This window comes from Hordeum vulgare, chromosome 7H (assembly GCF_904849725.1).
Source record: "Hordeum vulgare subsp. vulgare chromosome 7H, MorexV3_pseudomolecules_assembly, whole genome shotgun sequence".
In the NCBI taxonomy this organism is placed as follows: Eukaryota; Viridiplantae; Streptophyta; class Magnoliopsida; order Poales; family Poaceae; genus Hordeum; species Hordeum vulgare.
In genome coordinates, this window is record NC_058524.1 from 125,830,006 (window position 1) to 125,902,094 (window position 72,089).

The window sequence follows — 72,089 nt, forward strand, 5'->3', positions numbered from 1 at the left end:
TCACATACCTCTTTGTTTTTGGAGTCTGAAACAGGCTAATAAATATCCATTATGTACTCGTCCGGAGTTATGGTATTAATAATATTGCTTTCAACATTTATGGGAGTACCTGAGATGTAATGCTTGATTCTTTGCCCATTTACCACTCTCGGAAAATTACCTTCCGTGTTGTTGATCTTGATGGCACCGGAACGATATACTTCCTCAACAATGTAAGGACCTTCCCATTTAGAGAGAAGCTTGCCTGCAAAAAATCTTAAACGAGAATTGTATAGCAAGACATAATCACCTACATTGAACTCACGTTTTTGTATCCTTTTATCATGCCACCTCTTAACTTTTTCTTTGAACAACTTGGCATTTTCATATGCCTGAGTTCTCCATTCATCAAGTCAGCTAATATCAAATAACCTCTTCTCACCAGCAAGTTTGAAATCAAAGTTGAGCTCTTTGATTTCCCAATAAGCCTTATGCTCTAGGTCAAGAGGTAAATGACATGCTTTACCGTAAACCATTTTGTGCGGAGACATGCCCATGGGATTCTTATAAGCAGTTCTATAAGCCCATAGTGCATCATCAAGCTTCTTAGACCAATTCTTTATAGACCTATTAACAGCCTTTTGTAGAATTAGTTTAATCTCTCTATTACTTAACTCTACTTGACCACTGGACTGAGGATGATAGGGAGATGCAATTATATGGTTGACATCATACTTAGCAAGCGTTTTACGGAAAGCACCATGAATAAAATGTGAACCACCATCAGTCATTAAATATCTAGGGACTCCAAATCTAGGAAAATAACTTCTTTAAGCATCCTAATAGAGGTGTTATGATCAGCACTACTAGTTGGGATAGCTTCTACCCACTTAGTAACATAATCAACAACAACTAGGATATGAGTATACCCGTTGGACTTTGGAAAAGGTCCCATATAATCAAAACCCCAAACATCAAATGGTTCAATGACAAGTGAATAATTCATAGGCATTTCCTGACGTTTACTGATATTACCTATTCTTTGACATTCATCACAAGACAAGACAAACTTACGGGCATCCTTGAAGAGAGTAGGCCAATAGAAACCGGATTGCAATACCTTGTGTGCAGTTCTATCTCCCGCATGGTGTCCTCCTTAAATCTCGGAGTGACACTTCTGTAGGATATGTCCCTGTTCATGCTCAGGTACACAACGTCTAATAACACCATCTACTCCTTCCTTATAAAGGTGAGGATCATCCCAGAAGTAATGTCTCAAATCAAAGAAGAATTTCTTCTTTTGCTGGTATGTGAAACTAGGTGGTATATATTTGGCAACAATATAATTTGCATAATCAGCATACCAAGGTGTACTACGTGAAGCCTTGATGATATTCAATTGTTCATCAGGAAAGCTATCATCAATAGGTTGTGGGTCATCAAGAACATTCTCCAACCTAGACAAGTTATCTGCTACGGGGTTCTAAGCACACTTCCTATCAACAACATGCAAATCAAATTCTTGTAGCAAGAGAACCCATCTGATAAGTCTAGGTTTAGCATCTTTCTTTTCCATGAGATACTTAATAGCAGCATGATCGGTGTGAATAGTAACTTTGGAATCAACAATGTAAGATCTAAACTTTTCACATGCAAACACGGCTGCTAAAAATTCCTTTTCAGTGGTAGCATAGTTTCTTTGGGCAGTGTCTAGAGTTTTACTAACATAGTGAATAACATTCAACTTCTTATCAACTCTTTGTCCTAGAACAGCACCAACAGCATAATCACTAGCATCACACATAATTTCAAAAGGTAGATTCCAATCAGGTGGTTGAACAATAGGTGCAGTTAGCAAGGCCTTCTTAAGTATTTCGAATGCTTCCTCACAATCATCATCAAAAACAAAAGGAATATCCTTTTGCAAGAGATTGGTAAGAGGCCTAGAAATCTTATAGAAGTCTTTAATGAACCTTCTATAGAAACCAGCATGACCAAGGAAACTTATTATACCTTTGATATCTGTAGGGCATGGCATTTTCTCGATCGCATCAACTTTAGCCTTATCGACTTCAATACCTTTTTCAGAAATTTTATGTCCTAAGACGATGCCTTCATTAACCATAAAGTGGCACTTCTCCAAATTCAAGACAAGATTGGTATCATTACATCTGTGCAAAACTCGATCAAGGTTGCTGAGGCAATCATCAAAAGAAGACCCATAAACGGAGAAATCATCCATGAAAACCTCAACAATCTTTTCACAAAAGTCAGAGAATATAGCCATCATACATCTTTGAAAGGTAGCAGGTGCATTACATAAGCCAAAAGGCATACGTCTTTAAGCAAAGGTACTGAAAGGGCAGGTAAAGGTGGTTTTCTCCTGATCAAATTGCGCAACAGGTATTTCGGAGAAACCTGAATAACCATCTAGAAAGCAGAAGTGTGTGTGTTTAGACAATCTTTCTAGCATTTGGTCGATAAAAGGCAAAGGGTAATGACCTTTCCTAGTGGCTTTATTCAATTTCCTAAAATCAATCACCATCCTATAGCCAGTAATAATCCTCTATGGGGTCAATTCATCTTTATCATTAGGGACAACGGTAATACCTCCCTTCTTAGGGACGCAATGCACCGGACTTACCCAATCACTATGAGCAACAGGATAGATAATACCTGCTTCCAGGAGCTTTAGTATTTCTTTTCTTACTACCTCTTTCATCTTAGGATTTAATCTCCGTTGATGATCGGCAATTGGTTTGGAATCATGATCGGTTTTAATTTTATGCTGGCATAGAGTGGGACTAATGCCCTTAAGATCGTCAAGAGTATATCCAATAGCAGCACGGTGCTTCCTCAGAGTTTTTAATAACTTATTTTCTTCATTCTCTGAAAGGCTAGCACTAATTATAACAGGATATATCTCCTTTTCATCGAGATAAGTATACTTAAGAGTATCAGGTAACTGCTTAAGCTCAAACACAGGATCACCCTTTGGTGGAGGTGGATCTCCAAGTGATTCAACAGGCAAATTATTCTTAAGTATAGGACGTTGTTCAAAGATAACTCTATCTATCTCATTCCTTTCATCCATATGCATATCATTTTCATGCTCAAGCAAGTATTGCTCTAAAGGATCAGTAGGAGGCACAGCAATAGAAGCTAGGGAAATAATTTCATCCTTACTAGATAATTCTTTTTCATGAGGTTGTCTACCAAACTAGGAGAAATTGAACTCATGTGACACTCCTTCAAAGCCAACGGTGACAGTTTGCTTCTCACAGTCAATATGAGCATTGACAGTATTGAGGAAAGGTCTGCCAAATATGATGGAACAAAAGCTATCTTGTGTGGTAGAAAGAACAAGAAAATCAACAGGATACTTAGTTTTACCACACAAGACTTCAACATCTCTAACAATTCCCAAAGGGCAGATAGTATCTCTATTGGCAAGCTGAATAGTGACATCAATAGGTTCCATCTCGACAGGTGCAATCTCGTCTTTAATTTCATCATATAAGGATTGAGGTATTGCACTAACACTAGCACCGACATCACATAAACCATGATAACAATGATCTCCTATCTTAACAGAAACAACAGGCCTATGTTTGTCTCTAGCATGAGGTTTAGCAATTCTAGCAGCATCTTCACAGAAGTGAATATCATGGCCATCAACATTGTTGGAAAGGAGATCTTTGATAATAGCAATGCTAGGTTCAACTCTAATTTTCTCAAGGGGTGTAGGTGTTCTAATGTAGCCCCTACGTATCATAGTTGAAGCTTTAGAATGATCCTTTATTCTAACAGGGAAAGGTGGTTTCTCAATGTAAGCACTAGGAACAATAGGATCATTATAAGCAATGGCTTTCTCTTCAACTGGGTTGGGTTTAACTACATTGACTTCTAAGGGAGGATAATATTTAAACCACTTCTATTTAGGGAGATTAATATGGGAAGCAAATGATTCACATAATGAAGCTACTATCTCAGAGTCAAGTCCATGTTTAGCGCTAAAATCACGAAAAGTATTTGTTTCAGCGAAGAATTTAATGCAATCAAACTTGAGATTCATACCTGACTCCTTACCTTCATCAAACTCCCAATCTTCAGAGTTGCGTTTAATTCTTTCGAATAAATTCCATTTGAAGTCAATATCTCTCTTCACAAAAGAACCGGTACAAGAAGTGTCAAGCATGGTGCGATTATCATGAGAAAGCCAAGCATAAAAGTTTTGAATGATAATTTCTCTTGAGAACTCATGGTTGGGGCATGAATATAACATTTACTTAAGCCTACCCCAAGCTTGAGTGATACTTTCTCTATCACGAGGCCAAAAATTATAGATATAATTCCGATCACGATGAACCAAATGCATAGGATAAAACTTTTGATGAAATTCCAATTTCAATCGGTTGTAGTTCGATGATCCAGTATCATCACATAGCCTATACCATGTTAGTGCTTTATCCCTCAAATATAAGGGAAAGACCTTCTTCTTGACCTCATCCTCGGGCAAACCTGCAAGCTTAAATAAACCACAAACTTCGTCTACCTAGATTAGATGCAAGTCGGGATGTGATGTTCCATCTCCTATAAAAGGATTAGCCAACAGTTTCTCTAGCATACTCGAAGGAATTTCATAACAAACATTTTCAGTAGGTGCAGCAGGTTGAGGAGCAACTCCTTGTGCTTCTGTTCGAGGTGAAGATACCCCTAACAAACTCCTCAAAGTATTAGTTTCCATAGTGACAAGTGACAATAAATTTCAGCACACTATATAAATGTTTCCTTACCAAATTCCACTTACCAAAGGCACTTCACTCCCCAGCAATGGCGCCAGAAAAGATTCTTGATGACCCACAAGTGTAGGGGATCTATCTTAGTCCTTTCGATAAGTAAGAGTGTCGAACCCAACGAGGAGCAGAAGGATCTGACAAGTGGTTTTTAGCAAGGTATTCTCTGCAAGCACTGAAATTATTGGTAACAGATAGTTGTGTGATAAGATGATTCGTGGCAAGTAGCAAGTAACAATAGTAACAAAGGTGCAGCAAGATGGCCCAATCCCTTTTGTAGCAAGGTACAAGCCTGGACAAACTCTTATAGGAGGTGAAGCGCTCCCGAGGACACATGGGAATTTCTGTCAAGCTAGTTTTCATCATGTTCATATGATTCGCGTTCGCTACTTTGATATTTTGGTATGTGGGTGGACCGGTGCTTGGGTGCTGCCCTTACTTCGACAAACATCCCACTTATGATTAACCCCTCTCACAAGCATCCGCAACTACGAAAGAAGAATTAAGACAAAGTCTAACTATAGCATTAAACTAGTGGATCCAAATCAGCCCCTTACGAAGCAACGCATAAACTAGGGTTTAAGCTTCTATCACTCTAGCAACCTATCATCTACTTATTACTTCCCAATGTCTTCCTCTAGGCCCAAATAATGGTGAAGTGTCATTAGTCGACGTTCACATAACACCACTAGAGGTAAGACAACATACATTGCATCAAAATATCGAACGAATACCAAATTCACATGACTACTTATAGCAAGACTTATCCCATGTCCTCAGGAACAAAAGTGACTACTCACAAAGCATAATTATGTTCATGACCAGAGAGGTATTGAAAAGCATCAAGGATCTGAACATATAATCTTCCACCGAGTAATCCAACTAGCATCAACTACAAAGAGTAATTAACACTACTAGCAACCTTACAAGTGCCAATCGGAGTCGCGAGACGGAGATTGGTTACAGGAGATGAACTAGGGTTTGGAGATGAGATGGTGCTGATGAAGATGTTGATGGTGCTGAGTCCCCTCCGATGAGAGGAGTGTTGGTGATGACGATGGCAACGATTTCCCCCTCCGGGAGGAAAGTTTCCCCGGCAGGACAGCCCTGCCGGAGCTCTTGATTGGTTCTGCTCAAGTTCTGCCTCGTGGCGGCAACGATTCCTCCCGAAAGCCTCCTCCTGATTTTTTCTGGAATGAAACCCTCCTTATAGAAAAAGATGGGAGTCGGAGGGGCAACAGGGGGCCCACAAGCCTCCTAGGCGCGGTCAGGGGGTAGGCCGCGCCTGGCAGGCTTGTGGCCTCCTCGTGGCTCCCCTCTGGTACTCCTTCCGCACAGTATTTTTTATAAAATCCAAAATAATTCCTCGTTGATTTTCACGGCTTTTGGAGTTGCGCACAATAGGTATCTCAAACTTGCTCCTTTTTCAGACCAGAATTCCAGCTGCCAGCATTCACCCTCTTCATGTAAACCTTATAAAATAAGAGAGAAAAGGCATAAGTATTGTACCGTGAAGTGTAATAACAGCCCATAAAGCGATAAATATCAACATAAAAGCATGATGCAAAATGGACGTATCAGGGCCCACTCGGTAATACAACATCACAATAAGCCTTGCAAGCAATGTGACTAAGGAGTTATCCACGCGATCTTGTATTACGAAATGAGTAAAGAGACTTGACGGTAACGATATTGAACTAGGTATGGAGGTACCGACGATTGAATCTCGGGCAAGTAACATACCGAAGGACAAAGGGAACAGCATACGAGATTAACTGAATCCTTGACATAGAGGTTCAACCGATAGAGATCTTCGTAGAATATCTGGGAGCCAATATGGACATCGACGTCCCGCTATTGGTTATTGACTAGAGAGTGTCTCAGGTCATGTCTGCATAGTTCTCGAACCCGCGGGGTGTGCACACTGAAGGTTCGTGACGTTTTGGTATAGTTGAGTTATATGTGTTGGTGACCGAAGTTTTGTTCGGAGTCCCGGGTGAGATCCCGAACGTCACGAGGAGTTCCGAAATGGTTTCGGTGTATGGGGTATTTCCTCACTGATGAATTACTCTCGAAGACTCTAAGGAATTGGGTTGCTCTTATGACAAGTGTCAATTTCTAACGGAGCAGCCAACCAGCTAATGGTTGTGGGGTGGCTATTTATAGCCTGGGAGCATCCCGACATGATTTGACACTAATGCCCTTAAATAATATGACCGTTGGAGTGGATAAGACCAATGACTTGGTGTGGCTATCGAAACGGTCGGAACCCTTAACTGTGAGAGTCCTCATGTCACTCATATTCCTCACTTGAGGCTTTTGATAGGATTAGGCTTGGGTTGAGCATCATGAGGAAATTCATTCCAAAGTGTAACTTCGACCCCCTTTAACAGTACAGTGTTCCTATTACTCAAATGCGAAGAAAATAAAACAGAAAGAGTAAATCTTCATGCTTCAAATTCTTCAAAGTGATTTTCTTCAGGACACACCGAATTCCTCAATTTCAGTATCTTCATGAGGAATATCAATTTCACCGCAGATTCCTCGCGATTCATTTCTTCAGCTTCAGACCAATTTCTTCAACCGAAGATATATATTTTTAGGGGTCGATATTCTTCAAATATCTCGAACTCCTCAATGAGTTATAGATCCTGTGTACACTCATAAACACATTAGATACTTAACCTATAAGTCTTCAAATCACCAAAATCACTAAGGGGCACTAGATGCACTTACAATCTCCCCCTTTTTGGTGGTTGATGACAATTAAGTTAAGTCTTCAACAGGGATAAAAAAATATGAAGTGTAAATACTAATTTGAGGAATTTGAAATCAAGATTCAGAGAGACTCCCCCTGAAGATGTGCATATCGTGAGGATTTTGCTTTTCACAGCAAATGCACATTGATGATTTATATCATGGAGATCTCCCCCTGAGTCTTGTAAATCATGCATACATGGAACATATCATATGAACAAAATGAAAATGCATGATGACAAATGGTATCTGACAAATTCCAGCATGCGTGCATTAAAACTTGAGGAATAAGCATGCAAAGAAAAACGTTCAAAAGCGTCAGAGTACCATCGGGCTTAAGTTACAACTCATTAGATAAAAACTTCAGAAGAGCCAAGAGTTTGTAACTTAAATATAGTTCATAAGCCCCAAAATTATCTCGTTTGAAGACTAACTTTCAAGTTTCTCCCCCTTTGTCATCAAGTGACAAAAAGGGACAAACTGAGGACTAACGCCCGTGAAGACTTCACTTCTTGGCGGTTAAGGAAGAGCCGTGACGCTTCTTGGGAGTAGTCTTCTTCCTTGGACCGGTAGCAGTGTCGAGTTGTTCTTCATTAGTTTCAGCAGTGCGGAATGAAGAAAAGGAGTTGTCTTCAAGGTTTGGAACTGGAATGGGCCTGAACTTCTTGGGAGGCCACGACCAGTCAAAGTCTCGCTCAAAGTCCATTTGTTCAAGCTCAGTCTGAGTCTTCAGATGTGCAAGTGTAGCCCAGGTGCGATCAAAAACCTCATGCAGATAGTGATGGTTGAGCTTCACAGAGTTCTGTGTTTCAATGAGGGTTTTCACAATGGCGCCAAACTGGCGTTTGACCCACTTGTGATTGCGATCCACCTTCTGGTGAAGACTGAGGAGGAGCTCTCTTGTATTCATCACTCGAGGAGGAATGGGGCTTGCCGGACGAGTCTCAGTATCATCCCATGAAGAATAAGCTTCTGGCTCTCTGAACTGGCCATCAAGGGGCCTACTGCCTTCTTCAATCACTGATTTGCCTTTTCCTTCAATGGGCTCGAAAGTCTTCTTGTTGACCCGGATAGGAGGCATATAACCAACATGGTTTTGGCATTCAGCGAGAAAGTTGATGCCTGTCCTTGTCCTGATGAATCTCATTATCCATGGGGCATATATCTTGTGGTCAAAAGGACACATAGCATTGTCGGCCAAAGTCCTCAAGAAGAAATCATGGATGTTGATAGGAATACCATGAATGATGTTGAAGAGGATATTCTTCATGAGTCCTACGACATCTTCTTCATCATCATGGCCTTTGATCGACGCGAGCACACTGCAGAGGATTCTGTAGACAGACCTGGGTGTATACTTGAGCTCGTGGACGAGGAAGGTTTTTCTCGGGGGTTTTCCTTCAGCCAAAGGCTTCATGAGGACTTCCATCATCCCATTGGGCAGCTCACGCTCACCATAAAGCTTCACAACCTCCTCTGAGGGAATTGGTACAGGCGGTTCACGGAGGAGCTCAGTAGCAGGAGCCTTGTAGTGAGTGTTTTGTGTCATCCAGTCAAACACCCAAGTGTTAATGTCTTCAGGGTTGCCAGAGATGTGAAGAGTGGCATAGAACTGAAGAATTAGCTCATTGTTCTAGTCAGAGATGTCAGAGCACATTGGTAGTAAACCAGCATCCTGGAGTACATTGAGGACTGGCTCTAGGCACGGTATAGCTTCAAGTTCAACGTGAGGAATATGCCTGTGCTGGAATATCTTGTTTCGTCCACATAGCACAGAAGCATAGTAATTCATCTATGTCCTAGTCCAAAACTTCAGATGCCTCATTTGAGGCTTGTCATAGGGGTTCTCTCCAATGAAGTACATGCGTTCTTCAAAGAAATTCTCCTTTTGAAACTTTGGATGCTTGGAGAATGGCTGACACTGAACTGGCTGAAGATTTTGCTGAGGAACAGGAGGGGAGACAACAATTGCAGTCTCGGGGTTGAGCACGACGAATGCATTGTCTTGGTCAGGTGCATTTTCCTCAGCATTTTCCTCAGGGTGAGGAATTTCAGCAGCTGGTACTTCAGGCTGAGGAGATGGTTTTGGCTGGGCGTCAGGCTGAGGGGCTTGCTCTGGCTGTGCATCAGGCTGAGCTTGCTCTGGCTGTGCATCAGGCTGAGGAATAGTTTCATCTTGCTCAGTTGGAGGAGTTGGGTCAGCCTGTTCCTCATTGTGAAGATTTTGCTCAGAGCTTTGAATTTCATCAGCTTGAGGATTTTCATTTTGTTCTTCCTCAGCTGGCTTGGTGGTAGAGGTAGTTTATTCAGCTGGTGCAGCTGATCCTTGAGCAGTGTCTTTCTGAGGAATGAAGGGCTGAGGATTGTCGTCAATACGAATTTCTTCGTCGCTGTGTTCCTCAGCGACAGCATCCTTCATTTCCTCATCTGCCATTTTCGCTTGTTCATCAAGGATGAGCATTTCATAAGAAGGAGCGACATTTAGGGGCACAAGGTCTAGAGGGCAGTCTCTTCAAGTGTTTTGAGGCACTTGGCCTCTGTTTCTTCTTCTGCTGAGGAGGCCTTTCTCTTTTTGGCTTCCTTCTCAGCAGCCCTGGTTTTCTTCACGTCTGATGCAGACGGAGTCATCTTCTTCACCTTTGAAGCTTTTGGTGAAGGGGTTCTCTCGACAGATTCTTCAGCTGGTTTTGAGGAACCAGCTGGAACAGAGTCATTAGCTTGCTTTGATGAAGCAGCTGGGTCAGGGGCAGTCTCATCAGCTGCAGCAGATTCATCAGCTGGAGCTTCCATGATGATTTCTTCAATAGCCGGTACATCTGCACGGCTTTCTTGGTGGATTTCCTCAGCTTGAGGAGTTTCCTCATCATGAGGAGATTCGTCTGCTGGCTCCTTAATCAAGGGTTGAGAAGTTGGTGCTGGAGGTGCAGACTTCTTGTTGTAGTCATCAACAGCTTTAGTGACCAGCTTGATGAAATTGCTCTTGAGGCTCTTACGATCTGATAGCTTGGAGTACTTGTCAGTCAAATTCTTCAGTTGTGCCTGTGTTGATACCAGTGCATCAGGCGTCAAGCTGAGGAGATTCTGCTTGAGGAATTTCTCCTTTTTAAGCTTTGCTACCTTGGCCTGCTTGGCCTGCTATTCTTTCCACTTGGCTTCATTGATGAAAGTGGCCACCATGTGGCTAATGCCAGGGGGAAGTTTCAAATCATCAAGCGGAGTGTTTGGATCCTCATACCAGATGTTGATGTAGTCAAGGAGGACCTTGGGGTCCATGGCTAGAGGAATGGCACTGCCTGATGCTTGAGCTACTCTTTCCTGGTTGTTTCTGATGATGGCTTGCAGGGTTTGATCATCATATTCATCACTGCCCTCTGATGCAGACGGGACGGTGATGATTTTGCTCGGGCTCGGCAGAGTTGCTCGTTCAGCAGACACCTGAGTCTTCACAGGAGGTGGTGAAGACTTTGTCTCCGAGCTTGTTGCAGCTGGGAGTGAGGAGCTGGAGCTGGCGGTCATAGGCTTCATGACTTGCTCCTGTACTGGAGTCTCTTGAGGCTTTGGTGGTGGTGCTAAGGATTTTGGAGCTGAGGAGATTGGCGCTGAGGGTTTTGGCGTTGAGGGTTTTGGCGCTGAGGGTTTTGTAACTGATGCCTGAGCAGACTTCTCTTGAGGCTTTGACGGCACAGACTGCGGTTGAGGAATTGCTGAACCAGAGGTCTCAGCGACAGAGGAAGTAGCTGCAGCTGAGGCGGCAGCTGAGGATTCATTGAATTTCCTCACTGCATCTTCTGCCTGCTTCTTGAGCTTAGCCAGATGCTTTTCCTTCTCATCTGGATAGTCATCAATGGTCTTGAGGCTTGAGGGATGTGCTACTTGATGAGCCTCGAGTGGGGCCTGTTTGCCAGGGGGCTTCAGAGCGAATTTCTTCGCATACTTGGCACGCACAAACCTGTATTCTTTCCATTCCTTTGCCCATCGGCGTTCTATCTTCTGCAGCCGTATCTTTCTCTTGGCCATTGTCTCATTTTCATCAGGTGTGCAATAGTCCAAGTAAATATCCTCAGGAATATCCACAGTTGTGTTTTGCTCAAGTTTCTTTCCTCCCTTCTGTTTTCTGTCATCCTCCATTTTCTTCAGCTGAGGATTTTGCTGATGAGATTGAACTCTTGAGGATTCTAATGAGACTTGAAGATTTTCTTCAAGAAATGCTGCAAATGAGTTAATTTGATGAGAACCGAGAGATTCATCAGCTGACATGTGTGTACCTGTGAACAGAGTATAGTTGCGAGGAATTTGGAGAGGTCATATGCGTTCTCAGATTTGAAGAAAATGAAAAAGTTTGATAGTTGAGGATTTTAACCAGTGGTTGAGGAATTTGCCTAAGCACACTGTTCTTGGGTTCCATAGTTATACAGATCCGAAAATTCGCACAATTGAGGAATCTCGTGAAAACCTTAGATGCTTAGTATAGTTCATCAATGATGTGGTGATAGGCAGTGTTTGAGGAATCATGTGCTTATCGATTCTTGAGGAAAAACAGATTTCACATAGAAGATGTAAAATTGTAGATCTAACTTGCGGTAAAAATGGTATTTTATTTACCCTTGAAGGAGCACACGAAGAACACAGAGAAGTTGTGTAGAGAGGCTCTTCGGTCGCGTGTCCAATGCACCCTAACCCGGCGACAGAGGACGTCTACGACGGCGGCGGATGAAGATGGTCCGACTCCGGCGTGGTTCCGGCGACGGAGAAGTCGAGGCAGTGAAGCTCTTCCTCACCGGCGACGAGACTACCAGCGATGGCGCTAGGGTTCGGTGGTGTTTGCTGTAGCAGGAGAGCGATGGAGCGAAGAAGAGTTTGCCGAGGGGGATAGGGACATATTTATAGCCAGACAGTTACTGTTGGCGCGAAGATTTCGGACCAAACAGCTCCTGCCTCTACATCTCCGCACGACACGTGTAGTTCCCGAACAAGGCGGTGGAGATAGTGGAGATCGTGGTTATGCGATCGTGGGAAGTGGGGTTCAGTTAGTGTGCATTAAAGAAACAATTTTTGAAGATTTGAGGATTTTCGTTACAAAATCATCAGCTGACAAGGACGCAGTGAGGATTTTGAACAAAGTTTCAAGTAGAATGCATATGAAGAATTGAAAAGACTGGATGAGTATAGCATAGAGGGAAAGTAGGGTCCGGTCACATTCACTTAGCAGAAATATCAACTTGAAGAAATAGCTATAAGTGAATGTTGTTGAGGACTTGAAATCACAGTCTATCTAGTAAAATGAAAGTCATCAAGTGTTTTTGAAGATTTTGTGATAAATCGTCACAATGAAGAACAGCGGTTTTGAAGAAAAAACACATTTTGAGGAAATGGAACATTTGAAGAAAATCAACTTGAGGAATTTCACATTGGGCGGTGGCGTGACCCACCATATAAGAATGTTGATTACAGACGCCGCGTACAATTGTCGTAGGGCCCTAAGAATCAATTTCTTCGTTGATTTCTTCACATTCAGAGTGACATTCTTCATCAGTTGAAGAAAATCGATTCATCATGTGTTGCACATCTAAGTCATCAATTTTGCATAAGTGTTAGGATGTGTGCATGTTTTTACAAAACATTTGAAGATTCTAAGATATTTAGCTCACACTGCAACTTGCAAAATGTTTTCTCATCCAAGGGCTTAGTGAATATATCTGCCAGTTGATCATCAGTCTTCACATGGTCGATGAGGATATTGCCCTTGAGGACATGGTCCCGAAGAAAATGATGACGAATCTGGATGTGCTTGGTCTTCGAGTGATGTACTGGGTTGTATGCAATCTTGATTGCACTCTCATTGTCGCAGTAGAGAGGCGCATTCTTCATGTTGATGCCGTAGTCCTTGAGGGTTTGCTTCATCCATAGTAATTGAGCACAAATGAACCAGCAGCAATGTACTCAGCTTCGGCAGTGGAGAGTGATACGCAGTTCTGCTTCTTTGAGGACCAGCAAACTAGTGATCTTCAGAGGAAATGGCATGTGCCAGAGGTTGACTTGCGATCCACACGGTCACCAGCATAGTCAGAATCAGAATACCCTACCAGATGAAGATTTGAGCCCTTGGGATACCATAATCCTAGTGTTGGTGTGTGAGCTAAGTATCGAAGAATATGCTTCACAGCCTTATGGTGTGATTCCTTCGGTTTTGCTTGAAAACGCGCACACATGCAAACACTAAGCATTATATCTGGCCTAGATGCACATAGATACAATAAAGAACCAATCATAGAACGATATACCTGCTGATCGAAATCTTTACCATTTTCATCAGTGCGGAGGTGGCCGTTGGTAGGCATTGGAGTCTTGGCACCTTTGCATTCATGCATCTCGAATTTCCTCAGAACATCCTTGAGGTATTTCTCCTGTGATATGAAGATTCCATTGCTTTGTTGACGAATTTGAAGACCTAAGAAGAATTTCAGCTCCCCCATCATGGACATCTGATATTCTTCACTCATCATGTAAGCAAATTCATCACTGTATCGTTTGTCAGTACAGCCAAATATGATATCATCGACATATATTTGACACACGAATAGCTCATTATCATAGGATTTAGTAAAAAGAGTTGGATCGAGTGAACCAGGTTTGAAGCCTTTCTTCATGAGGAATTCCTTCAAGGTATCATACCATGCCTGAGGGGCTTGCTTGAGACCATAAAGAGCCTTTTTAAGTCTGAAGACTTTGTCTGGATTCTTTGGATCCTCAAAACCTGGGGGCTGAGCAACATATACTTCTTCCTCAAGCTTACCATTGAGGAATGCACTTTTCACATCCATTTGATATAAGATGATGTTATGATGATTAGAATAAGCAAGTAGTATTCGAATAGCTTCAAGTCTAGCAACAGGTGCAAAAGTTTCATCGAAATCTATTCCTTCAACCTGGGTGTAGCCTTGGGCTACAAGTCGTGCCTTGTTCCTCACCACTTGACCGTCCTCATCTTGCTTGTTTCGGAAAATCCACTTGGTGTCGATGATGTTGTGCTTGCGAGGATCTGGTCGTTTGACGAGCTCCCATACGTCATTCAGCTTGAATTGAAGAAGTTCGTCTTGCATAGCTTGGATCCACTCCGGTTCCAGAAAAGCCTCAACAACTTTTGAGGGTTATGTGATGGATACAAAGGAAAAATGCCCACAAAAGTTAACTAAGTGTGAAGCTTTTGAGCGAGTGAGAGGACCTGGCGCGTTGATGTCGTTGAGGATTTTGTCAAGTTCTACTTCATTTGCAATCTTCGGATGAACTGGTTGAGGAATTCGTATGGGCTGAGGAAGTGGTTCAGGTGCAATTTCCTCAGGAGCATCTTCTTGATTTTCATCAGTGATGGGGATCGTTTCTTCACCAATTTCCTCAGTGGGGACAATGTCTTCAGTAAGTTTGAGCTTTATTGCTTCCTCAGGAGACAGCTTATCTGGATCAGAAGGCAATTTCTCTCTTTGTGAGCCATTAGTTTCATCGAACCGCACATCTACAGTCTCAACAACTTTGTTGTGATAGTTGTTGAAGACTCTGTAAGTGTGCGAGTCCTTTCCATAACCGAGCATAAAACCTTCATGTGCCTTAGGTGCAAATTTTGAGCTGTGGTGAGGATCTCTAATCCAGCATTTTGCACCGAAGACTTTGAAATAACTTACATTGGGTTTCTTGTCAGTGAGGAGTTCATATGAGGTTTTCTTGAGGAATTTGTGAAGATATACCCTGTTGATGATATGGCATGCAGTGTTGATTGCTTCAGGCCAAAAGCGACGAGGAGTCTGATATTCTTCAAGCATAGTTCTTGCCATTTCAACCAGAGTCCTGTTCTTCCTTTCGACGACACCATTCTGCTGAGGAGTATAAGGAGCGGATAATTCGTGAGTAATACCAAGTTCATCAAGATAATCATCAAGACGAGTGTTTTTGAACTCGGTTCCATTATCACTCCTGATATGTTTGATCTTGATGCCAAAGTTCGTCGAGGCCCTTGAAGAAAATCATTTGAAGATTTCCTGCACTTCAGTTTTATACACTATGATATAAACCCAAGTATATCTGGAATAATCATCAACTATGACGAAGCCATATAAAGATGCTGCATTGGTTAGTGTGGCATAGTGAGTAGGTCCAAATAGATCCATATGAAGCAATTCGAATGGACGTGTAGTGGTCATGATAGTCTTTGAGGGATGCTTGGATCTGGTCATTTTCCCAGATTCACAAGCACCGCAGAGATGATTATTGAGGAATTTGACTGATTCGATGCCGATGACATGCTTCTTCTTCGCGAGCGTGTGCAAATTCCTCATGCCTGCATGACCTAGTCTTCGGTGCCACAACCATCCTTCTGAGGTTTTTGCTAGTAAGCAAGTGGCTGGTTGAGGACCTGTAGAGAAATCAACAATGTACAAATCCCCTCTTCTCACACCTTCGAAGACTTTGGATCTGTCAGATTCCATGATGACTACACATCTATATCTACCAAAGATAACAATCATATCAAGATCACAAAGCATCGAGACTGACATGAGGTTAAAACCAAGGGATTCAACAAGCATCACTTTGTCCATATGCCTATCCTTGGAAATAGCCACTTTGCCAAGTCCCAATACCTTGCTTTTACCTTTGTCAGCATATGTGATTTGCTTCAGAGGTGATGGAGTTAGTGGCATATTCATCAGTAAGCTTTTATCACCAGTCATGTGATGTGTGCAGCCACTATCAAGAACCCACTCAGTATTCTTGGGTTTGTCATCCTACAGATGAATTAGTACAGCTTACCATCTCATATGCTTCAGATTTGAAGAATATGATATTAATTTCATCAGATAGGAATTTCATCACAACAAAAATAAAAGGACGTGTGAAATATTTCTAAGTCATCAATCATTAGCTTGCGTCCTATCAAGCATTTCCTCAGGTCTCCAGCAAATTCCTCAGATGATGATTTTCATCTGGAGACCTAACCTGCAGAAGTGATTAGTTCGATTTCTTCACCACCCACATCTGAAGGGGTGGCAAAGCATTCATCATCCTGCGAGCACCATATGAGAAAGGTGGCATTGAAGCCAATGCACTTCTCTTAACAGTAGGGGGTTAAAGTACTCATATGAATATGCAAAGAACTGGTTTGAGGATTTATGAACATAATGATTTGAGGAGTAACGCTCATATTCATATTCCTTGTAGTTTCCCTGCATGTTAGACGCATTAGCACGGGTACGAGCATAGTTTTGACCAGTTGAGGATTTTGATCCTCTTGAAGACTTTGGTCCTCCTGAGGAATTTGATCTGGGGTTCAGATTCTTCAGTGGTGGTGTCATGAGGACATTCACCTGAAGATTCTCAAGACAACTTTTGGGAACCCAGATTTTCCTCAAGGGAGGGCCATTCCTGCAGCTAGTTCCAACATATCGAGCAAATACTTCACCAGATTGGTTTTTGAACACTTTATAGTTGGAGCCAAATGACTCAACTGAGGAATAGGATAATTCACATGAAAAGCCAGTTAGATTAGATGGATCAAAAAGAGGCCCAGTAGCAGCAACCCATGAGGTTTTGGGATACTGCTCAGGTTTCCAATAAGATCCATCAGCCTTTAATTTCTTCTCAAAGGCAATTCCTTCTTTCCTCGGGTTCCTGTTCAAGATCTTCTTTTTGAGCACATCACAAAGGGTTTGATGTCCTTTGAGGCTTTTGTATATGCCTGTCATGTACAATTCCTTCAACCCTGCATTTTCATCAGTAACATTTGTGTTTTCCTCAAGTGAGGAAATAGACACAACACGTGCAGTTGAAGAATTTGTAGCAATAGTAGCATTTGATGATTCTGGTGAGGAATTAGCAGTTTCGCATTCAATGCATTTAAGACCTGGAGGAATGAATTCAACTTGACCAGCGCTGATCTGTTGAGCTAGTAATGAATCATTTTCCATATGAAGATCATCATGAGACATCCTCAGCTTCTCAAGATCAAGCTTCCTTTGAAGAAATTCATATGAAAGCTTCTCATGATCAGTGAGGAGTGTATCATAACGATCCTGAAGATTATCAAATCTAGACTAAAGACTTTTCACATCTTCAGTGAGGATTTGGGTAAGGTTCATTTCATCATTCAACAGATCATCACTTTTATCTAGCAGTTTGTGAAGCTTTTCCAGGGCAGTTTGTTGTTCAGTGGCAATGATAGCAAGTTTACTGTAACTGGGTTTCTTATAATCATCAGGTTCACAGTCACTTGAATCAGAGGAGGAGACATTATTTGGTACCTTTGAACCTTTTGCCATGAAGCAATAGGTTGGAGCGAAGTCATCAGCATAGTCATCAGTGTGGATGGTGCAATCATTTTCTTCAAGATTGAAGATTGACTTGCTGACGAAAGTGGTTGCCAGTGCAAGACTAGCCTGTCCGGATTCTGAGTCTTCATCAGAACCCTCTTCTTCATCACCTTCCTCTGATTCTGCCTCTGAGTCCATTTCCTTGCCAATAAGTGCCCGAGCCTTTCTGAAACTAGTCTTCTCGTGCGATGAGGGCTTTGAAGATGAGGATTTTGAAGATTTCTTCTTCTTCTTCGAGTCATCAGAACTGTCATCCTTGTATTTCTTCTTCTTTGATTCCTTTCCCCAACGGGGACAATCAACAATGTAATGACCTGATTTCTTGCACTTGTGGCAGGTTCGTTTCTTGTAGTCCTCAGATGAAGATTCTGATTTCCTCATGTCTCTTCTTGAAGATTTACCAAACTGGCCACGTCGTGTAAATCTCTGGAATTTCCTCACGAGCATTGCAAGCTCCTGTCCAAATTCTTCAGGGTCACTAATGCTGTCATCTGTGTCTTCTTCTTCGGATGAGGAAATTGCTCTAGCCTTCAGTGCACGTGGTCTGGAATAGCTTGGTCCATATAGATCTTTCTTTTATTCTAGCTGGAATTCATGAGTATTTAGCCTTTCGAGTATATCAGCTGGATCAAGCATCTTGTAGTCTGGTCTTTCTTGAATCATCAGAACTAAAGTATCAAATGAAGAATCCAAAGATCTCAGCAGTTTCTTCACAACTCCGTGATCAGTGATGTCTCGAGCTCCCAGTGCTTGCAGTTCATTTGATATGTCAGTTAGGCGATCAAAGGTATCTTGGCAGCTTTCATTGTCATGTCTCTTGAAGTGATTGAAGAGATTGCGAAGAATATCAACACGAGAGTCACGTTGGGTTGATACTCCTTCATTTACTTTGCACAGTCTCTCCCAGATCAGTGTTGCAGAGCCCAAAGCACTTACTCTTCCAAACTGGCGTGGGCTCAGATGGCCACAAATGATATTCTTCGCTTGAGAATCGAGTTGCTTGAATTTCTTCACATCAGCAGCAGAGACACTAGCAAAGATGATGGGGATGCCATGTTCCACAATATACCAGAGATCATTATCAATAGCTTGTAGATGCATTTGCATTTTGTTCTTCCAGAAGGGAAAGTTCTTTCCTTCGAAGGTAGGACATGCTGCAGTCACCTTAAACATGCATGCAGTCGACATAACTAAAACTCCAGGTGGTTAAACCAAAATCACACAGAACAAGGGAGTACCTTGCTCTGATACCAATTGAAAGTGCGTTATATCGACTAGAGGGGGGTGAATAGGAGATTTTTAGAATTTCATCACTGAGGAAATTCCTTTTGAGGAAATTCCTCACTGATGACTAACTCACAGCGGAAACAGTAAAGGATCAGAAGTGCAAAGTTTCACAACAGCAGTTTTTCACAGTGAGGAATGTGAAAACAGATTGCACAGTGAGCAGGCACGCAGAATACAGATGAGGATCAACTGCCGTGAAGAATTTGGGGTTGAGGAAATTCAGATAAAGTCTTCAGCAAATTCTTCAAACAGTAGCAGTGAAAGTCATCAACACATAATACGAGGAAAGTAAGGAGTTGAGGAATTAGAACCCGTTTCTCAGTGAAGACAGTCGTTGATGACCCAGTTCCAATTGCTGTGACAGTCGTACATCTGGTTTGGAGCGGCTTGGTATTGAAACCAAAGGACACACAGTCCCTACCGTGTTCTCCTTGGGCTAAGAACACACAGTCCTCGCCCAACACTCGTGGTAAGTCTTCAGGGCAGACTTCCAAACCCTCACAAACTTGGTCACCCGACGATCCACAATTGACTGCTGGAAAGCTCTAGACCATGACGCCTAACCGTCTGGAGGATGCACAGTCCTCAAAGGTAAAAGGCTTCAGTCCCACACAGGAACAACTTCTTCACTGATGCTCAATCACTAGATTTGGTTTGTGGTTTCGGTGTATGGGGTATTTCCTCACTGATGAATTACGCTCGAAGACTCTAAGGAATTGGGTTGCTCTTATGACAAGTGTCAGTTTTTAACGGAGCAGCCAACCAGCTAATGGTTTTGGGGGTGTCTATTTATAGCCTGGGAGCATCCCGACATGATTTGACACTAATGCCCTTAAATAATATGACTGTTGGAGTGGATAAGACCAATGACTTGGCGTGGATATCGAAACGGTCGGAACCCTCAACTGTGAGAGTCCTCATGTCACTCGTATTCCTCACTTGAGGATTTTGATAGGATTAGGCTTGGGTTGAGCATCATGAGGAAATTCATTCCAAAGTGTAACTTCGACCCCCTTTAACAGTACGGTGTTCCTATTACTCAAATGCGAAGAAAATAAAACAGAAAGAGTAAATCTTCATACTTCAAATTCTTCAAAGTGATTTTCTTCAAGACATACCGAATTCCTCAATTTCAGTATCTTCATGAGGAATATCAATTTCATCGCAGATTCCTCGCGATTCATTTCTTCAGCTTCAGACCAATTTCTTCAACCGAAGATATATATTTTTAGGGGTCGATATTCTTCAAATATCTCAAACTCCTCAATGACTTATAGATCATGTGTACACTCATAAACACATTAGATACTTAACCTATAAGTCTTCAAACCACCAAAATCACTAAGGGGCACTGGATGCACTTACAGATACCCATAGCAGCCACGGAAAACATGCAACAACAAATTAGAGGGCGTCTAACTTGTTTTTGCAGGGTATGCATGTGATGTTATATGGCCAAAGACATGATATGATATATTGGATGTATGATATGATCATGTTGTAATAGTTAAATATCGATTTGCACGTCGATGCTACGGCAATCGACAGGAGCCATAGGGTTGTCTTTAAACTATGTTTGTGCTTGCAGATGCGTTTACTATATTGCTAGGTAGTAGCTTTAGTAGTAATAGAATAGATAGCACGACAACTTCGATGACGGCACAATGATGGAGATCATGGTGTGGCGCCGGTGACAATGAAGATCATGCCGGTACTTTCGTGATGGAGATCAAGAAGCATAAGATCATGGCCATATCATGTCACTTATGATTTGCATGTAATGTTAATCCTTTTATGCACCTTATTTTTCTTAGAACGATGGTAGCATTATAAGGTTATCAAACATCGCAACGTAACTGGGTGACTATAAAGGTGCTCTACAGGTATCTCCAAAGGTGTTTGTTGGGTTGGCATAGATCAATACTGGGATTTGTCACTCCGTGTGACGGAGAGGTATCTCGGGGCCCACTCGGTAAGACAACATCACAATAGTCCTTGCAAGCAATGTGACTAAGGTTATGACCGGAGAGTGTCTCAGGTCATGTATGCATAGTTCTCGAACCCACAGGGTCTGCACACTTAAGGTTCTGTGACGATTTGGTATAGTTGAGTTATATGTGTTGGTGACCGAAGTTTTGTTCGGAGTCCCGAATGAGATCCCGAACGTCATGAGGAGTTCCAGAATGGTTCAGAAACAAAGATTGATATATAGGAAGTTGGTATTTGGATTTCGGAAGATTTTCGGACATTGCCGGCAGTGTACCGGTTGTGACGAATGGGTTCCGGGGGCCCACTGGGTGGGCCCACCATGCCCAAGGGGTCCACATGAGTATATTGGATGCGCAATAAGGCTTAATGGGCTGACAAGTCATCCAAGGAAAGCCCATGAGGAAAAAGGTGGAAAATCCAAAAGAAGTGGGCAATTTAGGAAGGAGTCCTAATCCAAGTGGGATTGGAGGAGGACTCCTCCCTCCTCCACTTCGGCCGAGCCAAGGAGGTTCTCCTTGAGCCTCAAGGCTAGCCTCTCCCTCCTCCTATATATACTAGAGGGTTTAGGGCTTTTTGAGACACAACTTTGCCACGTGCAACCGTAAACCTCTACTTCGTAGTTCTTCCTCTAGATCGGATTTCTACGGTGCTTAGGCGAAGCCCTGCAGGAATAGATCACCACCACCACCGGAGCGCCATCACGCTGCCGGGGAACTCATCTACATCCCCGTCTCTCTTGCTGGATCAAGAAGGCGGAGATCGGCACCGAGTTGTACGTGTCCGGAACGCGGAGGTGCCATCCGTTCGGCACTTGATCGGGACGGATCGTGAGACGGTTCGTGGGACGGATCGTGGGATGGTTCGTGGGACGGATCGTGAAGACGTACCCCTACATCAACTGCGTTTATTAACTCTTCCGCTTAGCGATCTACAAGGGTATGTGGATCCGATCTCCCTCTCGTAGATGATCATCACCACGATAGGTCTTCGTGTGCGTAGGAATTTTTTTGTTTCCCATGCAATGTTCCCCGATGGGGAGGACAATCCCGTTTTTAGCAGCACCAACCTTCCACTCTTAGACATAAGTCTACCCTTCCAGATGCCCGCTTTGTTCCCGAACTTGAATAGCATTGGTTCGAGATCCAACTTAGTCAGATTGTGAAGTGATAATGGCATGCCAAGATAAACTGTTGGGAAGGACTTGATGGGTATTCCCAAAGGATACATGATGCGCGTGAGATCCAAAACGCCACATCGAATTGTTAGGGCCGAGCTCTTGCACGCATTGGTAAAAATGCTAGTGGCGACGCAAAACAATTGAGTATCAGTTTAATCATCCTCGCGTCATTCTCAAAGGGGTTCATAAACAACGCCACGTCGTGCGTGTAGAAGGAGCAGGGGGGCACCCTTCTCCGTCCCGGAAGCTTGGAAAGCGCCTCCTGCTCGGTGGCCATGGACATCATCCTTTGCAAGGTGTCCATAGCAAGGATGAACAAGAAGGGAGAGATCGGATCTCCTTGTCGTACTCCACACCTATGATGGATGGTCTCCGACATCTGCCCATTAATCATGAATCGGGATGCAGAAGTTCTCAGAAGCATAGAAATCCATTCCCTCGAGCGCTAGCCAAAGCCCCTGGCTTGAAGTATGTCCAACAGGTAAGCCCATGAGACCGAGTCGAAAGCTTTTGCGATGTCAAGCTTGAGGAGAATAGTCGGCTTCTTAGTTTTATGAAAGAATCTCGTTGTGTTATGGACGTGTAAGAAGTTTTCTTGAATGCTACGTGATGTATGAAAGCACTTTGACATTGGTCCACAAGCAGAGCATACTTCGGAGCGAGCCGCAAACCAAGAATCTTTGAGAAGATTTTGATCATACTGTGCAGTAGCGAGATCGGCCTGAAGTCTTGCAAGGCATCCGCGCCCATTTTTTGGGAATAAGGATTAGTAGTGCGTGGTTCACTCTGTCCAGTCCTCGGCTATCCATCCGGAAGAGTTGATTCAGCGCCGCCATGAGGTCGTGTTTAATAGTGTCCCGGCACGCTGTGTAGAAGCCACCTGAGAAGCCATCGGGCCCAGGCGCCTTGTCGGCCGGGATTGCATTAATAGCACTCTTAATCTCTTCGAGCGAAAGGTCCTCCTCAAGGTCAGGTAAATCCACATGCTCGAGGTCCAGATTGTCCCAATTAAAAGCAGCCGATCTTTGCATTAGATAGCCAAAAATTTGTGTAAAGTGTTCGCGTGCGAGGTCGGTCATGGCATTGATCGAAGAAACAGCGCCACTTAGGCCATGTAGAACATGAATGGTGTTTTTGTTGTGTCTCACGTTTGCCTTCCGCTGGAATTTTTTTGTGTTGGCATCACCCGCCTTAAGCCAAAGAACCATGCTTCTTTGTCGCAGCTTAATCTTGAGCAGTACCACTAGACCCAACGTGCGAGCTTTTAAATTTGAGCGCATGGAACTCTCATCCGGTGAAAGAGTCCTCGGATCTCGCGCTTTGTCTAGTTGCAGGATAAGCTCGGTAACAATCGAGAACTGTTTTTGTAAACCGCCGACATTATTTTTACTCCAAGCTCGCAAGGCTTTGCTGAGCAACCATAGCTTGCGGTTCAGCCGAGTCAGGGGCAAGCATTACCAGCGTTTGCTGCCCACGACTATTCCACGACCTCATTGAAACCATCCACCAATAGGATTCGACACGAAAGCACTTGTTAGTCTTGACTATTCTGTCATTAATTAGAAGCAGCGGACAATGATCGGAGATCGCTGAGGATTGCGGTAGGAGCTTGGCTGCAGGGAAAAGAAACTCCCGGTCAACGTTGCAAAAAGGCACGATCAAGGTGCACGAGCGTAGGCACAACCAGCTCATTACTCCACGTAAATATGCGCCCGATCAATGGGATCTCGTGAAGGCTTGAGGAATTCAGAGTACCCCGAAATATGTTCATCCAACGACGGCACACCCTGGAGTTGCTTTTATCTTGCGGGTTCGTAATAAGGTTGAAGTCTCCTATGAGGAGCCACGGTCCGGCCATCATGTTATGAATACAAGCTAGCTCGGTTAGGAATTCATTTTTCCACTGGTCATCATGAGGGTCGTAGACCGTAGTCAGAGACCAAGCAGACCCACCTCCCACCGGAGCGAAGGTTGCCATGACCGAGTACGTTCTCACTGAAATCGCACTAGCGGCCAGGACGTCGGAGCGCCAGCACATCAAAATCCCGTCGCGCGTGCCGTCAGCATCCAGAGATGCATGTTGATCAAAGCGCGGGGCAACGATTTCTAGGCGATCAATGGTCGAGCAGGATGATAATTTCGTTTCCTGTAGGCAAATTATCAAGCACATCAGCAGTTCAATGAACGTGCGAGAGGCAGCTCGCCTGGCTCTATCATTGAGCCCTCTCACATTCCAATTAAAAACAACAAGGTTGTCATTCATTGGAGAACAAAACATAGCTACATAAGGAATCACCCTGGCGGAGCACGACGTGATTCGGGCTACTAGGATCAGTGCCTGAGCATGCGGCGCAACAACAATGTGCAGCCAACAACGATGACCGAAGGAACAAGCTACTTGGTTCAAGACCTGAACAGCCGGTGCAACAACAGCGTGCAGCCAACAACAAGGACTGAAATTGCAAATGACAACTAAACATTAAACTGGAGGAGCAATGGGTGATCAGATGCAAGGGGGCGGCAAGCAGCTGTGACAGAGAGATCTTCGAGGATGGCCTGGAGCTCGGTTTCCGGGAGGCGAAGCTGCGATGGAGACGAAAGGCCGGCGATCTGTGCAATCTTGGCAACCTATCTCCGGCGGCATGGGCTCGCGGAAGAAGTCCACGTAGGTGAGGAGCGTGTCGTCATTGAAGTCTGCTTCGCGTCTGATGAAGCCTAACTGAACACAGATAGCCGCATGTGACCTCCTGGAGGAGAAAAGGCTAGACTGCATGCGCGACAGACGCGCGCTCTGCCTGGGCACCTTGACTGCTCCGAGTAGTTTTTTCTTGAGCTTGTGACGGGTTGAGGTGGGCTGCGGCGGTGAACTCAGGATGGACGCCGACAGCAAGGAGGCAATTTTGCCGATGAACGCCCGATGCTCGTCGATCTGAAGCGATGCCACCCGCTGGGTGATTGCAGTAACCAGACCTGGGCCGGTGAGGTTGGCTTCAACGAGAGCCCGTCTTGCACGCCTCTCCTCTTCGGATGGAACATGGGATGTGTTCTGCTGGATGGGACTGATGGCAGCACCTGGACCAAAAACCACTTCAGGCCCAGTGGCCCATGCAAGCTCAGCCTGTGGCAAGGAGAACCGTGCCACATCCCACCTAGGTAGCTAATACGTCTCCATCGTATCTACTTTTCCAAACTCTTTTGCCCTTGTTTTGGACTCTAATTTGCCTGATTTGAATGGAACTAACCTGGACTGACACTGTTTTCAGCAGAATTGCCTTGGTGTTATTTTTGTGCAAAAATCAGAGTTCTCCAAACATCCTGAAAATTTACGGGGAGCAGTTTTGGAAAATAAGAAAAATATCTGCGCCAAGTTCCACCTGAGGGGGTGGGCTAGTGGGCCACAAGCCCTGGCTCCGCCAACACCCCCTGGTGGCGGTGGGCAGGCTTGTGGGGCCCACACGGCTCTGCTGCCCCCAACCTCAGGTCGATAAGTTCACTTTCGTCCCAGAAAAAATAAAAAGAGAAGTTTTCGTCGCGTTTGTGATACGGAGCCGCCGCCACCACCTATTCTTCATCTGGAGGGCAGATCTGGAGTCCGTCTTGGGCTCCGGAGAGGGGAAATCGTCGCCATCGTCATCATCAACCTTCTTCCCTCTCCAATTCCATGAAGCTCTTCGTCGTTCGTGAGTAATCTATTCGTAGGCTCGCTGGGCGGTGATGAGTAGGATGAGATCTATCATGTAATTGAGTTAGTTTTGATGGGGATTGATCCCTAGTATCCACTATGTTTTGAGATTGATGTTGCTACTACTTTGCCATGCTTAATGATTGTCACTAGGGCCCGAGTGCCATGATTTCAGATCTGAAATTATTATGTTGTCACCAATATATGTGTGTTTTAGATCCGATCTTGCAAGTTGTAGTTACCTACTATGTGTTATGATCCGACAACCCCGGAGTGACAATAACCGGAACCACTCCCGGTGATGAGCATAGTTTGAGGAGTTCATGTGTTCACCAAGTGCTAATGCGTTGGTCCGGTTCTTTATTAAAAGGAGAACCTTAATATCCCGTAGTTTCCTTTTGGACCCCGCTGCCACGGGAGGGATGGACAATAGATTTCATGCAAGTTCTTTTCCCTAAGCACGTATGATGACACACGGAATGCATGCCTACATCACATTGACGAATGGGAGCTAGCCACATATCTCTCCGTGTTATAACTGTTGCATGATGAATATCATCCAACCAAATCACCGACCCATTGCCTACGAGTTTGTCATACTGCTGTTGTTACTTGTTTTGCTCTGCTGCTGTTACTATTGTTGCTGCTGTTGTTACTTGTCTTGCTCTGCTGCTACTGTTGCTACTACTGTCGCTTGCTAGTGTTGCTACTTGCTACTGCTGTCACTAGTGTTGTTCCTTGCCACTGCTATTACTCGTTAAACTGCTGCTACCTGCTACAATCTTGATCGCTGGTCGTTGACGGGAACCGACAATTTCCGTCAACGAGGCAACTTGGCGCCATTGATACAATCGTTAGAAATAGTCTGTTGTGTCAACAGATCATTTCTGACGCCGTTGTTATCATACTACTTTGTTGTTACTACTTTGCTTGCAGATACTAATCTTTCAGGTGCGGTTGAATCAAACAAATTCAGCTGCTAATACTCGAGAGTATTCTCTCACCTCATGTCTGGCGTACCAACAAATTTGGTTCGAATACTCTACCCTCGAAAACTGCTGCGAACCCACGCGCTGGTGGGCCGTCAATAACATTCTTCTAGTTTCATTACCGGGGAGTGTTAGCAGCATTCTTCTGGTGCCGTTGCAGGGGAAGGTTTGTTGTCACAGAATCAGCATTCCTCTAGCTATTGTGAGAGAGTGCCAGTCAGCATTTTTCTGGCGCCGTTGCCGGGGAGGTATTGATATATTCTCCGAGTCACTTGGGATTTATATGTGTTGATCACTATGAAGAATCTGAAGGATCCAAAAACCAAAGTCTTGCCCTCAACTACGAGGGGAGGTAAGGAAATGCCATCTAGCTCTGCACTTGATTCACCTTCAGTTATGAGTAAGTTTGCGACATCACCTCCTGCTAGAAATCTTGATATGTCGCCTGTGCTTGATGATGTTTATGATGCTACTGCTAGAGATGCTATGCTTGATACTATGCCTGGTGATACTATGCTTGATACTGCTAGAGATGCTATTTTTCCTGATGATGCTATGCTTGATACTGCTAGAGATACTACTTTGCCTCATGTTCCACTAGGGGTGTTCCTTGATGCTCATATTGCTAGAGTTACTGCCAATGCTCGTGATGCTTCTAAAATTGCCGATACTATTGAGATAGAACCTGCTTTTGCTCCTGCTAGATCTAGCTCTCCTAGATATGAATTGCCTGATATACCTGAGGGTTGCGCTATGGAGGGAGAGATAGCTGAGGATTTTCTTGCGTATAAGGATGCCTATGACGCTGAGAAATTACTTCTCAGGTGGAAGGAAAAATCTCTGAAAGCTAAGATGAAATACGACCCAAAGTTTGCCACTTCACCTATCTTTATCACCGATAAGGATTATGAATTCTCTGTCGACCCTGAGATAATCTCTCTAGTTGAATCTGATCCTTTTCACGGTTATGAGTCTGAGACGGTCGTAGCCCATCTTGCCAAACTTCACAATATAGCCACCCTTTTCACTAATGAGGAGAATATCCGCCACTACTACATCCTTAAGCTGTTTCCTTTCTCTCTAAAGGATGATGCTAAAGCCTGGTTCACCTCTCTTGATCCTGGATGTGTGAGTAGTCCCCAGGAGATGGTCTATTACTTCTGTGAGAAATATTTCCCTGCCCATAAGAAGCAAGCTGCCTTGCAGGAAATATACAACTTTGCTCAACTCCAAGAAGAGAGTCTTCCACAAGCTTGGGGAGGCTCGTCCAGCTACAGAATGCTTTGCCTGATCACCCTCTTAAGAAGAACGAGATACTTGATATCCTTTATAACGGACTTACCGATGCCTCTAGAGACCACCTAGATAGTTGTGTCGGTTGTGTTTTTAGGGAACGAACTGTAGAACAAGTTGGGACCCTACTGAATAACATCCTGATCAATGATAATGCTTGGACTATTCCCGAACCACCTCCTAAGCCAACTCCTAAGAAAAGAGGTATTCTATTCCTCAGTCCCGAAGATATGCAAGAAGCCAAGAAATCCATGCAAGAGAAAGGCATTAGATCTGAAGATGTCAAAAATCTACCACCTATCGAAGAGATCCATGGTCTCGATAACCCGATACAGGTAGCGGAAGTGAATTCTTTGCGTAGGTTTGATGAGAGTGATATTCCTTTTGATAAACCTGCTAGCCTATGCTTTGATGAATTTGACAACTTTGTTGCCAAACAACAGAGTTTAATGATTATGTTAGCAGACATTTGGAACAAAGTACTCGTATGCTTAGCCATTTAAGTGCTTGTGTAGACAGAAATGTCAATGATCTGAAGCTTCTGAGTAAACATGCCTCTATGATTACTACTCAGGTAGAACAAGTACTTAAAGCTAAGAATGACCTGCTCAATGAATTAAATGACAACTCTATCAGAGTCATTACCAGAGGAGGCAAAATGACTCACGAACCTTTGTATCCTGAAGGTCATCCTAAGAGAATTGATCAAGATTCTCAAGGAATCAATGCTGATACACCCAGTCATCCTAAGGAGAAGAAGAAGGATGATAGAAACCTGCATGCCAGTTTGCCAAATACTGTCACACCGGAAGAACCTAATGATATTTCTGCGTCTGATGCAGAAACACAATCTGGTGATGAACATGAACCTGGTGACAATATGGACAGTGATTTTCATAATAATTCTCAACCTAGCAATGATGAGGATGTGGAGATTGAACCTACGGTTAATCCTGATAACCCACAACCTAAGAAATACGACAAGAATGACTTCACTACTAGGAAGCATGGTAAAGAAAGAGAGACATGGGTTCAGAGACTTATGCCCTTTCCTCCTAAGCCATCCAAGAAAAAGGATGATGAGGATTTTGAGTGCTTCGTTGAGATGATAAGACCCATCTTTCTGCAGATGCGGTTAACTGATATGCTCAAGATGTCTCCGTATGCGAAGTACATGAAAGATATCGTGACTAATAAACGGAAGATATCAGATCTTGAGATCTCCACCATGCTTGCCAATTACACTTTTAAAGGTGGAACTCCTAAGAAACTTGGTGATCCCGGAGTGCCCACTTTACCTTGCTCCATTAAAGGAAACTACGTAAGAACTGCCTTATGTGACCTTGGAGCCGGTGTTAGTGTTATGCCGCTCTCTCTTTATCGTAGACTTGAGTTGGATAAGTTGACACCCACTGAAATTTCTCTGCAGATGGCCGACAAATCAACTGCTTTCCCTATCGGCATTTGCGAGGATGTGCCTGTTGTGGTTGCTAACACCACTATCTTAACAGACTTTGTTATCTTGGATATTCCCGAGGACGATGCCATGGCTGTCATCCTCGGAAGACCCTTTTTAAACACTGCAGGGGCTGTTATAGATTGCAACAAAGGCAATGTCACTTTCCATGTCAACGGTAATGAGCACACAGTGCACTTTCCGAAGAAACGATATCAAGTACATTGCATCAATGCTATCGAAAAGACTTCATCGATTCTTATTGGGAGCCTTGAATGCCCTATTCCTCATGTCAAGATGAAGTATGATTTGCTTGTTGGGGAGATACATATCCCCATTGAGGTGACTTAGTGGCTATTAGAAAATTCTCCGTTCTCTCTTGCGATTCGAGAAGGTTTTGTCATAAGGACTTGATCAATCCCATTGACGGATTTCTTTCGATGGCCATGAAACGGATGAATCAAAGAGTCACATACCTCTGTTTTGAGCTTTCATTTTCTTTTGCTTATAAGAAAAATGATAGATTTAGTTTAGTTTTTCCTGTTTTCTGTTTTAGCGTCCCGGATAAAAATACCTCAAAAATAAAAGTTCTCCGATGGTCCGGAAAATTTAGTATGATTTTTTCTGGAATTTTTGAAAATTTCTGGGCATGAGAGCTGGCCTGGGCCCCAGATCAGTGGGCCACAAGCCCTGCCACCGCCACCTACCCCCCTGGTGGCGGAGTGCAAGCTTGTGGGGCCCACAGGCACCCCCTCCACTCATTCTAGCTCCCAGCCTCTTCTTCCACTTCCAGAAAAAATTGTTTCGCAGCTCAAACCCGTGTTCTTGCTCATTTGGCTGTGATTTTCGATCTCCTTGCTCAAAGCACCATTCTCCGAACCGTTTTGGGGAAATTACTCCTTGGTAAGTGACTCCTCCATTGGTCCAATTAGTTTTTTCTCTAGTACTTTATCCTTCGCATATTCTTGCTACCTTGGTGACCCTGTTCTTGAGCTAGAAATGTTGATTTTAGCTGGTCCCAAGTAGTTTTAGCGCGTGATACGGTCTCTAGGCACTAGTAGGAGTAGTTGCTACAAGGTATGGTTGGTCTTCATTCACTTTTCTCTTGAACTTCAAAAATTTCAGCAAAAGGAAATTATGTTCAGGAGGAAGTTTCATGGTGGTTCCTCAAGTAAGAAGGGTCCTCGTCTTTCTTTTCAGGAGCCCGAACCTTTTCAACTAAGGGACGCACCGGTACAACCATGTGAATGGCCTTCCGATGAGTTCATGATCGAAGCAGGTTTCAAGGATGAGTTTGATACACTTGTCCGCAATGTCGGGTTAGAAGAATTCCTCTCAGATAAATGTGAACAGTATGCTATGCTCACTGCCTCTTTCGTGCGTAGATTTAAATTTTCAGTTGGCCGTGACTCATCCATACTGTTTGATCTGTACGATAAATCTTATACCGTGCATTTGGAGGATTTCAATAGGATTTGCAAGATACCCAATGGGGGTAGTATTAATGATCCTTCTAAGTCTTCGGTCAGAGACTTTGTCTCCAGTATAACTGTTGGAGAAACCAGAGATATCACGCAAGCCACCATAGGAAGCATCCATTTCCCTGCCTTGCACTACCTTGCCCTCTTCATAGGTAGGTGCATTAACGGCAAGGGTGCACATTGTCACCTATGCGCTTCTGATCTTAGTATCCTTAAGAGCGCAGTAACAGGTGACAGGAGCTTCAATATGGGAGCTATAATAGCAAGGAGGATGAATAAAAATGCCAGTGAGGGGGATTTCTTTGGTGGAGTTTATGCTACATGCCTAGCAAATTTTCTTGGAGTATCCATCCGTCCAGAAGACCCTCCTCTCCGTACAGCCTACCTTGATCGTGTCGCTCTAACACGCTACCGGTTCCTTGAGAGAGATCATGGATCCCCCTATACCGCTTGATATTTAACCGACAACGTGTTTTCCATATTACCCTTCCTGCTCCTGCTTTCTTTGACTTTCACGTAAAACGAAGATACTACATAACCATAGGAGAGGCAGAGGAGTATGAGAGGGAGGCGACTGTTGCTCGACTTCATGAGGCAGCTATTCAGGCAGTGGCTGCAGCACTCCCGTATACACACCCATTATGATTTTGGGTTTCGCCAGGACCATCCTTGGGAGTAGGCCAAGCTAGGCCAAAAGCCTAAGCTTGGGGGAATTCAGCTTAGTCCAATGCACGAGCACTCTTATTATTGATCACATCGTTCGATCGTGCAAATGAAAGGCAATAATGATGATATATGATGAAGTGAGTGAGACTGAAAAGCTGGTATGAACTCTATCTATTTTGTTTTTGTAAATATGACTAGCTTGTCGACCCAGATTTAGCTTTGTTGTGAGAGAACCATGTTTGCAATGACAACTTAGAGATCATAGTTTCTGATGCCATGCTTATTTAGCTGAGAGCTTATAATGGTTTGTCTTGAATGCCAACATAGATTTTGAAATGACTATGATTAGGATGGTATTCTCCTTTGAATGTTTCAAGTGGCTTGACTTGGCGCATGTTCATGCATGTAGTTGAAACAAAATCAACATAGCCTCTATGATGTTCGTGTTCATGGTGATTTATACCCTGTTCATGCTTGCATTCAATGTTAGTCAAACTCATTGCATCTTGATGACTGTTGTCGCTCTCTAGTTGGTCGCTTCCCAGTCTTTTGCTAGCCTTCACTTGTACTAAGCGGAATACTGCTTGTGCATCCACTTCCATAAACCCAAAAGTTTTTCCATGAGAGTCCACCATACCTACCTATTTGCGGTATCTACCTGTCGTTCCAAGTAAATTTGCATGTGCCACTCTCTAAACCTTCAAGAAATAATTTGTTTTGCATACCCGAACCGCTCATGTGGTGACAGGGGGCTATTGGTATCTTCCATGCTAGGAGTGTTATCCTCGACATGTGTTTATTCACTGTCATTCACGAGAAAGGGGCCGGTAATTGGAATGCCCAGTTCAACGCTTAAATCGAAAACATAACTGTAAAACAAGACCCCCCCGGATTGATGTTAGTATGGTCGGTACCCGAGGATTCGGCTAGCCGTGGAGTGTGATTGATTGGTGGTGGAGGAGTTAAAACTTTACTTTTCTGTTTGGGAACCGCCTATAGCATGAGTAGCATGGAAGATATTGAGAACTCTTGGTCATTGCGTTGACAATGAAAGCATGCCACCCAAAATTATTATCTCTGTTTTCAAAGCTTGAGCTCTGGCACCTCTGCAAATTAATGCTTCCCTCTGCGAAGGGCCTGTCTATTTATTTTCCTGTTGAGTCATCCTCCTCTTATATAAGCACCAATTAGAGAGAACCTCTGTCATCTTTATGCTTTGCTTTTGATTTATATTGAGTATGACTATGACTGGATCTTTGTTGCTATGAATTACAATGTTTAGTCAGCCCTTGATCTTTGAAAGTGCCGTGCATTTATGTTTTGCGGTCTCAGAAAGAGCTAGCGAGATACCACCTATTCATATTGCTTCATGCTTGTTTTGATTGAAGTGTTGGTATTTGAAACTCATTATTATTTGCTCGTTAGCTGATTATGCCATTGATATTAGTTTACCGTGAGACCTTTGTGTCATTTGCTTATGTGGTTAACTTGTGATCTTGCTGAAATTTTGGTTATGAGTTAGACATAGTTGCAACAACAAGATCAAATAGAGTTTGTCAAAGTTTTTCTTTCAATCTTAGTTTGTCAACTGAGTTGCTTGAGGACAAGCAAGGTTTTAAGCTTGGGGGAGTTGATACGTCTCCATCGTATCTACTTTTCCAAACTCTTTTGCCCTTGTTTTGGACTCTAATTTGCATGATTTGAATGGAACTAACCTCGACTGACGTTGTTTTCAGCAGAATTGCCTTGGTGTTATTTTTGTGCAGAAATCAAAGTTCTCCAAATGTCCTGAAAATTTACTGGGAGCAGTTTTGGAAAATAAGAAAAAATATCTGCGCCAAGTTCCAAGTGAGGGGGTGGGCCAGTGGGCCAGAAGCCCTGGCTCCGCCACCACCCCCCTTGTGGCGGTGCGCAGGCTTGCGGGGCCCACACGGCTCCGCGGCCCCAACCTCAGGTCTATAAGTTCACTTTCGTCCCAGAAAAAAATAAAAAGAGAAGTTTTCGTCGCGTTTGCGATACGGAGCCGTCGCCACCACCTGTTCTTCATCTGGAGGGCAGATCTGGAGTCCGTCTTGGGCTCCGGAGAGGGTAATCGTCGCCATCGTCATCATCAACCTTCTTCCCTCTCCAATTCCATGAAGCTCTTCGTCGTTCGTGAGTAATCTATTCGTAGGCTCGCTGGGCGGTGATGAGTAGGATGAGATCTATCATGTAATCGAGTTAGTTTTGATGGGGATTGATCCCTAGTATCCACTATGTTCTGAGATTGATGTTGCTACTACTTTGCCATGCTTAATGCTTGTCACTAGGGATCGAGTGCCATGATTTCAGATCTGAAATTATTATGTTGTCATCAATATATGTGTGTTTTAGATCCGATCTTGCAAGTTGTAGTTACCTACTATGTGTTATGATCCAGCAACCCCGGAGTGACAATAACCGGAACCACTCCCGGTGATGACCATAGTTTGAGGAGTTCATATGTTCACCAATTGCTAATGCGTTGGTCCGGTTCTTTATTAAAAGGAGAACCTTAATATCCCGTAGTTTCCTTTTGGACCCCGCTGCCACGGGAGGGATGGACAATAGATGTCATGCAAGTTCTTTTCCCTAAGCACGTATGACGACACACGGAATGCATGCCTACATCACATTGACGAATGGGAGGTAGCCAGATATCTCTCCGTGTTATAACTGTTGCATGATGAATATCATCCAAACAAATCACCGACCCATTGCCTACAAGTTTGTCCTACTACTGCTGTTACTTGTTTTGCTCAGCTGCTGTTACTACTGTTGCTACTGCTGTTACTTGTCTTGCTCTGCTGCTACTGTTGCTACTACTGCCGCTTGCTACTGTTGCTACTTGCTACTGCTGTCAGTACTGCTGTTCCTTGCCACTGCTATTACTCGTTACACTGCTGCTACCTGCTACAATCTTGATCGCTGGTCGTTGACGGGAACCGACAATTTCCGTCAACGAGGCAACTTGGTGCCATTGATACAATCGTTAGAAATAGTCTACTGTGTCAACAAATCGTTTTTGACACCGTTGTTATCATACTACTTTGCTGTTACTACTTTGCTTGCAGATACTAATCTTTCAGGTGCGGTTGAATCAGACAAATTCAGCTGCTAATACTCGAGAGTATTCTCTCACCTCTTGTCTGGCGTACCAACAAATTTGGGTCGAATACTCTACCCTCGAAAACTGCTGTGAACCCACGCGCTGGTGGGCCGTCAACAACATTCTTCTAGTTTCATTACCGGGGAGTGTTAGCAACATTCTTCTGGTGCCGTTGGAGGGGAAGGTTTGTTGTCACAGAATCATCATTCGTCTAGCTATTGCAAGAGAGTGCCAGTCAGTAGCCTAGATGGACCACCGCTAGGGGCAGGCACCACTCATCTTGGCACAGGCAGAGGGTGTTGCGAGACCGGGCAGTCCCAGGCAGGTGCCTCCAGCGATGGCGGTAGCGGGGGCAGGTCATAGCAAGGAGGCCCGCTTCTCAGGAAATTGCCTGCTCTTGCAGCGATGACGGAGGCCGCGCAACTGCCAAAGAGGCTGGACCAGCTCGGGAAGTTGTCATGCAAGGTCTGCGAGAACTGTCGAGGCGGCGAGCACTGCGGCAACAGCTCACCAGAAGGCATCCACGGGGCAACAACTCCATCCTCTTGCACCGCATCCAGTAGCTGGGAGTGGCCCCGAGAACGTGCACAGAGCCTCGCCGGGGGGAGACCATCAGACACTGGTGGTGCAGCACGGGCATCCTGGCCGACCAGCGCATCCGTCACACTGTACGCATCACTGATGCTATCCTGAGAGTCTTGCTGCATGGCTTGGTCCTTTGACCTAGTCCCCTGAATCACTTGCAGGGAGGGGGTGACGAAAGCTCTTGTCTGGGCCCACGACAGCTGCATGGCCGTACCTTCCTCTCCGACGACCGCTAGTTGCTGCTCCACAAAATGTAAGCAGGTTGCCGGAGGTGTGGTATCCAGGGGGCCGTCGTGGCGCCTGTAGCGTCTCTGCTTCGGTGCACGGGCCGCGATGTCCCGACAGTGCGCACGGTCCCGCATGCCCTGCCAGAAACCAGCGCGTGCACCACTGCGCTTGCCCCGTCGCCTAGCGCCACCATTGTAACCATCATCATCATCGCGGCAGGCGGCAAGGAAAGAGCCCTCCGAAACTGCAGCACGAGCCCTGCGCTCGCCATCCTTGGTGCCCATCCTTCATTCCTTGTGCTCGTAGATCCTTGTCCACTCAAGATCCTTGTCCTCCACCGGCGTGTAGTCCTTGGACACATCCAGGTGGATGAGCACCGGGAAGTGAGGTCCTTCCTTTCCTTGCTCAGAGGGCGTGCCCTCCGGCAAGTATCTCCGAGGCCTTGCGACGTCGGGGAGGTTGACGACGTTGAAATCAGATGCCCGAGGGATCAGGTCCGGGTCCCAGGTCCACAACCAGGCATAGAGGGCCGAGACTTTGGTCTTGGTCGTGGATTGCCGCTCAATGAGATCGAGCCTGCATTTCTTGCCGAGCACTTCCTGAACGTTGTCCCAAGACCAAGCATTCAAGGGTAGTCTCTCGATGGCCACTCTGCAGTAGAACCGCCAAACCCTGTTGCCGCCCGGCGGCGGAAACCAGGGCCTCAATAGGAACTTGACACCAGCCACCACCAGCTGACGTCGCTCTAAAACGAGGTCGCGTTGGTGGCAATCCGACAGGACGAGCAGAAAGTCCTTCGAAAAGCAGGGCGACGCTGATGTCACGTCAGGGGAAGCCCTCGTCGTGCTCCACAACCTTCCCCACCATGTCCGCGGTGATGCCCGAACACGGACCAACAACGGTGAGCAGCGGCGCCGTGGTGCGCAGACGGTAGGACTCCTCCTCCATCTCCGGAGTGCTGACCACCGAGCAGGTCGAAGTGGCTGGCCTGCGATGCGCCGCGCCCGGGATGTAGTCTGCGACCATCGCGACCACGGGGGCAGGGGCAGGGCCCGACGGTGTGACAGCGACGCCGGCGCGGGAGGGAGACACCCGGCCACCGGAGGCAAGTGAGGCTGGCAGCGGTGGGAACTCGGAGGCAGATGGAGGTGCTGGGGTGGATGGGGGCACCGCCGGGGCCGATCCCTTGAGACGGCGAACGGGACACTCACGCTCCAAGTGCCCCGTCCGCTTGCAGGTGTAGCAAATTTGAGGGTCGCGACACTCAAAGAACTTGTGTCTGGAGCCAAGGCATCGGTAGCAGCAGTTCCCGAATCGTCTCTTGAATGCTTTTGCGGGAGAGAGCGCACGACGGTCATCAAGGTGCAGCCGTTGCCGCCCCAGATCTTTTAGCAGCTGCGGGCGGTGATCTTCTTAACGCCGTGCCAGGATACGGGCACACCAAGAGCTCACCAGCGTCCAGTCCCGGCCAGCGTCTTGGGCAGGCCTGGCTGGCGAGCTGCAGAGCTCGCGCCTTGCAGGCGATCCCGCGCGTGCCTGCCCATAAGCAGGCTCCTTCTCACCCGGCACCACTATAGTGGAGCAGAGCCGAGGCCTTGAAGAGCCAGCCAGATCCGCCCAAGAACTGAGAGGAAGCTCTGGCGGAGCCGACTGCAAGGAAGATGGCAGCCTAGGAGAGGAAAGATTCGAAGTTGGGGAACTTACTTCTGCAGCAGGCGTCTCTTCTATAGCCATCAAAGCCACACATGGGAGGATGCGCCCCGAGACTCGGTCTACGAATCCTGCCAGCGGATCCACGAGTCCCTCCAATGCGGGGCAGCACCTGCCCAGAGGCCTCATCAATGATCCGAAGCGACGCCGTCGACGAAGAGGTTGCGGTAGGTGTGAGCGGTGTGGCGGAGGAAACGATAGGAGCGGACGGAGGCCGTACGTGGATAGCCATTTTATAGGAAACTGTTCAATTGATAGCCGGATGATTGATAGCATTCGCCTTTAGCAAAACCGGTTGCTCAAAGCCGGTGAAAAGAAAGGAGCAAACTCTGCCACGCGCCCACACGCCCGTGCAGCTCCATGTCGGGCCCACTCCCCCTCCCAGGATTGGTCCCACGACTCCTCGCGGCGCGCGAAACTCACTCGGCCACCACCACCTCCGGTCGCGGCCGCCGTTGTTCCGCTTCCCTAAACCTAACGGCGGCCCCCGGGGCCATCTTCGGTTCCCCTAACCCCTCATCTCCCCCCTGCCGCCAAGCAGAAGAAGAAGACTAGAGGCTCTAGCGATGCGGACCAGGGGCCAGACCCGCGGCGAGCCCCAACCCCCGCCGGCTTCGTCCCCCGCCTCCTCAGGTGCTGCTTGTCTCCGTCCGACCCTCCCTGCCGCTATCTTATTCAATAATTTATTTATCATCGTGTGTTTTCGCTGAAGCTATTGTTCTTCCTCCTGCAGGAAGAGGTGGAGCGGAGGATATTGGAGCCGGCGGCGCCAATAATCGCCGGAGAGCCTCGCCCGCCGCGAAAGGGAAATCCCCCGCCACCAAGGCGAGAGCGCAAATGCCGGTTGCTGGGAAGGTAGTAAAAGGCGCTAACTTGGGTGTTATGATTCCAGGGGATTAAGGGGAAGTTGTTTCTGTCGATAATGGAGTACAAGATTCTCGTTGTTTTGTGTTTGTTATACTTATTATATACGTACTTGTATTCTTTCTCCCGTATTAACATAGTTGTACAGCATTCAGATTAAATGGGCTGAAACTTTAGGCGCAAATTAATTGAGAGGAAACGATTCATCTACTGAAAGTGTTCCAGTTTTTTGCAACTCTAGTTTTGAGCGAGAAAAAAGAAAACTTGGTGTTTGGTTCTGAAAATAGTTTCTATTTCTCATCGTAGGAGGGAAATACGGCTTAGGGTTAAATTTAGTTATGGAAGGCAAACTTATGTATTCCTTGATGGGATTTGCTTACGCTGATCACTTCAGGTGGAATTGGAATCCGCATTGGGGATCAAACGCAAAAAAGCTAAAGTCAATACCGAACGGAATGACGATGCGGGTAAGAAAAGGTGCAACACGGGGAGTTCTGAAAAGAAAAATCTGGAGGAAAAAGAGCCGGAGGCAATTGGTGATGGTGATGCAGCTGGCATGGAATGGGAGGATGGGCATGTCTCTCCGGTGGAATGCAAAGAGGGTTATTCCCATGATCTTGGTGAGACGGTCACCGTTGAGTTCACTGATGTACCTTCATCAACTGAAAAGAAGAGTGTTCGAAGGCATACTGCTGAAGAGAAGGTAAAACATTTCACCAGCGAAGATATTATTATTAATCAAGGCATCTGCCTCCACGTGCACATAAACACTTGCATTTACCTTTTAACCTGTGAAATGAATTTGTGTCTGTGACTGTGGCCCTACAATATGTGCTGACTGCTGAGGAGTTCCAGGTATCAGCTTGTTTGCTGAGTAGTGTAATGCTCTGCAGCCTGGTCACAAGAAAGCCTTGATCCATATCCTCTGAAAACGGCATCAGTTCCTGTTTCTTTGTATTATATTTCAAATTACTTTTTTCTTTTCTTCTGTTAGGGATCTTTTTAATATTGACCAATTACTACTTTTTGATTTATTTAGGAGTTGGCTGAACTCATGCACAAGGTCCATTTACTTTGCCTGCTAGCAAGGGGTAGGGTAGTTGACAAGGCCTGCAATGATCCTCTTATTCAGGTGCATTATATTGGTATCCATTTGTACGGTTGTACCATTTTAAATTGCTCATGTTTCAAAATGATGAAATATCAAGATTTTCTTATTTATTTTATGCTAATGTTGGTGACTGGAGATGTCTTTCTTCCGAAGTACTGAACAAACTCACCTTTCAAGCTAAACCATGTTTGTTCTAAATTTTCTTTTCAGGCTTCAGTTCTATCTGTTTTACCACACCACTTATTGTGGAATGGTGTAGACACTCTGAAACTGGACGCTAATAAACTGCGTAGTCTTGTGAGCTGGGTAAGCCCCTTCTGGGCCTTACATGTATTTATTGCATGAGACAATACTTCCCACTTGTTCTTTTTCTCTTTCGTAAAACACATTTATTGTGCATGCAGTTCCATCATACTTTCTGTACAATTGCACGATCTGCTGACAAGGGGTCTTTTGAATCAAATATGGCTTTCGCTCTTCAGAGTCATGAAGGCACTGCTGAAGAGGTACTGTATTGTCTCCCTTAAGATTTTGCTGGCTGAAGAAATTAGTTGTCCTGAATTCCTTATATAGGCTGACATTATGCCTCCTTGAAGTTTTTTCAGATTTAAGAACCCTAGAAAAAAATATGAATGATAGTAATCATGTTTTCTTGCTCCACAGTTTATTTTCTATCTTCCATTATAAATGGAATTTATCTTCTGAAGCAGCATATTGTAAAACTGACCAACAAATGGTTTGCAATGCAGGTCTGTGCACTATCAGTTGCACTGTTTAGGGCACTCAACTTGACAGCTAGGTACGATAGCTCCCTGCAACTAATTGTGTGCTGGAGTTTAGGCATATCCCCATGTCTTAACATCTTTCAGTAATCATACATGATGCATCATATTGATGCCCTAGTTCCAAATTTGGTTCCATACAGGTGCATATTAATAGTAAATCATTTTGCATGCTATGTATGATTTAGTTAATTCACAGTGTTGAGAACTGGATTTTATGTTCTCTATTTTGTGTGTAATTTTAAAAGAGTCATGTTTTAAATATATTTAAGAAAAGATGGCTCAGGAGAATGGCTGAAAGCCAGTAAGTGGCAATTAGGCATCTTTGCTCGCTTGAAGTTAGACTTGATAAAATACTTGGGTTTCAGTTCTGAAATTAATCCTATATCTGTGTTTTTTATAAGTTCTCCAACCCTATCAAAGTTCCCATGAAGATTAAGCAAGAATTAGGGGTTTACTACATTATACTGTGTTTTTGTTTGCCATCTTTTGAGCCGTACCTAAGCACATCTTGTAGGTTTGTTACAAATATGGATGTTGTTGGACTCAAGCCTGATGCTAAAGCAATGGGGACACCAAATCAAGATGGAACTAGGCTTTCTACAAGGGCACTACCTTGTAGTTCTGTTGCTGCAGGCCATAATGAGTTTAATACTCTTTCTCCGGCTCGATTAGAAGTTAATACTGAACATAGCTTCAGTAGGACTAAGCAACGAGGTGATCTTGGAAATTTGAAAAGAACATCAGCTTGCAAGAGTTTGTCTAAAAACTTGTCAAATTGCAAGGCAGATAAATATGCATCAACATCGAAAGATGAATCATCCAGCAGTCCAAATCCATTCACATCCAGTAATGCTGAAATACCAAAAAGGAAAGGGGATGTGGAATTTGAGTTGCAACTGCAAATGGCCCTTTCAGCCACTGGAGCTGAAATTCAGGAAAAGCTAGCTGCCACATCCAGTCAGTCAATTGGCACCCTACTAGATTCTACACCGTTGAAGAAATTACGTAAAAATGCAGAAGTTGCGTCCAACTCAAGCGCAGTTTGGTCGAGAAGTGGACCGCCATTATATTGGGCCGAGGTATACTGCGGTGGCCAGACATCGACTGGAAGATGGGTGCATGTTGATGTTGTAAATGATATTATTGACGGTGAAAGAAAAGTAGAAGCTGCTTCTGCTGTTTGCAGGAAGCCTTTGAGATACGTTGTTGCCTTTGCTGGAGGTGGTGCTAAAGATGTGACTAGAAGGTTTGCCTCCTTTGGAATTTACAAGTTTTTCTATGTGCTGTTACAGCGATATATACTAGTTATGTCTTTGGTTTTTACTAGACCTTCTACTTGCCAAACCAAACAATGCAACTAAAGTGAATACTGTAGGCATGATTACTGAAATTATTCTTTGCTAATGCAACAACCTGTAATGCAAATTCAATCTGAACTGAGTGACCTGGAGTACTGTATTGCTAATAAGTCTTAAACTTGGCAAATATTAGTAATTCTATGATTTTTCCAGTGCAACATTCAATTTATGCCATTAAGGTTCAGGGACAGAGCCAGAAAAATATGTTTGTGACCAAGGTGGCAATATTTGTGCATCTACCAAACAGGCCTTCTGTACTTTTTTCATGCAGCAGATGCCTGCTCTGTCACTAGTGTTCTTGACTAGGGAAGTTCTTGTTAGGGGTAGGATTTTGGAAAGAGGTAGGGGAGGGGTTGTCTCCTGTGAGGCAAGGTAGATGGACTATTTTTATATTTACTCTCTTGATTAATTTCTCAGACAATCCAAAGTAAATAACAAATCATATATCTTATGTCTAGTTGGCTTATGGGCAAGGCCCAAGGCTAAAAGATATCTTCCTAATTTAAAGGATAAACAACTTAAATGAGAAATTTTGAGGATCCTTTCCGTAACTTGGTGCTGCTTTGGGCATGTTCTACATGTGCATAACAATCATGCTCTACAGGTATTGCTTGCAGTGGCACAGAATTGTCCAGGGAAGAGTGAATCAAGAGTGGTGGGAGAAGGTTTTGGCACCATTAGAGCAGCTCGAATTGGCAGCAACTAATGACTCTGAAGATATTGAACTTCAGACCAGGGCCCTAACAGAGCCTCTTCCTACCAATCAGCAGGTACAGCCGATACAGGATTTGAGAGAGATTAATATAACCTACTTTACCCCCTTTTGCTTCTTCCAAAATTACTTGTTATCTTAATTTAGTTAATATTTATGGAACCATCCAGGCCTACAAAGACCATCACCTATATGCTCTTGAGAAGTGGCTGCACAAGAACCAAGTTCTTCATCCCAAGGGTCCAGTGCTTGGCTTCTGTAAGGGGCATTCTGTTTATCCTAGATCTTGTGTTCAAACACTGCAATCAAGACACGGATGGTTGACGGAGGGTCTGCAAGTGAGAGAAAACGAGTCGGCTGCAAAGGTGTATAACAGAAGCACATGCTTATCTTGTTTGTCTCGTCTTTTCATAGGTGGAATAATTGTTTTCTGTTGTATGTAGACTGTCACACGACCAAAGAGGATTTTTAACTCTCAGTCACGTGAATCCAATAGTAACGAAGATGAACTTCAGACAACCATGGAACTATATGGTAAATGGCAGCTCGAACCCCTGCAACTTCCTCGTGCTGTAAATGGCATCGTGCCAAAGGTAATGAGCATCACTTACCATTTAGTAACCATCAGTATTTCTTTTGTGGTTCCTACATACTGAGTAAATTTCATCTCCAAGAATGAGCGTGGCCAAGTTGATGTATGGTCAGAGAAGTGCCTTCCACCTGGCACCGTACACTTGAGGAAACCAAGAATATTCCAGGTTGCAAAGAGGCTTGGAATCGACTATGCTCCTGCCATGGTTGGATTTGATTACCGAAGCAGTCGGTGCGTTCCAGTTTTTGACGGAATTGTTGTATGTGACGAATTTAAAAATGTCATTTTGGAGGTATGTCGAGGATACTGCATTTGGTTCACTTTCAATGACTGAAACCATTTATCCTGTCAATAAGATATACAAGATCTTCGATACAACCTAGTAATGTTGTCGACTTAGGTTATAGTCATTGAAGATCTATAACTCACATGTATGCCTAAAATATACCAGCATAAATAAATCGTGTAGCATGTCAAATAATTGTATGGGCATACAAATGTAGCAGTATGAAGGATAGTATTTTTGGTGAATTGGCAGTGCCCTTTCGTCATCGCAGCTAGAAATTTTGAGCTCAAGCTCCACACCGAGGTGATGTGACATGTTTGTAATCTTGGTTAACACTTCCTGGCAGGCCTATGAAGAAGAGGAGGAACGGAGAGACGCTGCGGAAAGGAAGCAGGAGGAAGCTCAGGCTCTGTCTAGGTGGTATCAGCTGCTCTGTTCTATTGTAACAAGACAACGATTGAAAGAATCCTACAACGCACGCTCAGCAGCGCCTGGGCCAGAGAGACCAGCTAAAGTTGATAATCCCCAGAAAAGCAGGAGTGATAGTCAATGCTCTGGTGCGACCACGACCAATCAGCGTCCACGCGCGGATCGGCTGCCAGATCCTTGTTTCTCTGCTCATGACCATGAGCATGAGTATCCTGAGGAAGATCAGAGCTTCGATGAAGAGACGTTTGTGCGGACGAAACGCTGCCCGTGTGGGTTTTCGCTCCAAGTTGAGGAATTGTAGCAACTTGTACTGGAAATGTAGTACTAATTCGACCGCCTAGCGTATAGAGCCTCTTCATCTGATCAAAATTCTCAGTAGAAAGCTTTGCTGCATTTATTTCAATATCTGAGAAAGAAAGAATTTGGGTGGGGTGGGGTGGGGTGGGTGTTATGACCGGTACAACGTACCAACGGAGGAGGCCCAATGGGCAGGGTTAATTACGGGCTTAGCCCAAATTATCTTACCTATCTTACAGTCCAAGTTATATTAGAGTCCAAGTTATCTAGTGTTTAGTGGAGGCTGTCCTCCTATATAAACACATGTACCCCTTCGATATTAAGCAGACAATAAACAGTAGATTCTGTTGTCGTCTCCCTCAGGAGACGAGAGCCCCAAACCCTAGCCGCCTCTCTCTCTCTCTCACGCCGCGCCGGCGCCCAACCGTCGGCGCCGGCGTCCCCAACCTCGCAGCCCGCACTTTCACCCCTACAACCTACGTCCGAGACCTGGTAGAACCCTAGCATCTACCAATTTGGTATCAGGTAGCTTGGGTTCGATGAGTTTGTCGGACCTTCCCACCATCACCGTCGTCGCCACCAACGCCTTCCCCGCCACCTCAGGTCCGGCAGCACCACTCGCCACCTCAGGTCCGGCCGCACCACTCGCCGCCGCCGGCCACCTCAGGTCCGGCCGCCTCCGGTCCCGCGGCCCTGGCGGCCGAACACGCCCCCGTCCTCTCCCCGGCGGAGACGTCCTCGGCGATCCGCGACCTCAACCTAGCGGTCTCGATCCTCCGGACTTTCCTCCAGGCTCCGTACGCAACCCCGCCACCACTGCCTTCGCCGGCGGCGCCCCTTCGCGCCACCGCCCCCGGCCACTGTCGCGCCCCAGGGACTGCCGATCACCCAGGTCCGGTGGCCGCCGTCGCCGTCCCCGCTACCGACGTGGATTGACACGCCGACCTACATGACGGCGCCACTACAACCGACGGTGTTGCAGCCACCCGCCCCCACCTTCGGGGGGTTCGGCGGGTACACTGATCCATATGCCGGGAGCTCCGTGGTGCCGCAACACTCTCCTTCCGCCGCGCTGGGTCGTCACGAGGGCACCTACGTGGCCTCGCCACACGTGCAGCAGCCACCCCGCTTCACCAAGCTGGAGTTCGCCACCTACGACGGCACCGTCGACCCCCTGAACTGGCTCAATCAGTGCGACCAGTTTTTCAGGGGGCAGCGGACCATGGCGTCCGACCGCACGTGGATCGCCTCCTACCACCTCCGTGGCGCCGCCCAGACTTGGTACTACGCCCTCGAGCAGGACGAGGGCGGGATGCCTCAGTGGGAGCGCTTTCGCAACCTGTGTCTCCTCCGGTTCGCCCCCCATACGTGGGAGCCGCTTGGCCGAGCTCGGTCGCCTTCCCTTCACCACCTCGGTGTAGGACTTCGCCGACCGCTTCCAGACGTTGGCCTGCCATGCGCCCGACGTCACGGCTCGCCAACGCACCGAGCTCTTCGTCGGCGGCCTTCCCGACCACATCCGCATCGACGTCGAGATGCGCGACCCCCAGGACCTGCAGATGGCCATGTATTACGCACGCGCGTACGAGCACCGTGCCAACGCCCTGCATCAGGCGTTCCCGGGCCGCGGCACGCGTTCCCCGACCCGCCCCGCCCCGGCGGCCGCCACCCCGACACGCCCCGCCCTGCCGGCCGCTACTGCGGCTGCCCCCGCGCCGACACGCACCTTCCGGCGCTTGACGTCGGCCGAGCAGCTCGAGCGACGCTGCAAGGGCCTGTGCTTCAACTGCGCCGAGCCGTATGCGCCGGGTCATACGTGCGCCCGCCTGTTCTACTTGGAGACCGTCGACGACGCGGAGGTGGAGGCCCTTACCGCGGAGCTCGACGCCACCACACTCTCTGAGGCCGGCGTCACGACCTACGGGCCGGTCGACGCGACCGCCTTCGTCGTCTCCCTTCATGCCATGGATGGCATCAAGACGACAAAGACGATGCTGCTTCCGGTGACGATCAACGAGGAGCGTCTCACCGCGCTCGTGGACACGGGTTCGACACACAACTTCCTGTCCGGGGACGCCATGCGCCGCCTCGCACTCCAACCGGCGGGCTCGGAGAAGTTCAGCGTCATCGTCGCCAACGGGGACCGCCTTGCTTGCCAGGGGGTGGCGCGGCAGGTTCCCGTCCTCATCGGCGACGAGCCGTTCTCCATCGACTGCGTCGGCATCGACCTGGGCTGCTATGACTTCATCCTCGGCATCGACTTCCTGTCCACTCTCGGCTCCATCCTTTGGGACCTCGATGTGATGTCCCTCATCTTCTGGTGCGAGGGCGGCCGTCGCGTTCAGTGGACACGCATCGGCGGCTCCGGCGCCGTGACTCCACAACTCCAGTTGATGGCGGCCACACTGGAGAGGCGCATCCCCTCCTGGCCGACCTCCTGCAGCAGCACAACGACATCTTCGACGAGCCACAGGGCCTCCCTCCCGCGCGGCCCTGTGACCACCGCATCCACCTGGTGCCGGACACGACACCTGTAGCCATGCGTCCGTACCGGTACCCTCAGCTGCAGAAAGACGAGCTCGAGCGTCAGGTGGCGGTCATGCTCGCGCAGGGCATCATCCGGATTTCTACATCGCCGTTCTCCGCCCCGGTGCTCCTTGTGCGCAAGCCCGACGGCACATGGCGCTTCTGCATCGACTACCGCACCCTCAACGCCCTGACGTCCAAGGACAAGTTCCCCATCCCCGTCGTGGATGAGCTCTTGGACGAGCTACACGGAGCGCGCTTCTTCACCAAGCTCGACCTTCGCTCGAGCTACCATCAGGTGCGCATGCACCCTGACGACATCGAGAAGACGGCGTTCCGCACTCACCATGGCCACTTCGAGTTCCTGGTGATGCCGTTCGGCCTCTCCAACGCGCCGGCGACCTTCCAGACCCTGATGAACGACATGCTCAGCCCATACTTGCGCCGCTTTGTGCTTGTTTTCTTTGATGACATTCTCATCTACACTGCATCTTGGGCGGAGCACCTACAACACGTGGCCATCATCTTCAACGAGCTTCGAGCGCATCGTCTTCACCTCAAGCGCTCGAAGTGCTCGTTCGGCACGACCTCCGTCGCGTACCTGGGGCACGTCATCTCGGCGGACGGGGTAGCGATGGACGCGGACAAGGTCGCCGCCGTCGCCGTGTGGCCGATCCCGCGGTCACCGCGGGCGCTCCGCGGCTTCTTGGGCCTCGCCGGCTACTACCGGAAGTACATCCGGGACTTCAGCCTCATCGCCGCGCCACTGACGCGTCTCCTTCGATGCGACGCCTTCTCCTGGGACAAGGAGGCGACTACGGCATTCAAGGCTCTCCAACGGGCGCTCAGGACGGGACCCGTCCTCCAGATGCCGGACTTTGATATGCCGTTCATGGTGGACTGCGACGCCTCTGGCATCGGCTTCGGCGCCGTTCTCCAGCAGGGCGAGGGACCGCTCGCCTTCTTCAGCCGCCCCTTCGCCGCTCACCATCACAAGCTCGCGGCCTACGAGCGCGAGCTTATTGGGCTGGTTCAGGCGGTACGCCACTGGCGGCCTTATCTTTGGGGCCGGTCATTCCGTGTGCGCACGGACCACTACAGCCTCAAGTTCTTGCTGGACCAGCGCTTCTCGACAGTTCGGCAACACCAGTGGATCAGCAAGCTCTTTGGCTTCGACTTCACCGTTGAGTACCGCCCCGGCCGTCTCAACACGGTCGCCGACGCCATGTCCCGCCGCGACACTGAGGATGTCGCGGACGACGTCGCCATGGCTGGCACTATCATGTGCATTCGCTCCGGGCCATCTTTCGCCTTCATCGACGACATTCGCCGGGCAACTTCGACGGCCGTGGACACCCAGGGCCAGCGCCAGCGCCTTGACGCCGGCGAGGTAGACGCGCCCTGGCGCTTGGACGAGGGGCTGCTCCTACATGGCCGCCGCATCTTCGTGCCCGACCATGGCGACCTGCTCCACCAGGTCCTGACCTTGGCACACTCTGCAGGGCACGAGGGCATGCAGAAGACTCTCCATCGTCTCCGTGCTGATTTTTACATCCCCGGTGATGGCGCGATGGTCCGCGACTGGGTGCGGTCGTGCGTGACGTGCCAGCCAAACAAGACGGAGACACTACGACCCGCGGGTCTACTGCAGCCGCTGGACGTACCCTCCCAGGTGTGGGCGGATGTTTCCATGGACTTCATCGAGGGCCTTCCCAAGGTGGGCGGCAAGTCCGTCATCCTCACGGTGGTTGACCGCTTCTCCAAGTACGCGCACTTCATCGCCCTAGGTCATCCATATACAGCCGCCTCCGTGGCGCGGGCCTTCTTCGACGGCATCGTCCGCCTCCACGGTTTTCCGTCGTCCATCGTCAACGATTGTGATCCCGTGTTCACGGGACATGTCTGGCGGGATCTCTTTCGACTGGCGGGCGTGAAGCTCCGCATGAGCACGGCGTTCCACCCTCAGACAGACGGCCAATCCGAGGTGGTCAACAAGGTGATCACCATGTACCTGCACTGTGTTACTGGTGATCGTCCACGAGCTTGGGTGGACTGGTTGGCGTGGGCGGAGTACTGCTACAACACCTCCTATCACTCCGCCCTGCGCACCACGCCTTTCGAGGTGGTCTACGGGCGCCCACCTCCGGCGATGCTCCCTTACGTGCCTGGGATGGCTCGGTCCGAGACGGCGGGCGACTTACTCCGCACCCGCGACGACATTCTGGCTGAGGCACGCCAACGTCTTCTCCAAGCACAACAGCTGGCTCGGAAGTACTACGATGCTCATCATCGCGAGGCGGAGTTCGCGGTGGGCGATTGGGTGTGGCTGCGCCTCCTCCACAGAACCACGCAGTCTCTGGACCCGCGCTCCAAGCGTAAATTGGGACCTCGCTACGCCGGTCCCTTTCGTGTGCTGGAGCGTGTCGGCACACTCGCATACCGCTTGGAGCTGCCAGCTGGTTCTCGCCTCCACGACGTCTTCCATGTCCGCTTACTGAAGGCCTACCGCGGGGACCCTCCTGCAGCGACGCCGACCCTCCTGCAGCGACGCCGACCCTTCCTCCTACTTCGGATGGCCGCCTCCTTCCAGCTTCCGCACAGGTGGCGAAGGTGCTGCAGGCGCAGCAGCGTCTGGTATGTCTTGGTACAGTGGACCGGCCTGTCAGAGGAGGAAGCGACTTGGGAGAAGCTCGATGATTTCCGCCAGCAGTTTCCAGATGTTCAGCTCGAGGACGAGCTGTTTGAGAAGGCGGGGAGAGATGTTATGATCGGTACAACGTACCAACGGAGGAGGCCCAATGGGCAGGGTTAATTACGGGCTTAGCCCAAGTTATCTTACCTATCTTAGAGTCCAAGTTATATTAGAGTCCAAGTTATCTAGGGTTTAGTGGAGGCTGTCCTCCTATATAAACACATGTACCCCTTCGATATTAAGCAGACAATAAACAATAGATTCTGTTATCGTCTCCCTCAGGAGACGAGAGCCCCAAACCCTAGCCGCCTCTCTCTCTCTCTCTCACGCCGCGACGGTGCCCAACCGCCGACGCCGGCGTCCCCAACCTCGCAGCCCGCACTTCCACCCGTACAACCTACGTCCGAGACCTGATAGAACCCTAGCCTCTACCAGTGGGGGAGGATGCAGCAGGCATGAAACATTGAGTAGTTTGCAACCAGTACGAGTAGCATGAGCAACAAGAAATGGAAAATATATATATAAACCCTTCTGATTATGGGTTTTTGTTTGTGGCCGCTCTGTGCATCTTAGTTATGCAATGTATCCTAACTTACTTATGAGTAACATGAAAGCGCCTTCATTATTATTGTAAAACAACAAATGCTGTAACAAAATACATAAACCTAACCGTCTCATTTCAAAAAACTCTTATAGACCTTGCAAAAGAATAAAGACCGGCCATGCTCATGCGGACACGCTTCGGCTGCCGTCGGTGCTGCTGAAGTCGGCCCTCCGGGACGCGTCCTCGACGATGCGCTCGATCCTCGCCTCCACCTCCGCCATCGTCGGGCGCCGGTCGGGGTGCTGCTCGGTGCACTCCATGCCGAGCTGCAGCAGCCGCATCATCTCCTCCTCCACCCGCGGCTCGTTGCCGATCACGGAGTCGAACACCTCGGACGTCCACTCCTCCTGCACCACCGACCGCACCCACCGCGCGAGGTCCACGCCGCTGCCGCCGGCGCCGCCGTCCGGGAGCGCGTGCGTCGGCGCGCGCCCGGTGAGCAGCTCCAGCACCACCACGCCGAAGCTGTACACGTCGGCCTTCTGCGACACGGCGCGCGCGTCGGTCACCTCCGGGGCGCGGTAGCCCGTGCCCCGCTTCGGCAGCTCCGCCGTGCCGACGAGCTGGGCCAGGCCGTAGTCGGCCACGTAGGCGCCGTCGCGTGCCCCGCTGACCACGACGTTGGACGCCTTGATGCTGCCGTGCGACGCCTTGGGCCCTCCGCCGTGGATGAACGCCACGCCGCGCGCCGCCGCCAGCGCGATGCGTGCGCGCGTCGTGAAGTCGAGGCGCTCCGCTCCGCCGCCTGCGAGACAAGAAGGGAACCTAAACATGCCGCCCATGGACGCGGCGAAGAATGCGAAGTTGAGGTGGGTGCATCATGTGATCGAACGACGAACCGTGGAGAAGGGAGGAGAGGCTGCCGGCGCCGACGAAGTCGAAGACGAGGAGCTTCTCCTCCCTGCTGTAGAAGTAGGCGCGGAGACCCGGCAGGTTGTCGTGGCGGAGAGCGCCGAGGGCGACCACCCTGTCCCGGAACTCGCGCTCGGGGAGGTGCACGTCGCGGAGGCGTTTGATGGCGAGGATGGGCTCCCCGCCGTCGAGCGTCGCACGGTACGTCGTCCCGTGGACGCCCTTGCCGAGCACCTCGGCGGACGCCCGCAGCATCGTCTCCAGGTCGTAGGGCCTCTCCGGCGCGCTGCCGAGGAACACCAGCTTCTTGCCGTCGCCGATCAGCGGCGACGCCGGCGGGGAGTGCGACCGCTTCACGGCGTTCCTGTCCGTCATCGCCACGGTCACCGTTATAGGCTCCATGCCCTCGTGCACGTCGGCCGCGGCCTCGGTGGACCTTCCGGCCGTCGCCCGCCGCCGCCGGCTGAAGCAGACGAGAACACAGATTGTGAGCACGATGATGAGAGCGACCAACGCAGCAATGATGATGCCGATGATGGCGCCAAAGGTTAGCTTGCGCCTCTTCTTGCCCTCTGAGCTGGGGCACGCGGCGAGAGGGCCGCCGCAAAGCGCCGTTCCAAGGAAGGCGCTCGGGGGTAGCCCGGCGAGCGACGCGGGCACGGGGCCGTCGATCTGGCCGTTGTAGGACACGTTGAACTGCGTCAGCTTCGGGAGGTCAAGGCCGCTCGGGAGCGCGCCGTTGAGGTCATTGCCCTCGAGGTTCAACGTGGCGAGGTTCCCGAGCCTGTTGAACTCCGATGACACGCCGCCGGTGAGGCGATTCTCGGACAGGTCGGCCTTCTTGAGCAATGCCAGCAAGAAGAGGCTCTCCGGTATGCCGGCGTCGAACCGGTTCCCCTTGAGGTACAGCCACCGGAGCTCGGCGCAGCTGCCGATGTCCGCCGGGATGGGGCCGGAGATGGCGTTAAACCGGAGGGACAGCGTCTGCAGGGCGGTGAGGTTGCCCACCGTGCCGACCGGGATCTGCCCGCTCAGGCTCTTGGCAACCAGCCGCACCTCGACGACGCGCTGGCCGGGGGCGGGGCTGCAGCTGACGCCTTGCCACCCCTGGCACGGGGACACCGACGGGTCCCACTTGAGATGCTTTCCCACGGCGGTGCGCAGGGCGAGCAGCGCGTCGCGGTCGCCGGCCAGGTCCGGCGCAACGTGGCGAGGCAGCACGGCGAGCAGCGCGAACGCGAGCTGCACGAGGGCGAACGCCGGCGGGAACCGCAGCCCGGGCGCCATGCTGTGACGCGGTACACCTAGCTGACAATACCAAGAAGAAGGTAGCTAGAGTAGGGGAGGTATATGCACAGCGACGGCGATGGCGACGACGGCGGACGGTTCGGTAGAGGAGACGCGCAGGGCGACTGCGGCGAGGCTAGCAAGCAATTCCTTTTGTTGGTCGATTGTTCCGGAGGAGCCCCGTGATTAAATAGGGCGCGTGGCAAGGGAATTACATTCCCGTATTACTCCAGCAGCTGTATGGCGTGGTAATGGACAGCGAATAAATTGGCATTAGCAGCATTGGGATCGACGTCGGTCGACAAGGGAGAGGAGGAAGGTGAGGTGAGGTGAAAGAACTGAAGCTGGAGGTTTGGACCGGGGCTATTATAGCTCCGTAACTACCGCATCTATCTTGTTCAGGGCACCTGTGCGTCAGGTACCTGAAATTTTAATTTGTCAAGGGTCGGTCCATTATTTTCCAGGGATTGTTGTTGCTGGACGCGAGAGTGATGGAAAAGGTCGCTAGGAAACTATCACGTGATTTTAGTACAAAATTCAGGATACCACATCTATATTTCTAAGGAAGAATGGCTCATGGGAGCGGTTTAACTACTTATATTACTGTCAAGCCTTTTCTATTATGTGGCAACTAGAATATAGTCAGGGATTTTTCTGAACAAATCCCTGGAGAATGACGTTTTGGCACCCGAGAGTCATGGAGGCCGAAATTTTTGAAAAAAAAAATAAAAATTCAAAAAATTTGATTTCAAAAATCTGAAAAAATTGTACAATTAAATAAGTGTGTGATCCGCGTATGTGTAAAATTTTAGGCCAAAATACTTTGAGACGCGACCTGTAGAAAAAAGATAAATTCATGGTCTGGAAAGATGAATAGTGTCATGTCTTAAAAAGCTTTAGATTTGTCTTTTTTGCATAGCCCTCATTTTAACGTATTTAGTTCTGAAAATTTACACACTCGTGTATTATACCTTCATCTATCTATGTATTTTTCAGAATTTTTTAAAATGTTTAAATATGATTTTCCATGAAATTAGAAGTTTGAATTTAAAGGCCTTCATGAAGCTCGGCCTCCAAAAGCAATTTCTGAAAATAGTGCAACTTTAATACTCCCTTCTATTCGTATTAATTGGCACTCCCTCTATATAGAAATATAAGACTTTCTTAGGTCACTAGGCTACTCATAATAAGGAGTATCATATATTAGTATTAAATATAATCAAATTTATTATCATGCAAGACATATAGTAGCATAATATTTATTATGATATGGTATCTATCTATGATACGACATCTTTTTTACAGAGGGAGCATTAAATCAACGACAATTACTATGGACAGAGTAAGTAGTAATTATGATTTAATTGGATTAATTCCAAGAAAATAATAATAAAGGCATTGGTATTACTCGGAAAGAAGAAATAAAATGAAGAAATAATTAAAGAAAATGACCCATCTTTAGTGGCGCTTGGCCCTCTTCAACAAGAGTCTTGTTGCAGTCTTTTCAATCCAATTTTTCAATTTAAAAAAGATCCATGTGTGCGCTCTGCCCTTTGCAACACGAGCCATGTTGCAATTTCCGCTCAACCTTTTCTTTCTTCCGAAATAAGACCCATTTACATAAGCGCACCGCGACCAACCATTGCGACATTACAGATGTTTCAAACACATACCTCCTAACTCCATTGTAGACCATTATAACAACACAAATGTTTCAAAAACATAGGTTCTGTTGCAAACCAATGCAACGACATGCATGTTTCAGAAACATAGCCCCTGTTACAAAAGTGCGCTGGTGCCAAAGCACATCACGGCTTTGCAACGTCGATGAACACATGCAATGGCTGCCCTTCTTGCAGTAACACGTCTCGCACTGATGCATGGTTGAGGATGGAAAGGGAAATAGAGAAGAAGGCGATGATCTAGCTTTACAAGGAAGAAAACAGAGAGAGGAGATGCGGAAAAATTGAGAGACAAAGAAGAAAGAAAGGGGATGATAAGAAGGGCCGTCTCCAGGAATTTGGGGGCCCGGGACAAAAATACAAAATAGGTTCCTAAAATTTTAAATTTTGTATAACTAAAGAAGTATTCAAGGAATATCTCATAACGCAGTGGCTAAATAGTGCTTCCTAACTATCGAAGGAAAACCTCATGCCAAAGCATATATAAATTTGCTCGAGTGCAAAATATATGTAGAACTGAAACTCGATGCTTCACTATGGAACTAATTAGATTAAACATGAAAAATACAAATAATAATAAAGGATACAAAAGAATACCAAATTAATAGTTTGCTTTATCCATTCCCCCATATGTGTAGAAACTCCTTTTGTTGGAGGTTGCCAATGAAAATACGCCTTCATCAATTTTTCTGTAGCATCAAATAAGATTGATATAAAAATACATCAATTCGGGCTTCATCCACACACCCACATATTTTTTTCCAGTTCAAAATTACTCCATAGTTATATTTTCAAAAAATCAGTTTATAAATCCACACATACATCATATGAGTTCAAACTTCCAATACATCTTCTATTGTTGTTTGCCTCTCTTGCTCTAAGAAATTAGTGAATCACTCATTGATTAGTGGTCGGGCGACGAACAAGACCTGCGTTTCTCGGCTTTGAAAGGGAAGAAAGTCTTCAGTGTAGCGGACGCAACCATCATCCAGCGGCCAAGAGGAGGACGGGAATCACTGTGAGGCATGATACGCTAGTGCAAGCATGGAGCAGTTAGTAGGCAGAGCTAGACTCGGGGAGAGCTGCCGCTCGAGCATGGGAGATCATGAGAGAGGCAGTGCATGTGTGCAAGCGGGGGGGCGGGGGGGGGGGGGGGGGGAGGGGGTGGTGATGGAGTCCTGGATTAAGGGGTCCTCTGGGCGTCGGCCCATGGACCGAATCATCAAAGTCCGGATAGTTGACAACTTCGAACGCAAGAAGGATGACTCCAAAGATTGGCGTGTACTCCAAGCGTAGAAGGATTAGGTCAGCTTGCATATCCGTGACTAATGGTCGGTAACTTGTAAATCCTAGGGTCCCTGGTGTCTATATAAACCAGAGACCCCTATCCGTGTAGGGGAGGCTGAATCATCTAGGGTTTAGCATATACGATCTCGAGGTAGATATACTCTGTAATCATCTTCATTAATACTCCCTCCGTCCAGAAAAAGATGTCCACCCCGTAGTTCATTTACAGTTTTGCAAAACGACCCTTCTAATTTTTAAACCGTTGCTAATCAGCCCCCTCTGCTTCTTCTTCCTTCCCCAGATTCCCACGTCGGCCTCCCGCACCGTGGTCGTCCGTCGTCCCATCCACCGTCGGGCCCCTCTATGCTGGTGACACGGAGGCTACTCAAGCTCCTGCTGCTTAGACTCCATCGGGGAAAAATTAGATCCCCGCCAGAGAGACCATGGCCTGCCCGCTGACGTATCCATCACCGGCCACCAGATCCCCGAGGAGGATGAGGACGAGGGGTACGTGACGCCGAACCGCCCAACCCCAGTAGCATGACCGCGTTCCGGAGGAGGGAGGAATCCGAGGGGCTCGAGGAGGAGGAGCGCTACGCCGACGAGCAAGACGAGCAGTGTCACCTCCAACACCGACGCCGAGCAAGACGAGCAGAAACAAGGAGCCTATTTTCCCGTCCGGAGCTGTGATTCTTTTTCTTGGGCCGACATGCGCCTCGCCCCGGGCAACGCTGGCGCCCCGGTTATGCTCCTCCTGCTGCATGGAAGGTCCTGGTCCTGATCCTGCTGCTGCATCAAAGGTCCTGGTCCTGATCCTGCTGCTTTTGATGCCCCTCCGTCCGGAATGACCTGTGTTGCTGCCTGCTGCCGGTGAGATGTAATGCCTCCCTTTGTAAATTTGCACCTTCAGAATATTTCGCCTTGTATGAATTCCTGCACACCGAATCAGTACTGTTTAGTTATTTAGAGCTCTAAATCAGACAGAGGAGTTGTTCTGTTTTGGGCAGCCGAATCAGTAATGTTCTATTTTGTTGCTCGAGCAATAACAATTAGCAGTGTGTATATTCACGATGATGACAATAAATCAAACATTGAGTTGACAAGATGCCAAATGAGAAACTGAACTTACTGCCAGGAAATGTGGCACCGAGGGGCGATAGAGAACTGTTTTTAGTGGGTTCGGGGGCAACACATCGTCTCTCAGATCTTTCAGGAGACTGGGGTGATTTTGCCCGCTTTCATCATGGGCGCTGTAGCCATTGTTTCATGCAAAGGAACCACATGGTTCCCATTCAAGACACTGAAGCATTCCGTATGTGTCTAGAGTAAGGTCGGTAAATTTGAGATGTTGTTGTTGTTGTTGTTGCTGCTGTAGGTTTGCAGATCAACATCACACAAGTACTTTGATGTGAGGGGTTGTTTTTGGATTTTTTTGGTGCAGTTTTTTTCTAAATGGTGCAAGTCACTCGACATTTGAAATTTGACAAGTTTATGTTCCATAAAAAACTTTAATTAACTCTTTAGCTATTGCTAATTTAGTTAACTCTTTAGCTATCACCCGAATTTAGAGCTTTAAATTCTGAATTCCAAAACAGAGCACTGACATCAAGCTCTAAATTCAGTTAACTATTTAACTATTGCTAATTTAGTTATTTTTTGGCCATAACAAACTTGTCATCTAACCAGATTCATCTTTTTCCATTTATCATTGATTATAGATAGAAGCAGAGGAACGCCTATGGATTTGAACTTGATGGCTGAAGAGGAGGAAGGTGCTCGAGAGGGTCATGCTATGGATTTGAACTTGATGGCTGAAGAGGAGGAAGGAGCTCGAGAGGCTCATGCTATTGATTTGAACTTGATGGCTGAAGAGGAGGAAGGAGCTCGAGAGGCTCATGCTATTGATTTGAACTTGATTGCTGAAGAGGAGGAAGGAGCTCGACATGGTCATGCTATTTATTTGAACTTGATTGCTGAAGAGTAGGAAGGAGTTCGACATGGTCATGCTATTGATTTGAACTTGATTGCTGAAGAGGAGGAAGGAGCTCGACATGGTCATGCTATTGATTTGAACTTGATTGCTGAAGAGGAGGAATGAGCTCGACATGGTCATGCTATGGATACAAACTTGATTGCTGAAGAGGAGGAAGGAGCTCGACATGGTCATGCTATGGATACGAACTTGATGGCTGAAGAGGAGGAACAAGCTCGAGAGGAAGAAGCTGATGCACAAGGTAATGCAAAAAAGAAGGAGTTGTCAGACAATGAGAGGTTTGGTGTTTACTTTGCTCTGGGAGTAATCGAGCTCAGAGATGGGGAGGTTCATCTATATGATAAGGTGCTCATCGCAACGCTGATGAATGTATGCGTACGAACAGTTTCAAGAATATGGAATCTAGCGAAAGAACAACTTGACTTAGGCCAAGAAGTGAACGTTTCAAGCAACAAGAAGGGGAATGTTGGTAGAAAGAGAAAGGAGCTAGACTTGGCGAGAACAACTACGGTCCCACTGAGCAGAAGAAGGACAATCAGATCTCTTGCAAGGTGTTTGGGTGTTCCCCGCTCGACGCTACATGATAGGTTTCAGTTGAAAGAGCTGAAACACATCACTAACACTGTCAAACCCTTCCTCAAGCCAGCCAACAAGATAGCGAGACTGAAATTCTGCATATCCATGATGGATGAGCACTCGATATCAACCCCATATCCTAGCTTCAAATCAATGAATAATATGGTTCATATAGACGAGAAATGGTATGACATGACCAGGGTTAAGAACACTTACTATGTACTGCCCGGAGAACCTGAACCTGAGTGCACCGTGTCAAACACTAACAGTATTGGGAAAGTTGTGTTCTTGACCGCCGTGGAAAAGCCTCGGTACAATGATGAAGGACAAATGACATTCGATGGAAATATCAGGACTTGGGCGTTTGTTGGTGAGACAGAGGCACAACGGAGCAGCCATAACAGAGATAGAGGAACGATTGAGGTGAAATCAGTGAAGGTAACCAGACATGTATGCAGAGAGTACCTGATCAATAAAGTAATCCCGGCAATCCAAGACAAGTGGCCTGACGATGACGAGGGCACCACAATCTTCATTCAACAGGACAATGCAAAGCCTCATGTTCTTCCTAATGATGCAGGTTTTTGAGAAGCAGTGGAACAAACAGATTTGGACATTCGATTGTTACAACAACCTCCAAACAGCCCCGAGTTCAATGTTTTAGACCTGTGCTTCCACCGCTCTCTCCAATCCCTAATTGACTGCAGAGTGCCTATGAATATCCGGGAACTGATACAGGGTGTAGAGGAGGAGTTTGAGAACTATGAGGCTCATAAGCTGTTCAAGAGCTTCATCACACTCCAAGCAGTCATGGTAAGAGTCATGGAAGATCAAGGAGGAAATAGCTACAAAATGCCTCATTTGCACAAAGATCGCTTACAAAATGCCGGGGAGGAAATAATCAGTGTGTATTGCAGTGTCGAGCTAATTACCGACACAGTGGCCATTCTTGAACAAGGATAATAGACTAAGGAAAAGGAAAGGAGTAGATAGGGAAATGAAAAGAAAGGATAGGAATTCGTGTCATGTGTATGCCATGTGTGATATGTATGTCTTGTGTCATGTGTTCAATGAGATAAGATTGGAGTATGTCATGTGATTTATTTGGATTATTTGGATTTTTATGAATTTATTTGGATTTATTTTAATTATTTGGATTTTTATGAATTTATTTGGATTTATTTGAATTATTTGGATTTTTATGAATTTATTTGGATTTATTTGAATTTATATGAATTTATTTGAATTATTTGGATTTTTATGAACTTATTTGGATTTATTTGAATTATTTAAATTAATTTGACAATAAAATCTTATGACAAGATATAAAGACAAAACTCGAGTTGAGAGAAATAATATCTTCATTAAGGGTAATTACAAGATGTACAAGGTCATTACAAGGAGTTGGAAGAAGAGAAATAATATCTTCATCAATGGTCATTACAAGTTGTACAAGATCATTAGAATAAATTCTTCTCCTTCTTCTTCTTCTTCATATTCTTCTTATTTTTCTTATTCTTTTTGTTCTTCTTCATATTCTTCTTCTTCTTCTTCTTCTTCTTCTTCAATACTGATGATTAAGCCACTGCTTCTATTGCTCCTTAGTTTCATATCTCAGCACATTCTGCAGCTGCTCCACCAATGAGAAAATTGCAAGCCAATGAGAAAATGAAATGTGCACATCAACCATAATGAGATCAACATAAAATAAATATGGAGTTCACCTTGTTCTCCTACAACAAGTGCTGCCAAATACTCCAAGTGCTGCCAAATGAAAAGAACACATTCTATGCTATGTTGATCACCACATAATGTATAGTCATGGCATTAATGGATAAGAAAGCAGAGATCATATTTTCATCACACTATTATGTACTTATTCGCCATAAAGCATAGGAATTGTGCAACAATGTTGATAAAATCCCTGATATTGCAAGGATTTTGTGCTGCTGAAACCAAGAACATTGGAGTGCTTGGGTAACCAAAGCCTAAGATTAAACTGTTAGGACCCAAGTCTGATACATGAAGAACAGGTTTTCATGTCAGACCTTTAATTATTTTTAGGGGGATCAGCACCTGTACCACTGCTAACTGATGCAGGTTGGATAAGAAGGTTGAGATGACAACACCCTGTACTTATACATCATTTATGGCATACGAGTCGTAGCAATGTTGATGAAAATCCCTGATGCTCCAAGGATACATATTTTTAAGCAAATTCTATCCAGGGATAAATGTATTGTTATCCCGGAGTACTTACAGTATCACCAGCCTTTAGATGTGTGAAGGTACTGAACTTTGTTTCCCTATGCAGCAAAAAGAGCAGGCTTTGCATTATCTTAATATCAGCACATTTATCTCCAAAACTAGTTTCACAGTTTAAACTGAATTTTCAAAGAAATTAGTGATCCAAAACTAGTTTAAACTGAATCTGAAAAAGTACAGTTTGACAGGAGTAAACTAGTTTAAATTAGTGATCCAAAACTAGTTTAAACTAAATTGGGGGGCGATTGTAGAAGAAGCCTGAACCTTTTTATCACCCATAACATTAATCCCACAAACCAAAGGAAGAACATATCTCCATATTAGGAACGAACAGTCTGACTGCATACACACCATCTGTGGTTAGCTTAATTCAGGTTATCCCAAAGGAAAAAACCTCCCCTCTGAAAGCAAAGGAAAGACAAGAGCTGCCGGCTGCGCTGGACAACTACCTGCATTGGCTCAATGAGATGAATAACTCAAGACTGGTGCTTTCAATGAGATGAACAAAGATCCACGCTCTGATGGGAATTAGAGGGGGCATGGACGGACCTTGGGGCCCATGGTGACCTCGACGGCGTTCATGAGGTCGTTGACGCATCGCATACTCGCGCCGACGCCAAAGATGACCTCCTTCGTCGCATACTCGTGTGCTCACTGCTGCTTCTCGCCCCCGCGCCGCCACGGGCGAGCTACTGCCGCAACATCGAGAAGGACCTGGAAATGGCCGCCGTCGCCGACCAGTACATGGCCGCGTGTTTGTGTGTGTGAGGTGGGTTTGCCGAAATCAAACTCGGAGAAGGCCGCCGCGGTCGGAGAGCAGATCAAAAGAAAAATCCGGCCTTCTCCTCACCTTGGATCACGGAAGGAGGAGGGGGCAAGAGAGGGAAGCTGGGTGTAGGGTGGAGGGATGGGGCGAGGGAGGGATGGGGCGGATGACCTCCGACGATGCGCGGGGGGACTACGAGGGAGCTGAGCAGGGGAGATCCGACGCGGGCGAGCGGATCTCTGGCGCGGGAGAGGAGTGGAGGAGAGGAGCGGGGAAGACGATTGATAGTGAGGGGCTTGTCGGGAATTAGCTTGGGTTTTTTCTGAAAAAAGTCCATGAGGACAAGCTTTATCGGACGGAGGGAGTACAATCAAGCGGGATGTAGGGTATTACCTCCATAGGAGGGCCCAAACCTGGGTAAACCATTGTTTCCCCCTTCTTCCTACAACACATCGATCCAAGGTCCACAGTTCGGGACCCCCTACCCTAGATCCGCTGGTTTTGACACTGACATTGGTGCTTTCACTGAGAGTTCCGCTATTGGATCACCGAGATGATCGATGGCTCGCTTAATTTTTAGCAATAGAATCAGCAACAGAGACATCTTTCTCCCCGGACAGGTTCTCTCGTTTGGCAGTATTACACTATGTGCAGACCTAACAGGCTGTCTCGGCCGGATCGAAGGTTTCGTCCCCGAGCAGCAAACGAGGTCAAGGAGTTTCGAATTCCCAACCCCATCCACGGACAGATCTGGTCCCCGCAAGAACCCCGGCTTCAGCCGATGAGATCAAAAACCTCGAAGCCTTAACTTCTGATCATGCATCCGGCCATGTCCTGAGACCCCTCTCTTCCGGAGAGCCGGCTCCTAGATCGGACTCGACATGGACACGTGGATCACAGAAAGCGGCTTCTGCCGAACACGCCTCCCTCACGGAGGCCCTGGATGTTAACTCCAAAAACTATCGGACGATGTGCCACGACGATCCCTCTGTGTTAAACGAGATACTCGGCGAGATCCAACCGTGACACATCTCAACCAGCCCGACCCGCTCGTAGTACGGCTCTGAGTCGGAATATGAGGACTTTTACGGTCCACCCACCACCCACTTGGTAGCTACCGTCGAAGATTTAACCGACGTGTTAGACTACCATTCCGAGGAGCTCGAGGGCATGGATAACGAGCGAGGGAGTCCTGGATTAAGGAGTCCTCGGGTTGTCGTCCCATGGACCGAATCATCAGAGTCCGAATAGTTGACAACTTCAAACGCAAGAAGGATGACTTCGAAGATTGGCGTGTACTCCAAGCTTAGAATGATTAGGTTGGCTTGTCTATCCCGACTAATGGTCGGTAACTTGTAAACCCTAGGGTCCCTGGTGTCTATATAAACTAGAGACCCCTATCCATGTAGGGGAGGCTGAATCATTTAGGGTTTAGCATATACGATCTCGAGGTAGATCTACTATGTAATCATCTTCATCAATACAATCAAGAAGGATGTAGGGTATTACCTCCATAGGATGGCCCAAACCTGGTAAACCGCCGCCTCCCCCTTCTTCCTACAACACATCGATCCAAGGTCCATAGTTCGGGACCCCCCACCCGAGATCTGCCGGTTTTGACACCGAGATTGGTGCTTTCATTGAGAGTTCCGTTGTTGGATCGCAGAGAAGATCGAAGGCTCGGTTAATCGTCACCGACAGAATTAGCAACGGAGACATCTTTGTCCCCGGACAGGTTCTCCCGTTCGGCAGCAATACACTGTGTGCAGACCCAACCCGACGTCTGGGTCGGATCGGAGGTTTCGTCCCCGATCAGCAAACGAGGTCAGGGAGTTTCGAATTCCCAACCCATCCGCAAACCGATCTGGTCCCCGCAAGAATCTCGGCTTCGGCCGATGAGATCAAAAACCTCGAAGCCTTAACTTCGGATCACGCATCCGGACATGTCCTTGAATCCCTCTCTTCCGGAGAGCCAGCTCCTAGATTGGACTGGACCTTGATGCCTGGATCATAGCAAACGACTTTTGCCAAACACGCCTCCCTCACGGAGGCCCCAGAGGTTAACTCTGAAAACTATCCAACGATGTGCCAGGACGAGACCTCGGTGTTAAACGAGATACTCGGCCAGATCCAATCGTGGCACATCTCAACCAGCCCGACCCGCTTGTAGTACGGCTCCGAGTTGAAATATGGGGACTTTTACATCCCGACCACCACCCACTTGGTAGCTACCATTGAAGATTTAGCCAACGCGTTAGTGTTGGAAATGTACCCTAGAGGCAATAATAAAATGGTTATTATTATATTTCCAGTTCATGATAATTGTCTATTATTCATGCTATAAGTGTCCCTAGTTAGCCTCTAGTTGACTAGCTCGTTGATCAATGGATGATCATGGACATTGGATGTCATTGATAACGGGATCACATTATTAAGAGAACGATGTGATGGACAAGACCCAATCCTAAGCATAGCACTAGATCGTGTTGTTCGTATGCTAAAGCTTTTCTAATGTCAAGTATCTTATTCTTAGACCGCGAGATTGCGCAACTCCCGGATACCGTAGGAGTGCTTTGGGTGTATCAAACATCACAACGTAACTGGGTGACCATAAAGGTGCACTACGGGTATCTCCGAAAGTGTCTGTTGGGTTGGCACGAATCGAGACCGGGATTTGTCACTCCGTGTGAACAGAGAGGTATCTCTGGGCCCACTCGATAGAACATCATCATAATGAGCTCAGTGTGACTAAGGAGTTAGCCACGAGATGATTTGCTACGAAACGAGTAAAGAGACTTTCCGGTAACGAGATTGAACAAGGTATGGGGATACCGACGATCGAATCTCGGGCAACTATCATACCGATAGACAAAGGGAACTGCATACGAGATTAAGTGAATCATTGACATCTTGGTTCATCCGATGAGATCATCGTGGAACATGTGGGAACCAACATGGATATCTCGAACCCGCTGTTGGTTATTGACTGGAGAGTGCCTCGGTCATGTCTGCATGCTTCCCGAACCCGTAGGGTCCACACACTTAAGGTTTGATGATGCTAGGGTTATATGGAATAGTGTACGAGGTTACCGAAGGTTGTTCGAAGTCTCGCATGATATCCCGGACGTCACGAGGAGCTCCGGAATGGTCCGGAGGTGAAGATTGATATATAGGATGAGGAGTTTTGGACACCGGAAATGTTTCGGGCGTCACTGGTAACGTAACGGGACCACCACAAGGGTTCCGGGGGTCCAGCGGGAGCGGCCACCGGCCCCAAAGGGTAACATGGGCCAAAAGGTTGAAGGGAACCAGCCTAGAGTGGGCTTGTGCACCTCCCACCAAGGCCCAAGGCGCAGGTAGAGAGGGAAGGGGGGAAACCCTAGCACAGATGGGCCCAAGGCCCATCTAGGGTGCGTCACCTCCACCTCTCGTGCCCCGGCCGCCGTCTCCCTGATCTGTTGGGGTTGCCGCACCCCTTGGGGATGGGAACCCTAAAGGCCCCCCCTCTCTCCCCTATATATAGTGGCAGGTTTGGCCTTTGGAGGAGACACGGAAATAGTTTCCTCCCTCTCCAGGCAGCCCAGTTCTTCCTCCTCTTCTGCGCAGCTTGGAGAAGCTCCGTCGGAATCCCTCGTAGCTCCACCGCCACCGCGCCGTCGCGCTGCCGGAGCTCTCCCTCAACCTCTCCCTCCTCCTTGCTAGATCAAGGTGTGGGAAACGTCGCCGGGATGTACGTGTGTTGAACACGGAGGTGCCGTGGTTCGGCACATAGATCGGAATCACACTGCGATCTGAATCGCTGCGAGTACGACTCCATCAACCACGTTCCAGTAACGCTTCCGCTTAGCGATCTTCAAAGGTATGAAGATACTCTACCCCATTACTCGTTGCTGGTTTCTCCATAGATAGATCCTTGTTTGGCGTAGGAATTTTTTTGAAATTACTACGATCCCCAATAGTGGCATCCGAGCCAAAGTTCTGTGCGTAGATTCTATGCACGAGTAGAACACAAAAGTTGTGGGCGCTGAATATGTCAATGGCTTGCTGTTACTAGTCTTATCTTGATTCGGCGACATCGTTGGATGAAGCGGCCTGGGCCGACTTTACACATACGCTTATGTGAGATAGGTTCCACCGACTGACATGCACTTGTTGCATAAGGTGGCTAGCGGGTGTTTGTCTCTCTCACTTTACTCGGATCAGATTCGATGAAGAGGGTCCTTATGAAGGGTAAATAGCATTGGCATATCAACGTTGTGGCTTTCATGTAGGTAAGAAGCGTTCTTGCTAGAAACCCAAATCAGCCACGTAAAACTTGAAACAACAATTAGAGGACGTCTAACTTGTTTTTGCAGGGCATGCCATATGATGTGATATGGCCAAAAGAATGTGATGTTACATGTGTGATGTATGAGTTTGATCATGTTCTTGTAATAGGATTCACGACTTGCATGTCGATGAATATGAAAACCGACATGAGCCATAGGAGTTGTCTTAATTTATTGCATGAGATGAAAACGTCATGTCATTACTTTACTTTATTGCTAAATGCTAGCTATAGTAGTAGAAGTAATAGATTGGCGCGACAACTTCACGGAGACACAATGATGGAGATCATGGTGTCATGTCGGTGACATTGATGATCATGGTGCCCTGAAGATGGAGATCCAAGGATCATCATGATAATGGCCATATCATGTCACTATATGGTTGCATGCGATGTTTATCATGTTTTACATCTTATTGCTTAGAACGACGGTAGCAAAGATAAGATGATCCCTCATGAAAATTTCAAGAAAGTATTCCGCTAAGTGTGCACCGTTGCGAAGGATCATTGTCTCGAAGCACCACGTGATGATCGGGTGTGATAGATTCTAACATTTGCATACAACGGGTGTAAGCCATTTTAGACACACAAAACACTTAGGTTGACTTGACGAGCCTAGCATGTACAGACATGGCCTCGAATACGGGAGACCGAAAGGTCGAACATGAGTCGTATGGTTGATACGATCAGCATGGAGATGCTCACCATTGATGACTAGTCCGTCTCACATGATGATTGGACACGAGCTAGTCGACGTGGATCATGTTTCACTTGGATGACTAGAGGGATGTCGATCTGAGTGGGAGTTCATTGAATAATTTGATTAGATGAACTTAATTATCATGAACATAGTCGAAAGGTCTTTGCAATTTATGCTTGCGCCATAGCTCTACGGTTTTTGATATGTTCCTAGAGAAAAACTTAGTTGAAAGATAGAAGTAGCAATTATGCGGACTGGGTCCGTTAACTGAGGACTGTCCTCATTGCTGCACAGAAAGGCTTACGTCCTTAATGCACCGCTTGGTGTGCTGAATCCTAAGCGTGGTCTATGGATGTTGCGAACATCTGACATACACGTTTCTGATAAGTACATGATAGTTCAGTGCACAATGCTTAAACGACTTAGAATTGAGGCGTTAAAGACGTTTCGAACGTCGCGGGACATACGATATGTTCCAAGAGATGAAATTGGGATTTCATGCTCGTGCCCTTGTTGAGAGGTATAAGACCTCCAACAAGATTATTTTCCTACAAAGTAAGGGAGAAAAACTCAATCGTTGAGCATGTGCTCAGATTGTCTGAGTACTACAATTGCTTGAATTGAGTGGGAGTTGATCTTCCACATGAGATAGTGATAGTTCTCCAGAGTCAGTGCCACCAAGCTGCTAGAGCTTCGTGATGAACTATAAAAATATCATGGATGGATATGATGATCCTTGAGTTATTCGCAATGTTTGACACCGCGAAAGTAGAAATCAAAAGGAGCATCAATTGTTGATGGTTCGTAAAACCACTAGTCTCAAGAAGGGCGCGGGCAAGAAGGGATACTTCATGAAACAGCAAACCAGTTGGTGCTCTAGTGAAGAGACCCAAGGGTGAACCCAAACCCGAGACTAAGTGCTTTTGTAATGAGGGGAACAGTCACTGAAGAGGAACTACCTAGATACTTGGTAGATGAGAAGGCTGGCAAAGTCGACGAAAGTATATTGGATATACATGACATTGATGTGTACTTTACTAGTACTCCTAGTAGCACGAGGGTATTAGATACCGGTTCAGTTGCTAAGTGTTAGTAACTCTAAATAAAAGCTACAAAATAAACGGAGACTAGCTAAAGGCGAGATGGCGATAAGTGTTGGAAGTGTTTCCAAGGTTGATGTGATCAAACGTCGCACGCTCCCTCTGCCATCGGGATTAGAGCTAAACCTAAATAACTGTTATTTGGTGTTTGCGTTGAGTATAGACATGATTAGATTATGTTTATTGCAACATGGTTATTCATTTAAAAGAATAATGGTTATTCTGTTTACTTGAATAATACCTTCAATGGTCTTGGGCCTAAAATGAATGGTTTATTGAATCTCAATTGTAGTGGTGCACAATATTGTTGCCAAAAGATATGAAGTAGTTATGATAGTACCACTTACTTGTGGCACTGCTGCTTAAGTCATATTGGTATAAAATGCATGAAGAAGCTCCATGCTGATGGGTCTTTGTACTCACTCATTTTTTAACGTTTGAGACATGCAAACCATGCCCGATGGTATAAACGCATGAAGAAACTCCATGTGGATGGATCGTTTGGACTCACTTGAGACATGCACATCATACCACATGGGCAAGATGATTGAAGACCTCGTTTTCCAGTGATATGAAACAAGAAAGTAACTTGTTGGAAGTAATACATTTTGATGTATGCAGCCCAATGAGTGCTGAGGCACGCAGTGGATATCATTATGTTCTTACTTCACAGATGATTAGAGTAGATACTAGTGTATTTACTTGATGAAACACAAGTCTGAATTATTGAAAGGTTCAAGTAATTTCAGAGTGAAGTTGAAGATCATCGTGACAAAGAGGTTAATATGTCTACGATGTGATCGTGGAGGTAAAAAAATATATATATCCGAGTTACGAGTTTGGTAAACATTTAAGATAATGTGAAAATGGTTTCACATGAAAATTGTTTGACAACTCATACCACTTGGAAAACCATAGTATGATGGTGTGTCCGTATGTCATAGTCGTGCCCTATTAGATATGGTGCATACTATGATATCTCTTATCAAATTACCACTATCATTTATGGGTTAGGCATTAGAGACAATCGCATTCACTTTAAAACAGGGCACCACGTAAATCCGTTGAGATGACACCGTATGAATTATGGTTTAGAGAAACCTAAGCTGTCATTTCTTAAAAATTTGGGGCTGCGATGCTTATGTGAAAGAGTTTCAGCCTGATAAGCTCGAACCCAAAGCAGATAAATGCGTCTTCATAGGACACCCAAAACAGTTGAGTATACCTCCTATCTCAGATCTGGAAGCAAATGTGTTTGTTTCTAGAAACGGGTCCTTTCTCAAGGAAAAGTTTCTCTCGAAAGTATTGAGTGGGAGTATGGTGGAGACTTGATGAGGTTAGTGAACCATCACTTCAACCAGTGTGTGTACCTGGGTGCATGAAGTTGTTCCTATGGTGCCTACATCAATTGAAGTGGAAGCTAATGATAGTGATCATGAAACTTCAGATCAAGTTACTACAAACCTCGTAGGTCGACAAGGTCATGTACTGCTGCTACAAAGTGGTATGGCAACCCTGTCTTAGAGGTCATGCTGTTGGACAACAATGAACCTACGAGCAATGGAGAAGCGATGGTGGTCCCGGATTCCGACAAATGGCCGGAGGCCATGAAATCCGAGAGGAGGATCCATGTATGAAAACAAAGTGTAGACTTTGGAATAACTACTTGATGGTCGTAAGACTATTAATTATGGATGAGTCTTTAAAAGGAAGACAAACGGTGATGGTGAAAAGTCATCATTAAGAAAGCTCGACTTGTCGCAAAGATGTTTTCGACAAAGTTCAAAGAGTTGACTACGATGAGACTTTCTCACTCGTAGCGATGCTGAAAGTGTGTTGGAATTATGTTAGCAGTTGCTGCATCATTTATGAAATCTTGCACATAGGATGTCAAAATATTGTTTCCTCGACGGTTTCCTTGAGGAAAGGTTGTATGTGATACAACCAGAAGATTTTGTCGATCCTAAAGGGTGCTAGCAAGTATGCAAAGCTCCAGCGATCCTTCTAGGGACTGGAGCAAGCATCTCGGAGTTGGAATATACACTTTGATGAGATGATCAAAGTTTTTGGTTTTATACAAAGTTTATGAGAAACTTGTATTTCCAAAGAAGTGAGTGGGAGCACTATAGAATTTCTGATGAATATATGTGGTTGACATATTATTGATCGGAAATAATGCAGAATTTCTGGAAAGCATAAAGGGTTGTTTGAAAGGAGTTTTTCAAAGGAAAAACCTGGATAACCTACTTGAACAGTGAGCATCAAGATCTATGGATATAGATCAAAGTGCTTAATAGAACTTTCAACAAAATGCATGCCTTGACAAGTTTTTGAAAGTGTTCAAAATAGATCGGCAAAAGAAGGACTTCTAGGCTGTTATAAGGTGTGAATTTTGAGTAAGACTCAAAAGCCCGACCACGACAGAAGAAAGGGAAGGACGAATGTCGTCCCCTATGCATCAGCCGTAGGCTCTATAAGTATGCTATGCTGAGTACCGCACCTAAAGTGTGCCTTGCCATGAGTCAGTCAAGGGGTACAAGAGTGATCCAGGAATGGATCACTGGACAACGGTCAAAGTTATCCTTAGTAACTAATGGACTACAAATTTTTTCTTGATTATGGAGGTGATTAGAGAATTTGTCGTAAAGGAGTTAAGTCTATGCAAGCTTTGTCACTAATCCGGATGACTCTGAGTAGTAAACCGGATTCGTATAGTGGAGCAGTCATTTCGAATAGTTCCAAATGGCGCATGGTAGCAATATCTATATGAAGACATAGAGATTTGTAAAGGACACACGGATCTGAAAGGTTCAGACCCGTTGACTAATAAACCTCTCTCACAAGCAAGACATGATCGAACCCGAAAACAGTATGGGTGTTGGATTCATTGCAATCACATAGTGATGTGAACTAGATTATTGACTCTAGTGCAAGTGGGAGACTGTTGTAAATGTGCCCTAGAGGCAATAATAAAATGGTTATTATTATATTTCCAGTTCATGATAATTGTCTATTATTCATGCTATAAGTGTATTAACCGGAAACCGTAATACATGTGTGAATACATAGATCACAATGTGTCCCTAGTGAGCCTCTAGTTGGCTAGCTCGTTGATCAATGGATGATCATGGTTTCCTGATCATGAACATTGGATGTCATTGATAATGGGATCACATCATTAAGAGAATGATGTGATGGACAAGACCCAATCCTAAGCATAGCACTAGATCGTGTTGTTCGTATGCTAAAGCTTTTCTAATGTCAAGTATCTTTTCCTTAGACCGTGAGATTGTGCAACTCCCAGATACCGTAGGAGTGCTTTGGGTGTATCAAACGTCACAATGTAACTTGGCGACCATAAAGGTGCACTACGGGTATCTCCGAAAGTGTCTGTTGGGTTGGCACGAATCGAGACCGGGATTTGTCACTCCGTGTGAACGGAGAGGTATCTCTGGGCCCACTCGGTAGAACATAATCATAATGAGCTGAGTGTGACTAAGGAGTTAGCCACGAGATGATGTGCTACAGAATGAGTAAAGAGACTTGCGGGTAACGAGATTGAACAAGGTATGGGGATACAGACGTTCGAATCTCGGGCAAGTATCATACCGATAGACAAAGGGAACTGCATACGGGATTAAGTGAATCCTTGACATCGTGGTTCATCCGATGAGATCATCGTGGAACATGTGGGAACCAACATGGATATCCAGACCCCGCTGTTGGTTATTGACTGGAGAGTGTCTCGGTCATGTGTGCATGCTTCCCGAACCCGTAGGGTCTACACACTTAAGGTTCAATGACGCTAGGGTTATATGGGAATAGTGTACGAGGTTACCGATGGTTGTTCGGAGTCCCGAATGAGATCCCGGATGTCACGAGGAGCTCCGGAATGGTCCGGAGGTGAAGATTGATATATAGGATGAGGGGTTTTGGACACCGGAAATGTTTCGGGCGTCACCGATAACGTAGCGGGACCACCAGAAGGGTTCCGGGGGTCCACCGGGAGGGGCCACCAGCCCCAAAGGGTAACATGGGCCAAAAGGTGGAAGGGAACCAGCCCAGAGTGGGCTGGTGTGCCTCCCACCAAGGCCCAAGGCACAGGTCGAGAGGGAAGGGGGGAACCCTAGCGCAGATGGGCCACCTCCACCTCTCCTGCCCTGTCTGCCGCCTCCTTGATCTGTTGGGGCTGCCGCACCCCTTGGGGGTGGGAACCCTAAAGGGGGCGCCCCGTCCCTCTCCCCCTATATATAGTGGAGGGTTTGGCCTTTGGAGGAGACACAGAAATAGTTTCCTCCCTCTCCAGGCAGCCCAGTTCTTCCTCCTCTTCCGCACAACTTGGAGAAGCTCCGCCGGAATCCCTTGTAGCTCCACCGCCACCGCGCCGCCACGCTGCCGGAGCTCTCCCTCAACCTCTCCCTCCTTCTTGCTGGATCAAGGTGCGGGAAACGTCGTTGGGCTGTACGTGTGTTGAACAAGGAGGTGCCATGGTTCGACACGTAGATCGGAATAACACCGCGATCTGAATCGCTGCGAGTACGAATCCATCAACCGCGCTCCAGTAACGCTTTCGCTTAGCGATATTCAAAGGTATGAAGATGCTCTACCCCATTACTCGTTGCTGGTTTCTCCATAGATAGATCCTTGTTTGGCGTAGGATTTTTTTTGAAATTACTACGATCCCCAACAGTTAGACTACTGCTCCGAGGAGCTCGAGGGCATGGATTACGAGGCCGATGAACACAATACCACAAATACAGGGAGATGGGCTGCAACCTCTACTTATGACCTCTATATGGTAGACACGTCCGGTAACAACAGCGACCTCCCCCCACAGCCAAACGATGACAAATCCGGAGAGGAGAATTCAAAATGCCGGAAGCAACGTAAGCGTGCTAAGGCGAACAAGGGAAAAGTCTCTACACAAGGCACTGGGGAACATAACACTCTAGAGGACCATGCTAACCTTGGAATTACCGAACACCCACTAGAGGATGCGGACAAACCCGAGGATCAGGATGACCCCGACGACATCAACAGGCCGGACGATGATGATTACTCCTGTTGGAATTATGCCCTAGAGGCAATAATAAATGTATAGTTATTATTATAATTCCTGTATCAATATAATAGTTTATTATCTATGCTATAATTGTATTGAATGAAGACTCACTTACATGTGTGGATACATAGACAAAACACCGTCCCTAGCATGCCTCTAGTTGGCTAGCCAGTTGATCGATGATAGTCAGTGTCTTCTGATTATGAACAAGGTGTTGTTGCTTGATGACTGGATCACGTCATTGGGAGAATCACGTGATGGACTAGACCCAAACTAATAGACGTAGCATGTTGATCGTGTCATTTTGTTGCTACTGTTTTCTGCGTGTCAAGTATTTATTCCTATGACCATGAGATCATATAACTCACTGACACCGGAG

At 46.6% G+C, this 72,089-nt stretch overlaps 2 protein-coding genes across 2 annotated transcripts; one reads left to right on the forward strand and one right to left on the reverse strand.

The window, feature by feature from the left end:
- Positions 1 to 38,026: 38,026 nt before the first annotated feature.
- LOC123409758 (DNA repair protein RAD4) lies at positions 38,027 to 44,097 on the forward strand. Its single transcript, XM_045102621.1, has 13 exons — positions 38,027 to 38,190; positions 38,291 to 38,412; positions 38,816 to 39,124; positions 39,461 to 39,553; positions 39,743 to 39,838; positions 39,937 to 40,038; positions 40,282 to 40,331; positions 40,832 to 41,563; positions 42,280 to 42,445; positions 42,558 to 42,752; positions 42,831 to 42,980; positions 43,062 to 43,271; positions 43,612 to 44,097. Exons 1-13 carry the CDS (start codon positions 38,124 to 38,126, stop codon positions 43,993 to 43,995), a joined length of 2,676 nt encoding a protein of 891 aa, XP_044958556.1. The 5' UTR covers positions 38,027 to 38,123; the 3' UTR covers positions 43,996 to 44,097.
- A 5,659-nt stretch (positions 44,098 to 49,756) lies between these two features.
- On the reverse strand, positions 49,757 to 52,094 carry LOC123412712 (probable inactive receptor kinase RLK902). Its single transcript, XM_045105651.1, has 4 exons — positions 51,001 to 52,094; positions 50,919 to 50,954; positions 50,653 to 50,778; positions 49,757 to 50,558 (listed from the first exon to the last, which is right to left on the reverse strand). Exons 1-4 carry the CDS (start codon positions 51,950 to 51,952, stop codon positions 49,936 to 49,938), a joined length of 1,737 nt encoding a protein of 578 aa, XP_044961586.1. The 5' UTR covers positions 51,953 to 52,094; the 3' UTR covers positions 49,757 to 49,935.
- Positions 52,095 to 72,089: the final 19,995 nt, after the last annotated feature.

Excerpts from the sequence above, each read along its gene's own strand:
- LOC123412712 (XM_045105651.1), bottom strand. The coding sequence starts at position 51,952 with ATGGCGCCCGGGCTGCGGTTCCCGCCGGCGTTCGCCCTCGTGCAGCTC. Across the intron at positions 50,779-50,918 it reads CCCTACGACCTGGAGACGAT|TGGTCGCCCTCGGCGCTCTC; the intron begins GCTGCGGGCGTC and ends TCCGGGACAGGG. Across the intron at positions 50,559-50,652 it reads CCTCTCCTCCCTTCTCCACG|GCGGCGGAGCGGAGCGCCTC; the intron begins GTTCGTCGTTCG and ends CTTGTCTCGCAG.
- LOC123409758 (XM_045102621.1), top strand. The coding sequence starts at position 38,124 with ATGCGGACCAGGGGCCAGACCCGCGGCGAGCCCCAACCCCCGCCGGCT. Across the intron at positions 39,839-39,936 it reads TGCGTAGTCTTGTGAGCTGG|TTCCATCATACTTTCTGTAC; the intron begins GTAAGCCCCTTC and ends TTGTGCATGCAG. Across the intron at positions 40,332-40,831 it reads GCACTCAACTTGACAGCTAG|GTTTGTTACAAATATGGATG; the intron begins GTACGATAGCTC and ends CACATCTTGTAG.